The sequence below is a fragment of the Amphibalanus amphitrite genome, unplaced genomic scaffold, assembly GCF_019059575.1.
Source record: "Amphibalanus amphitrite isolate SeventyFive unplaced genomic scaffold, NRLGWU_Aamphi_draft 000838F_arrow, whole genome shotgun sequence".
NCBI lineage: Eukaryota > Metazoa > Arthropoda > Thecostraca > Balanomorpha > Balanidae > Amphibalanus > Amphibalanus amphitrite.
Genome location: NW_024882332.1, coordinates 1,590 through 62,537, shown reverse-complemented (window position 1 = coordinate 62,537; position 60,948 = coordinate 1,590). Strand labels below are relative to the sequence as shown.

Here is a 60,948-nt window from a genome sequence, read left to right as displayed (position 1 = left end):
AACTCGAGCTTAGTTTATCGCCGGAGCCTTTCGTCCGGCAGTGCGAGTGGTTGGCCTTGGTTGGGTTCATCAGAGTGACGCTACTGAACGTTTAACTGACGTCTGCTCCAAGACGTTCACCATGGACTCAGCAATATCAGCTGCGAGCTCTTCTAACTAAGTCGCCACGGACGCCTGATGTGAAGCCAGCGCGGCAACAATATCGATCTTATTGCTGGGATGCTGGACTTTGGATGCGTGACAAAGAAGCATTGAGAACAATACTACTTCGACGGGAGCCCAGCTCTGTCTCAGTTCTGTTGTGGGGAGGTCAGGTAGCCACCCAGACCTGCTCGCGGGTCGTGCGGCGGCCGCAGGGACTCCGACATCCGGAACGGATCCTCCGCCGCCGTCGGCGCCGCCGGCTGGCCGTATAGCTCGTGCGGCGAGCGGATGGTCAGCTCTGACGGAAACATGCGCAGCTCCGGGTGTCGCATGGCGCCGTCCATTGCGTCACCCGCCGGCGCGTGCAGCGAGCGGAGCACATCCAGAGAGCGGGCGCCCTCCGCCTGAGAGTTCAGCGTCGACCTAACCAGCTCGGCCTGGGTCTGCTGAATCATGGCGCGCATACTGTCGCCGGGCCGCTGTTGTTGAGGCTGGTCGGGCTGAGTGAGGTGCTGCTGTTGCTGTTGCTGCTGCTGTTGTTGCTGTTGTTGGTGTTGTTGCTGCTGTTGGTGCTGTTGCTGCTGCTGTTGCTGTTGTTGGTGCTGCTGTTGTTGGTGCTGCTGTTGTTGCTGCTGTTGCTGCTGTTGCTGCTGCTGATGGAGCTGCGTCTGTAGCTGGTGCTGCTGCAGCTGCGCCTGCTGCTGCTGCTGATGTTGCTGATGCTGAAGAGCAGACGGCTGCAGTGTCAATGACCCGGTCATGGCCACCGGATGCTGCGCCGTCAGCCGGTTGAGCATTGCCAGTCGCGAGCTGACGGCCATCGAGTCCGACCTGTCTATCTCGGAGCCCCCACCGGCCAGCCGCGGCTCCAGCTTGGGCTCAGCTGGCGTGGAGATACGGGACGAGTCCGAGTGGGCAGAGGGCGAGGCTGCCGAGACGGCTGCCATCAGAGACGAGCTCATCGGGTTCATGCTGGCCATGGACATGGCCGGGAACATGTGGTGCCCGCTCATGCCCATGGAGGAGGTGGCCGCAGCGGCGGCGGCGGCGGCAAACAGAGTTTCGCGCTCTCGCCGCTCGGCGGCAGCCCGAGAGAGGACGTACTGAGCGGCGAACTGGTGCTTGGGCTCCATCCGCATGTGGTCCATGTGCGTCAGGAACGCTGCAACAGAAACGGGATCGTGACTCGTGAGGGAGGGAGAACCAATGCACTCACTATGAGAATCAGTGTTTGGAGAGGTATGCGACACGACTGTGGTTGTCGGAAAACGAGCCTAAAATAATGCATCTGTGTGTAGGTACTCAGCACTTTCGAAACGATGCTATTCGCACGACATATATGTTACAGGGAGTTTGAGAAATCCGTGAGTTTGCAAACTCCCTAGTGAGTTTGCAAACTCACTGATGGGTCAGGGAGTTTGCAAACGCACTAGGGAGTTTGCAAACTCACGGATTTCTCAAACTCCCTGTAACATATACATACGACCTTGATTTCAATCATGAACGTTTGGTTGGATGTATCATGAGTCATACCTCCACCTCATGCTTTTTAGAGCAAAACTTCCTCATCAACTTCATTCAATACATGTATCTAGAGGCCCCAATGACTACATCCGCAGTACCGAATTTCCACAGGCGAATTCCTCAGTTGTATTAATAATTCATATCCTGGGAACAGGCCGCGGTTTGGGCGGAAATAGCTAAGGTCGTTCTTGTAAAATGCAGAATCATTTATCTTGTTCAAGGTGTTACCGGCGACAACGCTTGAACGTTCTCGCAAATCGTATTTATTATTAAAATAAATGAGATGACTACATTCCATTCCACTACTTCCAGGATTCTAGGGCAGGATCTCCCAGCAAGCTATGCGAAAACTATCCAAAGCATGTTCTAAGCTCTTGCATACAGTATCACCAATTATTAGAACGAAGCTCGTCATGAGCCAACAACGACTCAGAACCGCCACCGGTCACCCCTGTGTTGGCAATTTGCTGGAACTAGCACGTCACCGCCACGTCGCGTCACGTCACGTTACGTTACCGCCCCGTTCTTACCGGACTCGTGCGTGAAGACGGCCTGGCAGACGGAGCAGGGCCACATCCTCAGCGGCGCCGCTAGCCCGGCAGCCTCCGGGTGGGTGGCCATGTGCTTCCGCAGGGAGCCCTCGTTGACGTACTGCTTGCCGCACACCGGACACGGGTGGTTCGGCGTCCGACGCTTGGCTGCGACGATAGAGTCCGGGTCAGTTTGCTTTATTGAGACAAGTCACGAAGATATGTAGACGACTGCAATATTTACAAAAAAATGCTTCGATAATTAAATGCAGATCAGGACGTTCGAAAACAGAGATTCCTTACTTCAGTTCAAGCATTATTTCGATTCACTGCTGCGCATTCTGCAAGCGCTTTGAGTCTTAAATATGAGATACTGTAAAGAAATATGATTTGTTAACGGTAGGAAAGCCACGGAAAAGTGATGTGTGATGTGGGGTGTTTGTTGTCAGTTATCATGGACCAGTGTGAATGATGTACCTCGACTTAAGCACGCAAGTGCTTTTGTACTAATTCATACATGCGTCTGGATGTTCAAATACATGTGATTGATTGATTGATGATGGCTTCAGCGTTATCTGTTTAACGACTAAATTCCTAGTGGCACGACTTCGCCAGCCATTGCAGCTGCTGTGGCCATGATGTTGATGTGGCCAAGGATGCAAGCATAGGCAGAAATTATCGGGTCGCGGGAGAACTGCCTGGATGATTTGAAGATAACATAGCAGTCGTGACTGCCTCTTTCACGAACTGACGAAAGGTAAGCAATGACGGCACTAAAGATAGCACTCATGATCGGTAAAGAACCATCGTTTTTATCCTTATGGTCTGAATGTCCAGGTGTCTGGCATTCCTACCGAATATTTTCATGAGATAAAGGTCAATTAATTCCAAATGCCAATTTCATTCGGTATTAGATAGTTATATTTTGACGAAGGCGGGTCAAAAAGAAGAACCCAAAAGTAATTGATGGAAAAACAACGGCAAATAGGTACAAGTTTGTCAGCTCGTGACTGCTCCTAGAAAATGGTCGATATGTAAGTTCGAACAGAAAAGGGTCGACGGGAGCAGCAGTGATGCAGAAAACGAAGGCATGGAGAACCGCACTGGCTCCAATGAAGTGAGGGCCAGAGATGCGAATTAATATTTGGAAAGCTGTACACACCAGGACTTTGCACGGTGTCACTAGCCGCGAAGAGACAGAGCGAATCGCTGCGGGGACGGATCAATTCTCACCTGCCACGCCCGAGGCGTTGGGGTCCTTGTGCACGTGCTTCATGTGCTCCATCAGCGCCGCACCGCCCAGATACATTTTGTGGCAGATTGGACAGTTGACGGCGTTTGGCCCGCCGATCAGCGCAGCATGCTGCAGGCAGAGGTCCCCGGTCCGAAGTCAGAACGGGTTCACCAGCATTGCCGCTGCAACAATGCTGGTGAAAGTGCGTTTTTAAATAACTGGAACTCTATCTGGGTTCCATCGTACGAAGGCATCCTGCGCTGTATGCATGGCGAGTTGATGGCCTGATACGGTCCGCCTATGAGAACATCCATTCATACAACGAATCAAACCAGAGGGCCCGCGGGTCGGAGAACGACACTGACACCAGATGTATTCATGTGAACAAGCAGCAGGTGCTGTTGGGTGGCACATGACAATGTCGCCAACTTTTTACTCCAACCGTGAACCGTGAGGCGTAGGGCAAAAGGACGGATCAGGTAACGGTTTTTGTATTATGCAATAGTGCAAGAAGTTTAAAATACCTATAATACCTATATACTTCCGTGGTTCCTGCTCAAGTAATAAAAATTAAGTTTCCGAAAAATCGTCTAAGGTCCAGCCGTTTATAATATCCATGTCATGCATGTTGCGCTCTGACTGTCGGCAGCCCTCACGTTTCACTAGAACACCGCACCACCAGAGTCGACGTTCGTGGACAACCCCCGCCCACCCCATTCACATCTCGCTCTCACAGGGAAACACACCGTGACGCCACCGGCTGCTTTGAGAAACTCTCCGGTTACTAATGGCATAAGCGGAGAAAAGGAGCGGTTTCCAATAAAAACCTCACGAGCAAACAACGCAGAGGTAGAAAAACATTAGCTAAAGAACAGGCGTCGTCTTCCAGAATCCAGAGGAGGCGGCTCGGACCGCTCCTCTCGGGTTTTTGTTTCCGGCTCGTGAGAAAACTTGCCTTTTTTACACAGGATCATGGATATCTCCCAGCTTGCGCTAAATACGCTCGACAAATCAACTGGTGGGTGGGCGACAACAAAATAGTCCTCACATAACTACTCGCATCCAAGTCCTAAAAAAGATCAGCCTACTCCTCTCCAAAGCGAGGAGAACAGGTGAGCACATTGGCGCAGGTGCACCGCCCTGTGAGGGGCTGCTCCGCCCGATATCAACAGCTAAGTTCTGCAAACGCTAATGATATCATTATACCTCTTTTGGAATGCATTTTTAGACATGTCTCGTTTTCTAGGCGGATCTAAGACAGTCAGATAACATCGAAGCAGACAAAAAATGCACGCTTGATATTATCACAATTGAATCGTTGGAATATAACGTTGCCTATTACTTGCAAAATGCATGTTAACGACATTATGTAATCATGTTCGTTTTGTGGACAAACAAGTGCTTAGCACAATATACCTACTACACAGATGTGCGGATAAACAAAGCAGCCGAAACAACTTCTGAGCTTAGTTAAACCGCTTCATGTTGCCAGTTCAAGATGAGATTGAGGAAATGCTGAAGAGAAGGATAGGTCACAACTCTGGGGAAAGACGAGATAGGGCTGGGCGCGGAAATCCAGTCCCCAGAGCTGGACGGTAGTGCGTGCTGTGATCTGTGTGCTAAAGGACTAGTGCTGTTTTTGCCGTACTCGGTGTCGGCTAAAGAAGGTCATGGCGCCAGGAGCCATGGGTGGCTCGAGGGACCTCTGTCATATGTGGTTACCGTATACAAATGACCATCGATAGGCCCCCAGAGGAATTAAGAGTTTGTCCCGGAGAGTGTCTGAATCGCGGCTTCAGGAAGAGATAGGGTGTTACTGCCTACTGGGCACCATCCACCCTAGTTTACGTCAATTATTAGTGCAAGGGATCGAGTTTCAACGGTAGGGTCTAGGAGCAGGTAGCCCAGGTATCTCTCAGTCCTATTCAGCAGTGACGACATGTAGAATGTACCGGAGGCCCTCCTGACCAACCAACTCCCCCTCCCCAGTCCGAAGCACGGTGGTGGGGGCCCGTGGCTCGCATTGGACCGTGCCGACCGCCCTCCCTCGGCGCCGTCCCAACCAGCAGAGCTGCCTGGTGGCTGGTCGGGTAACTAAATAGACGGTTCGTCCACACGCTGCAGTGCACGAGTAAAAGACGGCGGAGTGTGCCGCCGCGGAACACGATAGTCGTCGGCTCGGCAGCCGGGGGTGCCGGCTGGTCTGCGATGGCATTCAGTGTTCAAATGCTTGTCCGATATCAGTTTTTTGTTACATCAGACAAAATCATCTCGGGCAAAAACAATCAGTAATCACCCTCGCTGGTAACCGCTAAGGTCTCCCGGTGGCCGGTCCCTCAAAACAACGCACGACTTGGGATGACCGTGTACGTGGCTGATTAGAGGCTCAGCCGCCACGGCCCACGGCGCGTCATCTCTACTCACCATGCCATCACAGGTGGTGCTGATATGAGCTTATCGGACTGGAATAGTCTACCTTAACAAAAATAATAAAATTTGATGAGAGATTTATTCGTTCATCGTAGCAAATAAAAATGAAAAATCAGCTAATGCGTGGTAAAGGCGCCAAAGTTTTGATTTGAAAAACGTTTTTTTTTTACTTGTCACCAAGTGCCATTGTCACAATGACTAAACTTTGTAGAGCATGTCGATGTGACCTGTGACTGACTTCCGTGGTGTAGGGAGCCTGTTTTTGAAGACTTGTGACCTGTCACTGACCTTTGTGGTGTGGTACTGTGACCTGTCACTGACCTTTGTGGTATAGTGTTGTGACCTGTTACTGACCTTTGTGGCGTGTTACTGTGACCTGAGTCCTGACCTTTGTGATGACGTATTGTGACCTGCCACAGCCCTTTGTGTTGTGATGTTGTGACCTTTGACTGACCTTTGTGGTGTGCGTGCGCAGGCTGCTCTCGGTGGCGAAGCCTTTGCCGCAGATCTGGCAGTGGAACGGCCGGTTCTTCATGCGCTCGATCTGCGAGTCGTGGTTCCGCAGGTGCTGTTGCAGGTTCGACAGCTGGATGAAAGCCCGACCGCACTCCGGATAGTGGCACTTATACGGCCGCTCACCTGCGGGCGGAGGTCGGGTCAGGTCAGGTCAGGATGTCTGAACAAATCGGTAGCTAGACCGATAGGTTCAATGATGGCCCGATGATCTTCGCACTTTGCTGTCTATCAATGGGTCATATGGCCACTGGAAGATGGTCAGAAGACGATCTCCCTGTGCTGTATTACAAGTATCGTGTTAGTGTACGTCTATTTTGTGTGTCCAACAGCGTCAGACATGAGTTGAACATGACCTTACCACTTGTAAGGAGGTGTATGCTGTTGCATCATGCTCAAACACCGGTGTGAACCTCCTAGCGAGCAGCAGCTGTCTCAGAACACCCTCAGCGGCTGAGCGATCCTCAGTCGAGCGCGGCACAATCGGGTGTTACTGTCCATGAGGTCAGCAATCACCAGAACGGCACACAGTCTAAGCCGGCAGCAGCGCACGTCTGAGCCGCGCCAAATCCTGGACTTTTTCCCGATTTACGTCAGCTTACCACAGCTGCGGTATTCGCGTGCATGGGACCGACTTACGGATCAGTTTCATCATCACAACAAACGCGAATGATCAAGTGTAGTGTGGTCAGGGGGCAGGCGTCCACAAGCTAAGTATCAGACCGCGAAGGTCAAACGGCTAGACAGTTTCAGCGAACGAGCTTTACCAGTGATGAGGACTGGGTGGGTGAAGCTGGATGAATTTATCGATGCCTAAAATTCCAATATACTCGTAAGGAATCACGGTGGATCGCTTTGCTTTTTATTGATCTCGGTTGATAAATAATGCGCCTTTACAGTCTCGAAATGTATGCCCAGGGCAATACAACCAGACCTCTTAGTCCTACATGTCAATGGCACGAGTTAAATGGAAACTGTAGGTACGTAATAATAAATAAATCAAATGCAAGATTTCATGGCCTAATCAATAACAAAATTACCACGAACGCTATGATACAAATTCGTGCCTAAAATAAACGGTAGACAACGCATATCTGTCCTGTGTTCGGTCTGGGTATAAAAGTGCACTGATCAGTGTCCCTGATTTCACTGTTTTTTTTTCGGACGGATGGATTCAAAACCTGCTTTCTGCTGCCCGACAGCCACTTGAACTGTGGCTTCGACCCTTCTCAGTTTTCCTCCCAACAACCACCTCCATAGTCCCTGAAACGTCCGTCATTCATAAATCCAACACGCTCCCGGGCTGTGTCCCGCATGTCGTGTCCGATTACCAAGCCTGTGAACAACATGGAGGCAGCGGCGCCGCAGTGGGCATGTAATGCTCACAACTTGAGCCTGAATGGTGTGACCGAGACCCGCAGAAAATGGAGGCGCTCTGTGGGGCGGGGGCGGGGCGGCGAGGGCGGCGACCCCGCCGGTGTGGCGCCGCCCGCAGCGTAACGGCGTGACAACCAATGGCAGCGGCCGGACACCACGTCACGGACACCGTCACGGTCGCCGTCACGGCCGGCCCGAGCGGCACTGCTGCCCGGCCAGAGACAAAACACCGAGCTACTGATAAAAATGGATGGCGAGGGAGGTTGTATCAAACTACGTGACTCTGCTCGAACAAGGTATTTGCCAGACTCGGTATACATATGCTGACCACAGTTTGCCTAAATAAATAACCGCGCAATATGCTTGACCTAGGGTAATCTAATATCACTTGCCTTCCAGGTTGGATGGTTAATAACCACTGCTAACCGCCCTTATGTAAGCTGGTTACCTACAGCTGGTCATCCCTTTGTGACGAGCGTTACGGTCCGCATCATATAGGAATGAGCTTCGACTGAAATGTCATTCGTTCAGCATTAGACACCCTGACGAACATTCACCACAGACAATCCACGTCCCCTTTGGAACAGGACCGGTCCCGCCACTGCACTGTCTGCACAGTGCACAGCGTGCACCGTTGCACCGGTCTATCCCGAGACCTCGTCTCAGGTGGAGCGCAGGTGCAGCTGAAGCAGCGACAGCAGACTGACGTCCCGACATCTCCCCCGCCGCTCTCGGAGATTTACCGCCGACACATCGACACCGGGCGCTCTCTTCATCGACGAGTGCCGCGTTTCCCGGGATAAGGATTACGGTGGGGTGGAGATCAGCAGGGATTGTCGGGTGGTGTCGCCTCATCTGTAGTGTTTTATGGCTGCCCGTGATTGACACATGGCAGACCACAGATTCGTAATGACCTTCCTTTAGAAGGCTCAGGTGCTGTAGGACGGGGGAGGCGGCGTGGGATGCTGAGTCAGTTAACCCACGGGCGGTCCAGTCAGTCCTGGCGGGGGACCGGAGGGGTTTGGGGAGCCGATAGATATCTGATGGCAGGATAGCTACCAGGGTGGCGATCTTCGATTTTTTATTGATCAGCATCCATACCAATAGCACAGACAAAAAGACTTGTCTCCCATTTGATACCTATGCCTAGTGGTAATTAGCTTGTGAAGTAAGTTATTCACAGAGAATCGCGGATTATTGAATCATTTGATGCACCAAGATTAGCGCGCCGCGTTCTCATGCTCATCTCTATTCCATAATCACGAATTTCAGTAATCCTCGCGCTGGGTCTTCAGTGGGAAATAGCTAGCAATGAATCATCTTCGGACTGTTGGAAGGAGACGAACCGACTGTCGTGAGCTGTTCTACATGATCCCAGCCCACGGAGCACTAGATCATCACAAGCCAAAGACATGTTATCATCAACAATGAACAAACGCCAACGCATCCTTGGGATCTGGACAGTGGAACTGGAAATGCTGCACCGGCAGTTGATTCAGAGCTGGAACAACTGGAAACGGCAAGAAAGCGGGTTCCCATCCCAAGAACTTGCCCATCAAAAATCCATGACAATGTCACTAGTCAAACATTTTAATCCAATTGCATCGCACTGAGCTTTACAGCAGTTCAGAACAAATATTTATTTCAACCATAACAAAAAAGAATGTTCCGATTCACCGCCAGCAGATATACTGAAGGATGCAATCGTGGCAACAACGGAATTCATTAGCAGCGACTCCGTCCGTCTGTTGGTACGTGAATCAGTCTGTTCATCGGCTCACCGGCTCACCAATCTGTCCGTCTGTCCGTCTGTCCGTCTGTCCGTCTGTCCGTCTGTCCGTCTGTCCGTCTGTCCGTCTGTCCGCCTGTCCGTCTGTCCTTCCGTCCGCTGGTCGATCGGCCGGCCCGCCAGCTCGTTGGTCTGTCTGTCTACCCTTTCGTCGGTCAGTGGTCGGTCGGTCAGTCTGTCGGCAGCGCGTCGGTCAGAATCCGGCCGTTCGGTGGGGCCGCGGTCATCAGCCGGTCATTATCAGTTGTCAGTCCGTCATTATCAGGTGTCAGCTGTCACCGCCAGCTGTCCGTCAACGATCACCGACCACACGCCCGGTGAGCCCACCGCGCTGTGTGTGAAAGTGGTAGTGAGTCCCTTCCCCACCCGTGGTTTGATGGGTTGAAATTCACTAAGAAGGTGGAGACCGGAATATAGGCATCCTGGTGAGTAGACTTCTTGAAGGCCAGTATAACGCTCGTATCATTTGGATGTGCAGTGCAGTGAGTTCAATGGTCCGGTGGTCCGTGGACCATTCGGCGGTCGGCCATACAACCCATTTGGGTTATGCTATATGCCCGGTATATAGCGCATATATTTTGAGGCTCAGTGGTTCACCGCGCCGACGTAGCCTCTCGTTAACCACCCACACAGACACACCACTGATGACTCGGTGGGTGCTGACGACCGATCACGACTCTGCGGTAGCACGCCTCCCAACGAAATTCCACCGACAATTGCACGGGAGCCACGACCGACCAGCTGGGAGCATCAGGACCGTCATCGTCCAACCGCAGTCCGCCCCCTCACCGCCGCCGAACTAATCAGAACGTAATCTGAGACCGATCGTGGTTCCGCAGCAATGCTGAAAAATCGACCTTATCAATGACTGACATCGGCTCCCATCGGCGTGGGAACGTAACGAACGATCGATTTTTGGGAGAATCGGCGCTACCTGCAAGCACAACGAGCGGACAGATGGATAGACGGGCGAATGAACTGGTCCGCGGCGGAAGGATTGACGGATTAGCGGACAGATTGACAGATTTGCTACGTTTCATGTATCTACATTGTCTGGAAGTAAATGGGTGAATACTGGATATGTTTTAAACAATTATTTTCTAAATATGTCCCAGTCCCTGCAGGGTGATTGTTTACAATTTTGAATGATAGGTATCAGATTGCCTCACGGGCTACAATGTCAGGCGTCGACAGTACACCCATTTCTAATATGAAAAGGTATAGCATGCGCGAACTGTAACTGCCCAGTCAGCAGCAAAGTGTTCTTGACGCATGCACAATGCAACGATTTACACACGAAGTCCCAGTAACTCGTCAGCGACAGTTTTGAAGGCCCTCTTCGGCTGACCGCCGCGCCGGCGGCCCCTGACTGTATCCACCCCCGCGCGACTGTCGAAATCGGCCGGTGACCCTGCGCCCTGTGACCGGGCCGCAGTGTCTGTCTTCTGCAGAGTCTCCTCTGCAGCCGATCTGCGGCCGCGATACCGGCCATTTTTCGCAGCACTGCAGACTCGTCAGCTCGACCACAAAAATCACCGTTTCCCATGAGATTACCGGAGCGTCGGCTGGCTACTGAGGAAGAGACCGGTGCCGATCTGAAAGAATGGATCGCCACCGCGCTACCGCTGCCGTCCTGGACAGCTGAGACGACCGACTGTGGGAATGGGACACCAAACAGGAAATCAACCGGTGATTGGACTGATTTTGGGAAGACTGAAGCTGGGTTAGGCCTTGGAGAGGTTGACGGATGGGCTGTGTGTTGACCAGAAGTGTTCGGCAATACATACGTGCTTGCTACAGGGTGTACCAGAAGTCTTGAAGCTTTTTCATTTTTGTCGTGTGACCTTGCTATGCCACCGATTAAGGCGAATCATGCCTCAAACGAAAGAGAATGAACTGAAATTTTGTATTTTCATGCGTAGAGCACCACAATAGTCAGGTGGCCCCCGTTGTGAGTCGCACAAGATTGAGCACGAGAGATCACGTTCTTCGCTGCCGCCAAGATCTCCCGGTTTGCGAAACACCGGTGTCGCCATGCCCGTTTCTTGTCAGCTTCTCAGAGTCTTATTCCCTGAAGCGAACGACATAATATTAGCGACATATATTTGCGACGGGTTGATATTTGTTTTAGCCCCATAATAATGCAACGAATCAAAGGATTACAACGGGCTGTTGCTTAGCGCGCTCAAGCAGCTGAGCCTTATTTTTGTAATGGATGCGTGCAAACATGTCAGGAGACTTTCTGATCAGTAAATCATTATGTTGCTAATGTTTTCTCCGAGATCCAATACTCTGTTTCCTGGCTCGCTTCATGAAATAAGGCTCTGAAGCTGACCAGAAACGGGCATGGCGACACCGGTGTTTCGCAAACCGGGAGATCTTGGCGGCAGCGAAGAACGTGATCTCTCGTGCTCAATCTTGTGCGACTCACAACGGGGGCCACCTAACTAAAGTGGTGCTCTACGCATGAAAATACAAAACTTCAGTTCATTCTCTTTCGTTTGAGGCGTCATTTGCCTTAATCAGTGGCATAGCAAGGTCACACGACAAAAATAAAAAAGCTTCAAGACTTCTGGGACACCCTGTAGATAGCGTGCTTGCTGCATCATTCTTGGGGCTTGGAATGCATTGGGCGACTTGCTGAATGCAATATGAGCCATGCCGTTCATTTATGAACAGAAGTGGCCGAAAACGCGTGACAGTCACCTGCTGCCTGACTAGTCAAACGTGACTGTCGCCACCTGTTCTTCAAGTGCGAGATGTAGCAGACACGTCGCATATGAACCTAAAGGACTTTTTAGCATCTACCGCACGATTGATAGCACGGAAGCTGACTCACTTAGTGACTAAAACCACGTGACTGTAAGATCTGCAACAGCAGACTTCTTTGTCTTGCCGAATATCACGTGTCAACCACTTTGTTGCATGCAGTAGATTGACAGACTCTAATCACCTCACGCACACATGTCAATGTGCAAAGACGGCTGCGGATTTTCACTGAACCACAGACTAACGGGGTGCTCAGCGCTGTGTGCCCTCCAAAAAATGCCAGTCCAGTTTTGGAGACGGTATGTGACAGTGTCCGCCGGACCGGCACACAATGGTCGCCCTGTGATGTCAGCGAACGGTGCAGCCGGGGCGACGAGCGGCGCTCAGTATCGGCCGTCGCATCGCGCCCCGCCGGCCGTAATGGCCACCGTACAAGGAGAGCTCAGGTAATCTCGGCCCTAACGGTCCAACGTCCGACTGTCGCTGGATTCATTAATCATCGCGACCAGTCCCGGTTCGCGTTCGGACCGGCGCCAAACACGTAATCTTCATTTATGTTGGCTGTATCTGTCACCATCAATTGGTGAACTGAATGAGAGTTTTACATGTTGCTTGAGTTTTCGTGTCATCGTTTCTCACCAGGCTCGAGAGTAAGATGTGTGAGTAAGTACGTGTAGCCATGAGAGCGAGGTTGAGGCAGTCACCGGCAGATGTTACAGAAAAGTCAACGGCAAAAAGCGGGGCTTACGTAACAATATCGTAAAACACTTACCCATAACTGCACTTTCGATCATAAATTAAAAAAATGATGAAACAATGTCTCCCTTAAATCATAACGCAGGCTTGCTATTGCCCAAAAATACCAGTTTTTGCCCGCATGCGTTTGATGGTAGCGTGAGGATTCTGGTTAATCGAGGACGATGTCTTGCTCCTGGGACAATGTCCTCACTTTGATCGGGCTGTTCTGTGATTACTTTGTTTCGCGACTGACCTGTGTGCAGCCGGGTGTGCTGCTGCACGTGGCTGAGCTGCTTGAAGCGCCGGTCGCAGTAGGAGCACTTGTAGGGCTTCTCTCCGGTGTGGACGCGGATGTGCTGCACCAGCTGGTGGTTGGAGGAGAACGACTTGAGACACTGCTGGCACTGGTGCGGCTTCACCTCGCTGCGGTGCACCTCGCGCGCGTGCAGCTGCATCGCAGACTTGTGCATGAAAATCTGAAACGTGGACAGAAACAAATCAGACTGTGCACAAAAAGCTGTTATTAATCCTACATGTAAATACGTATGTCCCCGACAGTCCCACGGCCAGTTCGCTCGCCCACCAGACATACATACAGACAGTCAGACAGTCAAAGCACCACCCAGCAACGGCACATTGATGGCAAGGCCGTCTGTTCGCGGAATCGGCAACACGCGGGAAATATCCACACGGAATCCAGACGTGGCATTTCATTGGAATGGAATGCAAAAGAGCTAAACTCGAAACCTTGGCCCGGCAGGCGTCGATGTCGAAGCTCTTGAGCACGATTCTGAGAGGAAGAATGGCGAAATATTGTCTTATTAACCCGTTCCGAGACCGTGATGAGCGTAAGCGCCTCAAGCTCTCTGAATATAACGGGAATGATGCGCTCACGTATGTACGTACAGGTGAAACACAGCCAGATGTGAGTCTAATCAGGTTGGTCCTTGGCAGTTCAGAGCTTCCAGAAAACAGACGTCAAAGTGCATATTTGCGTTCAAATATGTAGGCTCAACGTAGAACTGTTGTACAACTGAACTTAACTGCTGTATGTTTCTGGACTAACGGGTCGTCCCAGTGGAACGAACCAGTTAACAGCCCAATGGACAACCCGGAAAATTAACTCTATTGGGGTAGCCCTCATCGGTTTCCCGGGTGGTTAAAGCATCGGACCCTAACGGGGAATTATGCATGATCAAGGATGAGGATGGGCTGGTTCTCACTCTGATAATGGAAAATCGGATGATGGAATGAGTTCAGCCTCGGCTTTGGCAGCCAAAGCAGGGTGAAGTCATGTCAGGTTCAACGAGGACAAGCTTGTGTCGAGTAGGGATGAGCACGACATTGAGCTGGATTCACCGGACACATTGTGAGGCTGGTAAATGCCCAAATACCTACCGGAAATTCCTGAACAATCTCATTAGGTTCTAATGATGGCATTTGATTCACTTTCGATCAGCTTTCAAAGCAGCCCGTTATATCGAGTTAGACTGCACTCCAGGCGAAACCATTCATATCAAAATGGGGAATGCTTATGGAAATCCCGGTGATTATTTTACTTAAATAGACATTTGACATTTCGACAAATATGGACTAAAACAAACTACTCAGCATGCAATTCAAAAGCAATGCATGTTCGGCATCAGCACATGGCTTACTGATGAAGATCTGGATAAACAGGCTGTGAAAAGTATACCTAATAAATAAATGTAGCAAAACAACACTGGAGCACAGAGAGCTGGAGAGGTGCACTAAAACAGCTTCATATTAGCCGTTTTCACGACGGCCAACTGGTATCATTTGGTGCACATCTGGTAGGTACAGATTAGGTGCAGATTTGGTCAAATCAGGTTCAGTGTGTCTCTTAGTAGCTATCAGCTAGGGTTGCACTAATTGCTTAAATGCCCGCTTTGTCATATTATCAGAGAGCATCATCGATTAGTACACTGAAATAAATTCATAAAATGAAGACATTTGCTGTAAAAGAAATTAGGTGCAGATTTGGTCAAATCAGGTGCATTCGCCGGATAGACCGTCGTGAAAACGGCTATTACATATCGGAAAGAAAGGCGCCTAAAAAGAGCACATCATCAACGGTCAACTGAAGCATCAAGACTGCGAGCAAAAACAGTTGCAGCAACTATCTCCAAGTGCGGGAAGATGAAGTTGTCCTCCCGGCTGAACACAACCAGCCTGCCGGCTTTTATGGGAAGCTGGGGGCGGCTTTGCGGAATTAAACAGTAATTAGTCGTGTCACCGCCACCATATCCGGTTTCAGGCGACATTGCCTGCGGTTTGAGAGTGTCACGATCCCGCGGCCGGCCTCTGGGGAGGCGTTCGTATCAGATGCGCACCAGAACACGACTGCGATGCCAGCGATGTGAGATTTTAAACAGGTGTCGTGGGGGTTATGGACTCATACGCTCAACGATGATAGAGAGAGTGTGTCATAGGATATTGCAGTGAGTTATCTCTCTGAGATGAGAACGGGAAATGCCATCGATGTCTATGGCTGCGAAAATCGCCATAGGTGAAATACTTGGTCACGTGCTAGTCATTATTTCCAAGGAGTTTAAATGAAGCTTGAAACAAACTTGGTATCGTAGTGAGCTAGCACGTTGTAATGCAGGCAACGACACACAGTCTGTGGACTTAAAACCCTCGCCGGACCTATTGGTTTTCTACATACGCGCCGGCCGAGGGGGGGGGGGGGGGCGGGTACGAACCCCCTCGCCGTTTCGCCCCTGGTGGAGCTAGCGCGTCGCGGAAAAAAACGAGCGTGTGCGCCGTTACCAGACGCAGAGATTGGTACCCGATTTTAAGGTCCTAGGTCAACCGGTGACCTCTGAGGTCAGGTCAAGTGCCCCAAGGTACGGTTCAGTTTTTGGTGAATAACTTCGCAAAAAAACGGCCGCAGAGCGCCGATTTTGGCAGCATCGTGTTCGCCTTGCCCAGGCGCGTCGAATGATATACTTTTTGTCCGGGTCAGGTCAACTTGGGGTGTTGACCTCAGGTCAAGGTCAGGTCAACACCCCCAGGTCACGAAGTTGGTCAAAAGAGGTCATGTCGCATATCATTCGATTCGGCAGGCCTTCCTGAGTCCATTGGTGGCTTTCCCGACTCGCTAGCTCAATTTGATCAAGAGTTATTGACGAAAAACTAATATGACCTTGATGACGTCATAAATGACGTCACTCAAGGTCAACATTGCAAAAGTGACGCATCTAACCTTGCAAGGAGTGCATCAAATCACGATTCTGTGTGCTTGAGATAGTTGGAGATCGTTCCCGGCGCCAGAATAGCAGTTTGAATTTTTCCCCATTGACTTATAATGGTGAGGTCACGAAAATGACCTGACCTCATATGACCTTTAGGAAAAATCCGAGATATACAAGTTGTGGAACTCATAATGGATACTAGATCCTGCAAGTTTCATTTCCCTGTGACATCTCCTCCGGCAGTGAGGGCGTTGCGAAGTTGCGACATCTGAAGACCGTGCAGAGGTTCACTTATGACGTCATAGGTCAGTGACCTGAACTGACCCAAAAATGCAGTTGGTGTCAAAAGATCCGACTTGGATCAAAGGTCAGGTATGCCAAGTTTCAGCTCTCTATCACCAGCGTGTTCGGAGCTATCGCGAAAAAAAACCTATGGGGGGCGGCACCCGCCCCCCCCCCCCTCGGCCGGCGAGGGTTAAGCTCTCGTCGTTCCAGTAGGTAGATGATAAATGACCAACCAGCTCTCTGGAATGCTAAGTTCTTGCTCTTCACCGTTTTAGGAAAAAGGTGTCTTGTTTTACTTTTTCGAGAGCAACAGTCACCTCAAACTCATCGGAAATATGTCACGGTAGATTATAATTGATCTTTCCTTTACATTGACACTGCTTTTTTCTGTCTAGGTCCAATTTTTACTCTCATTTCCCAGTCAACAATGTCTTTATATAACCTTGCGTGTCGTCGGTCTACTCTTGCGAATCATTTCCTTCTCTCGGCGACATTGGAAATTGGACATTTTTGCTTTGCTGTCGCTTTTCCCAAGACTCTTATGTTGTCTTGAAGAGACCCGAAATATCCCTTTTAGAGCAAACTGTCACCACCTTATACATCACCGCTTTTTCACAGCGGCACCATTTATTATCCCCTGTGATTGTGCGCTCATTTCTCCTGGGATCAATTTGGGTAGCAGAAAGAACTTCTTTATCAAAGGCTCTGTGTGGGGTGTGTGAGTAATGGCTGCGAAGCTCTTGTTTTGGGACCAGCATTATGCAAACTCGAGGAATTCATTAAATGAGTGGATTATAATGCCTTAGTGAAGTAAATTGACTCAAAATCGACTAAAATTATAATCAAATTTATATTAGCCGACATCTTCAAGCTCAGAACTTCTACGTCATCCTTCCCAGCAAAACACTGTCTACTGCGGACTACCAACAGTAGGTACACGCGATTCACGGGAGCCGAAACAGCATGCAGCGTGTAAAATACCCATTGCATGTCATTGTAAGTAACTTATTCCGAAGCTCGTGCACTTGCCCTATCCGCGAGACCTATAGTGATGCCTAGCGATGTTCAATGAGCGCCATCGCCAAGCCGCTAACCAAACAAGCGCGGTCTTATCCAAATTTGTGATATACAAAAGCGGTATTTGCCACCTCTAACCGAACGTCTCCGATAATAGAAAATGTCAGTGACACGTGGTAGCCAGGCGGCGAAACACGTGTCGTTCTGAGGAGACTGCCTCCAATGTGCAGCCCACACTGACCACTGACATGGCGAGCCGGTACCATTCCGGTCCGTGTCGGCCGCCTGGCATGCTACCGACCCATGCGAAACTACGGGACACATTGGACACCCTTCCTGGAACGTTATAACGGTTAGGCGACAGTCGCACCAGCCGCTGCGTCCTAGCCGAGTGAGGCGATGGTGTGGTCAGTGATGACTTGTCAGCATTTTCACAACACGGCTGTTTTACCGAGTGTCACAACCGGTGTCTGTCCGACATTCACATGTCTGTCTGTCGCTAACGGCAAGCAACCGCCACCACAAAGACAATTAAAACGCTGCAAAATTCCATACTGTGTCGCCGAGAATTCCTAATGCAGGCCGTCAATTATGGCTGCGTTTTAACAAAGACCGTGTGCCGATGGAATTTGCCGGCAGGGACACCGGCGCGGCGGCGGTACCCTGCATCTAGTGCATCAATCACAAATGTGCTACTGATACCATCACCACTGCCGGAAACAGACACCGGAGAGCGGACGGCGGCGGCGGGGCAGCGACCACCCAGCGGACCGGGCCGCAGCGAGGCAGAGAGCCTGCGCCATAGAGCAGAGACAGAGACGAGCAGAGCAGAGACAGAGACCGACAGAGCAGAGACAGAGACCGGCAGAGCAGAGACAGAGACCGACCGAGTTCAGACAGGTTGAATATGTTTCGGACAGGCCAAGGAAGCAGCTGCTATTTGGAACACGAATGTTGCAGTCAACCATTACCCCATAAGCTTCACGGATTCATAACCCATTTCAATGCTTGCTTGTGCGTGACGCTCGGCTAGATGTGTTTAAACATTAGCAGTAGCATACTATGCAGTAACCAATCGCACATAGTTAGCTTGCTGAATATCTCCAAATGTCGTGCGGCTAACGGCATATGGCATTGACAGCCCTCCTGACCAGCCAAGCCGGACCAAGACCAACGGTCTCGATTCGTTCCCTGACAGCGGGGAATCGCTGCAGCAGAGACATTGATCACGCCCCAAATCCCCGGAACTCACGACCTGTGAACAGCCTGATCATCAGCGTCGAGATCCTGCCCCCTTCAGACCGGCCAGCATCCCACGGGGTCGGGACCTGCTCCAACCGGGGTGGACATCTGAGCACGGTGAACAGTCGTCAGAACTGTCGCCAGGCACCAGAGCTCACCATTGTAGCGGCAGCCGGCAGTCACCACAGCCGTCACCACTCACAAGTCACCAGTCCAGTCTCATTTTAATCGTCAGCCGTCTCCCGAACGAACGCATCATCCACGGGGACTGAGTTTGACTGTTGTGAACTGGGCAGTGAGCACGTCATACTCTCTTCTGCCGCGCGATGCATTGCCGGACGATCGTATCCCCTTCATCTTAGAGCTGTGTTTCATACTACATATACCTAGCAGCGTTTCAACCGCTGCCGCCACGCCACCACTGCTAAACCCCACCGAACCGCACTAATCCCCGAGAACGAGTGATTTAGCCGCCCGTGTGACATCAGGAACGTAAAACCCCTCCCCGAGCGGACCTCAATCTTGGAGTCAATGAAGACGATACATCTCCGAGAGCGCCCGGCAGCTAATGTGCACTCGAGCGATGTCGAACCCGTATTGACAATGGCAAACGACACGACACAGGCCTGGGTAGGGGAGAGTGGGGCACATTCGTGCAAAAAATGGATAAACCCATATATCTGTTCTTTGGTTAGTGCAATGGCAAAATTGTTGATTGTAGTATGGAAAGGAACTATTGCAGATAGTTTTCCTCTTTAAAAGTTATCCTATAAAATTATTGCTTCCATTAGAAAAAATGACTTTTATTAACTCTGAACATTTGCACGAAACTGCCCCACCTATGGGGCACATTCGTTCAAGAGATGGGGCACTTCCGTTCACTCGGCAAAATTCGAGAAATTACCGGGCATTACCAGAAATTTACCAAAGGAAATTGGCAGGGGGTCATTTCACTTGATTCCTTTCGACAAGAATGCATTGCACAACAAATGTAGAAAGAATGGGCTGGCCAACAAGAATGTGCCAACTGCCGGCCTCCGTGACCTCGCCAAGTTCGCGTGAATTGCTCGTCACGACGTCGCAAGCAGTCGAGACTGAGTCAGGCGAGCGTCATTAGAGAAACCTACTACAGATAAAGTCATAAATCGCAAAAACTAAAAAAAAATATGCACGAATGTGCCCCCAGGCAGTGCGTACACGAACCTGCCCCACAACGTTATTAGTAATATATTTCAAAATTTCTTTTGGAAAAAATGACACTTTTTTAACAAACAAGTTTGCAGCAGTTCCGTGAATAGAGTGGGCTTCTTCACCCCCAATTTTGAAAAGCTGAACCACATTTCCGAGTCAGGATCACGAAAATGGATGATATGAGAAAAGTTTGGAAAGCTCACGAATATTACAAATTTGCGTTTTTATCAAGCATGACAGCAGGTACAGTGTTGTCTTCTACGGTGAACGAAGGGCGGCAATGATAGACATATTTCCATAATTTACCTTGAGCTCGTGCAGTCACTCGTGTTCCCATAAACTGCTGAAAACGAATGTGCCCCATGCACGAATGTGCCCCACTCTCCCCTACAGACACTGCAAGTGCAGAGACACTGATGCACGAACACAGACACTGACATCAATGACACTGAAACCGACACAAGCACGATCGCGCATTAGGGCACCGACAGCTGTCGTAACAACTTATATAGTTTGCATTCAGAGCAGTTGCAAGGGTCACTTTTAACAAACTTCCCACATATTGCAGGTGGCAGTTTTGAGATGGCTATCTAGCCCGCGCATCTGTTCCATTTCCGGTGTATATGGCAGCGAACGTCACATATTTGACGTACTGTGACGAATTGGAACGGTGCACGGCTTTTAGGGCAGTTTATTATGACTCACTGATATAACGGGTAATTGCGATCGTTTTTTTTTTTCGCACTGCAGTGTCAACAAAGCCACTTGAAATCGAAAAAGTAGCTGCAAGTAACAAAAGGTCGGTAAAAGACATTGGGAATTTATCAAATTGAACAAAAAAGACACCGCGGGGCAGCTTAGAATTCTGCGCAGAAATGCATCGGATCAGGTCACTTGAGTGTTCTGTGCGGGATAGGAGGAACGTGTGTACAGTTAACCATTCGTCGAGATACGCTGAGCCGGCTAAGGCAGGATGGGGCACGAAACTGTGCAATGAAGTTACTTCCGGGTGTTGATAGCTCATGCTTACCACTTGGAAACTGCTTTTACGTCACTGCATACATAAAGTTGGTTTTAACGGTGCTTACTGAGTGCAGATCTTCTAGCAATTAAACAGATAACCGTAATACTACGGAGAGCATTAGGGTAGGCGAAGCTCGCAAACGCTGTTCAACATCTAACTTACCAACAGGATAAGTTTTTGCAGTGCATCGTGCAGTTAGAGTCGTTTTCCCGTTACATAATCTTGGTATGTAACGGGCCTGCCTGCCCAATGCGGCTAAACACCAAACAAATATTTGGAACTTGTGTGCCTACTTCCGTCTTTCTTCGCTTATTACATACAAATACCACGGTAAATACAAAAGAGGGTCAGGTATGCTGATGAAATTATTAGCTGGAAACAATAAGAACCAGGTTATGTAACCAAACGAATTTTAATAAGGAAACGTTCAAAAGTTCGTCAAGAGCAATCTCAGCTTTGAATAACATGGGCATGGAGACGGGTAGGCATTTACATAGCCTTGCCTGACAGCTGCTTAACCCTATTCCTGGCGGGGGGGGGGGCCTCAGGAGCCCCCCCCTGAGGTTTTTTGGTTATTTCTCCCAAACGCGTTGAGCTAGGAAGCTCAAATTTTCTGACTTTTCCTAAAAGGCTTCTACGCAACATGTCTGAAAATTTTGAGTTGATCTGACCTCAGGTCAGGTCACCAGAGGCGGTTTTGTGACCCTACCTCAGAAAAGTTTGCAATCACGCCAGAGCTAGAGTTTTTGACCGATCAATTTCTTCTCTTCAGGGTTTAGTTAGGGTACCAGTATGTGCAATTTGTATATCTCGGAATTTTGATATCGGTGACCTAAGGTCAGGTCAATTTCGCGACCTCCCCATTATAAGTCAATGGGGGAAAAATCAACTCCCTGTTTTTACCACTAAAACGGGTCGGAATGGCCCCATATACCATACATGACTTCATATATGATCAACCTTCACTACCTTGAGGTCTGTTTTGCTGTTGGGCAGCTGTGAGGTCATGTGACGTCATCAAAGGTCACCAAAGGTTTTTGGCCAATAACTCCGTACAGGAACAAGATACAGACGCGTGGATGGTCTTATTGTGTTCAGCTCGTCAAGACGCATCGAATGATATACATGATGACCTCGAGGTCACGTGACCTGAGGTCAACCTTTGACCTTGACCTTTCGAGGTCAACATATATATCATTCGATGCGGATTGACGAGAGGATCACGATGATGCCCTTAGTTTGTTCCTATCTTGACTAATTCGAAAGTTATTCGAGAAAAACTCTCTCCATATCTAGCGCCGCCATTTTGACTTTTTCGACCCCTGTGACGTCATCTTTGACCTGACCTGAAAATGACCTTAGTAAAAATTGTAGATCTTGGCCGTGCGTATCCGATGCCGTTTACCGCTTGTCGCTATCTTGCTTCGTTCTCGAGATCTCAGGGGGGGGGGCCGAATCGGCCCCCCCCCCGCCAGTTTCTTGTCCCGGCGGAGCCCGCCAGGAATAGGGTTAACAATACGGTCATTAGTTTGTATAGGGATTACCTATCTCTGACCGATGCTGTTCAAATCGCTGTTCGTCCTCTTTTCCAAATCCAGACAAGACAAAGTTGCCAAATGCCAGGTATAGCTTTGAGCGCGGTAGCGTCGGATGAAGGTAGGTACTTCATTTTTGACTTTTTGTAACATGCATGAACCAATTGCAGGGGTCTCGGTCGCCATCCGAGTTACTGTCTTTCAGACTCGTGGAGGGGCATTGCTTCAACACTTGAAGGATACATTTAAGACTCTATTCTGCCCCGCGCCTTGCGCCTGATTGCCTATCTTCCGCCGTACCCTCACCGTCAGCGTCCCTGAGTCCCTACCCACCACCGACCGACACAGCCGGCGGGGGCGCCATGCTGAATTTTTATCGCCTGCGCCGCCGCCAATGGCAGCGTCCATACGTCACGTGACCGGCCGGCGGGCGGATGTCGAACGTCACGTGACCGAGCGTGGGATCGATGGTCGGTTGGGTGGCCGGGGGCAGGCAGCGGAACCCAGCCGGTGGCGACGCCGCCGAGAGCCGCTACAGGTGCCGCCGGGCCGAGCGGCTGCTAGCTGGACTGTGTGACAGTGCTCGTTGATAAGCCTTTGGGCTCTCGCTAAGGTCTTGCTGCACTGAAGCTGCCCCTTTGGCTCTATGTTTGTCTGTATGTCTGCGTTTCAGTCTGCTGAACGTCTGCTTGTTCCCTGGCTTCCACGAGTCTTCGTTCGTTTGTTGGTTTGTCTGTCTGGTCTGTCGGTCTATCGGTCTGTCGGTCTAGCGGGTCTGTCGGTCTAGCGGGTCTGTCGGTCTGTCGGTCTGTCGGTCTGGTGGGTCTGTCGGTCTGTCGGTCTGTTTGTCTGTCGGATCTGTCGGGTTTGCTGGTCTGTCGGTCTGTCGGTCTGTCTATTCTTGTCGGCATTATGAATAGAAAAAAGCGGATTATATGAAGGAAAAAAACAGCTTTTATCCTCAAGGTCTCCTGGCCTTGATTCGGTAAACGTTCCAGGGGATGTCAAACAAATACACAAACGAATACACGACAGCCTGGCTATTGGTCACCGAGCATACGAAAGTAACTGCACTTTTTCAGGGATACAAAGGAGATTTGGGAATGGGGAGTTGGGATTCCTCCGCTTCGCGTTGGCACGCATAAAACACGGCCGAAAGTAGTCACATCACGGCCTGCTGACATTGGTCGAATCAACTAAACATAAAATAAATTCAACGCGATGGCGTGATAAATGAAAATGGAGAAGGCGCTTTTCATTCCAAAGCTGCCATATTGAAAAAAAAAAATATAGAAAATCACAACTGCACCGTAAATTACAGAAAGTGTTAACTATTTTCGTGCAATTCAGAACGATTCTAGCACTACGTGTGTGTGCACTAATATAGCTTTTGTCGCTACTTCTGTCAACACGCTATCATTTATTCACTCCATTTCTCCACACTTGGGTACTATATTTTACGTGTCGTTCACTTAGGTGCTGCTACCCCTGATTAACCCGATTTATATGCGCCCATATAGCGGGCGGGGTCGACCTTGGAGCAACACGTCCTTGTCTGCAGAACAACCTCCGAGGCCGGCAGATGAGCAGCTATCTGCACCGCTCTCAGCGCCTCGGGGAACAGTTACGTGGCAGCACAGTCTTCCCGGTGTTACCAAAAATAGTGCAGACATGCTGTGCTCTTGTTCTTTTCACTCTCAGTCTGTTGTTACCGAAAATAGAGGACGGGGCTGGTTTGACTGGGTGTGTCTGTGGAGTGTGGAGATGAGTGGGAATGATGAGCCTCCTTGTTATACTTTTGTCGTATCGGAAGCCTCAACGAAAAGCTGGGAGATGTCGCAACGAGAGATAAGTGAGCCGAGACAAATCTGACCAATAAACTACTGCCGAGAGCAACAGTCACTGAAGCAATGATACGGGCAAATAAGTAAAGAGCTCGTGCTGTATTTGAAGAGAGACGGTCCTGCCGCCCAGCTCAGACACCGACAGAATCGGCCGGTGTCAATGACACACGAACAGGCTGACACGGTCACGTCTTCTGCTAAAAAGCGCCACCACAACACGTAGCCACCGCTAATGCGTAGAGGCGCGCCGCTGACCGGACGCCAGGTGCGTCACTTTTTGTCAGAGCTGCGCCACAAACGCACGTGACCCGCGCGTACCCCGCGGCGCCGGAGCTGGGCTACCGACGCGCACGGCGAGTGCACGACTGCTAGGGATTGTGGGGCCGAGATGCGTCTGAAAATGCAGCCAAGCAAGTGCGTTGGAACCGTCCTCAGTTCTGGCATACGTCTAACTAAATTTCGTCCGGATAAATGAAAGTTTGACCGATCCCAACCGTCACTTGTGCTGAGTCCAATCCGCTCCCGCACCTGTCTGCGTAGCGCAGTATCTGAGAGCTTTCAATGACGTCATCATCGACGTCATCATTACCTGTGACGTCACACAGGTGACCGACTCTCCTGATCTGTTTGTTTACCTTCCAAACAAACCCTCAGCCCCCCCCCCCCCCTGATCAATCCGGAGCTGTCCCGACAAAAACTGACCTTCTCTGCACTGGTGTGCTGTGCTCACCAGCAAATGTCAATCAACCCCCTAATTGCCGAGCCGATAGCACAGTTTCGGCAGCCTCCCATTTACCAGCCACAACAGGTGGTGACAGAAGCGGGGCACAATCGTGATCTGCCGTCTGACAATGTCTGTGTGGCGACAGGCAGTGACACGACGCCGGTACAGGTGTCGTTGATAGTAGACAGGGTAACACGTCTAACACAGCTCGACTGAGCCGATAGGGCTGGTGACTGGTGAGGGTGTCACAAACTTGTCTCCAGCTGAGCAATCAGAGGCGTGTGCTTACAAGAAGACAGCCGTGCGCTACTCACAGTCTCACAATTAAGTTTAGGTTTGTTTCCCACGCTTGATCATCATAACCTGTAGAAGGAAAACTCCATCCATTGGAAAATTGTGATAAAACATCCGTGAACCTAACTAGCTTCTGTCGATTCATACCGGTACGTTCCGGATAACCAATTCCCAATAAGAATCAGTCTCGCCTCATGTGATTAGCAAACTGCCACTACGTGAATGCAGCTAGCATCAGGCTGTCTGGGCCGACCCAGAAGCAAGTCTTTCTAATCCTCACACGGCCTTCCTCGGCTCTCTTTGAGGGAGCCCCGCACGGAGGGCCGCTATCTCCCCTGGGGGCGATTCTACACCGCACGCCGTTTCATACACCGCACACACATCTCGTGCGTGTGGTAGACCGCACGGCGCACACACATCCCCCGTGTGTGGCCTCAGAGGCGCGGCGGCTCAGCGGCGGAAGCGGGAGGTTCCGTTTACATCAGAGAGCTCGTGCGGCGCGCTTGATGCCCGGAACACAGCGCAGCTACCCGGCCGAGGTTTACGAGAAAAAACGGCGCGGTAGAAACAAGTGAGCAGCAAACGTGACGACAGAATACCGGGGTGGTAAATGAGGAGAAGACAGCGACGAGGTGAGGCTAAGAGGACTAGCTCCGTAATGAGGATCACGACCAGGTAAAATGATGGGAAGGAAGGCGAAAGTAAAGTCCTTGCTGAGGTGAAACTTGATGAGCTGGCGAGGAGCAATGGCCTGCAAAGAGTTGAACCATTGTCGCACTGAACATCTAAGCTTTGAAGAGTTCTAATGTCGACCGTCATAGCCAGAAGACGAACGACGTGGATTTTTACGAACCAACGCACCATGACACTGGGTTCCTTCATAGGATTGGTTCAGCAGTTCCTGTAAACGCTTCCAGTGCTGCAATAAGCTGTTGTTTAAAAAAATGTGTTATAATTTCACAGAAAGTCACAAATCAGCCATTAAATTTATTGATCGTAGTTATTTCCGTGCATGTATAATTCGTTCATGTATGCGACTGAAGGACATTCGTCAATCCATGCTAATGGTTCGTAGAATTGGAATACCTTTATGTACAGTCCACAGCAGAAGTAATGTGTGGTTTCAGTCATGGGTATGTTCTGCTTCTGAAGCCTAGGAACGATTAGCCAGACTGCAACGAGACTTTAAATGTAGCTTACATGTATCTTACCCTTGCAGCTACAACTTTATATATTGACGTCTTCTTTTCAATCAGTCCGCATTTAAAAATCGTCGGTCAAAGCCATCCGTTGAAATTGGTAAGACCACACATTACTTTAGCGGTGGGCTGTACCATAAACTAAAAGTAATAAACTAAACACCAAATGTCCTTGGCATCAAACATAAATGACTTTCGAACGTAGGCGACTTGTTAAAAAAAGGTTTTGGAAAAGGTATAAAGATCCGCATAAGTGGATCCGATCGTGATAGTTTGTAAATTATGCAAATAAAGATCGCCTTAGGAGAAATTGCCTCATATTTTCGTTTTCGATGCTCTTCGAATCCAAGTTTTATTTTGGCTCAAGTGACCGGGCAAACAACAAGCATGACCATACGTTCCAACATGCGTTTATCCTTAAAATATTCAAGTGAAACCAGTAAACGATCAGAAAAAAACACACTGCTCTGGCTCGAAGCTTTCGATGGACGCAGTTTAAGAGCTGAGCTAGCTCGTAGATGGGGAAAGAATCAATAGACTGCGACGGCGACGACGGCAGAACCCAACTCGTTTCAGCCGAGTCGGCAAAATTCACGCACCACCAGCCTGAACGACTAAGTTTCCGCACTGCATTCCGTACCAACAAGTTTTAATTAAACGGGAGGCACGAATTAAATCAGAAGCTGATGAAATCGTCCCTAATATCCATCAACGTATAATATAGCGAGATTGCCCAATTTCCATGGAGAAGCGTGCTTCCGTCCTCTAACGGTCGCCCGAGCGTAAATGGATGAGTAATATGTAGTGATCGAAAATAGTCGCAGTTCCGCCTATTTCGTGGGAAAGTGAATGTGCGCTCAAGTATAAACGCTAATGACTTCTAATCAAGATGCGAGGCAGCTGCATAAAACAATGGAAGCCGAGCCAATTTGTTTCTACGGATCCGAGACGCGTTATTAGGGCAGGGTTATGGCCGGATAACTGGGCGTTTTATGCGCCCCGCAGCTATCATCGAGCAGCCCAGGATGAGATCAATGAATATCATTTGCGCTTGATAACTTAACTCCGTCACGTACCAACAAGACAAATGCAAATGAAACAATTATCAATGGATTGCCCCGGTGTCAGCCAAATGGACCTGTTACTCAGATAGATTAGTTCGAGCGAAGAAGCGTTCTCCATCACACCCATAAAACAACGTATTGACTTTAAATGACTTGATCAGGCATCTGTTTGGGACACAAGCTTATTTTACTTGGAAGGATATATGTAGCATCATGGGCTGAATTAGAAGTAATGAAAAGCTTGAATATCATAATTGACATATGGGTGGAAATCCAAGGTTCTATGTTGATTTCAACGAGGAGTAATTAATTTTATTGATGTTTGAGGTGTTGCTAAGCTATCAAAACACATAGTGAATCATTTCAATAAACCCCCAACCATATCCTTATCATAAGCGGAAGATGCGGAACTTCTGAACAGTGCAAAGGAAAAAATCAAGCGGAGATCCAATATGTTGTGCTCGTTAATGGATGCTGCACAACAGAGAGCAAAGGAGATCCTGCGACACATAAAGGGGAGTTTGAACTATTTTCTGCTTGTGGAGTTCTTTTGATTTGGTTTGTTGGATTAATTCTGCGGTCCATATGGGTGTGGAAAGGAAATACAGAGCCCATCAAGACAGATGCAAATGGCATTGATATGCTAATAAAGGAGGAAACTTATTGGTTTGTTATTGATTTTGGTCCACTACATGGTGCATCAGCGGGTCGGATTTCCGAAACCAAAACACAGACGAACAAATTGTCAAGTGCGGAATACATAGGCCATATGAGGCTGCATTAGTATGGCATATCATGAGGAGTGAAACATGGGCTGCGATAAAACAAAATATATGCTGGCGAGTAAAACCATATGGTTGTAAATTGTTCAGCGGACACATATATTGCTCTGAATGTCCCTGAAAATGTCTTTGAATGTTTTGTTGGTCATAGGAAGACCTGGTGATGATAGGATAAACAAAATTAGTAGGGTCACAGCCATACAATGTTCCGTAGTACTTAGGGAGTGCCAGGACTACCTCTCAAATTCGCTGGGCGTTCAGAGTCGTTTTCTATGTACTCCCACAGCATGCCTTTCGAGGAACGGTACCTACAGCTTTCCATCTTACAGGCCCTCTGTAGAAGCGGGCTCTTCCTAGATGAATCAACTGGCCCTCCGTGACACACGGCACGACTTCTGCTCCAGACGTGACAAGACGGCGACGGCACGGACGGCGTGACGCGACGGACGGATGTCTACGGTCGGTGCCCCGCCTCTGTCCCCGCCCCACCCCGCCCGTCCCCTCCCGACCCCACCCGTCCTCGCTCGACCCCCGCACGTCTTCATTCCCACCTGTTGGTCCGATCGAGGCCGGTACGGGAAGTACTGGTACTGGGACATCTCCACACCGGCCGGCGCGGCAAACTCCTGCATCGGGTACATGGCTGGTACTCGGTCACCAGTGGGGTACCGCGGGTCACCGTTGGGGCACCGCAGGTGGCCGCTAGACGCGGATGATCACCGGTAGAGGCGGTATGTCACCTCAGGTCACTGCAGACCTCCACAGGTCATCGGAGGCCACTAAAGGCTATCACAGGTGACCCCAGGTCACACCCGCTCCCTGCCAGCTGCTGGTCACCACCCGGAATCACTGGGCCGTCGTGTTGTCGTTTGCCTACCACCACAGGTCACTACCAATCGCGCGTCACCGGCGTCTCCCGGTCACCGGTCACTCTCGGCGGCGCTCACGGGTCACGGTCACGGTCACGGGCGGCCAGCCGGCGGCGGCGCGGCGGTGTCGGCGGCGGGGGCGGACGGACGGACGCGCGCGCCGGCGGCCACCGTCTGCCGGCGGCTCTCGGCTCGCGGCCATGGGTGGCCCTGCCGGCCGCGCCGCACCGCAGAGGCGGAGTTTGGCGTCTTATCTCTGTGGCGATCAGCGCAAATCAGGTTCTGCCTGTGACGGCTCGGCGCGGTGACCAGCCGCTGGCCGGCCGAGCCTGGCGCAGTCCGCGCGCCGCCGCCGCCGCCGCCGGTGAGGGCGATTTTTGACGCCGTGTTTTGACGCGTCGGTCGGGCTGCCCACCGTCGCACTCAGTAACACCGGCAAACTGCCGCGGCCCGGCGGTCGGGCGCTGCTGTCCGATGGCGACCTCACGATTCTTTCCGCACTTTTGCGTCTGGTTCGCCGCATTTGTCGTCCGCGGCCCAGCCGGCCCTATAATCAGCCGGCTTTTTACCAGGCCGACGCGGCTCGGATCGGTCGCGGAAAGTTTTGACCGTTTTTGCGCTGTCGTTCGCCGGCCACCGGCTGACGGCGGCCAGAGAGCTGGGGTGTGAGGACGCCACGCAGCGCTCCATAGAGCGTTTCGGAGTCCTAGGAAGCTCTTAGAACTAAGATTATGTGAGGGAGGGAGGATTTGGAAGCGTTTTGGGTCGTTTAGAGGTGCTCGGCAGCCTTCCAAAGTGCTACACAGGCGCTCTGCGTATGTGATTGTTTGCCAATGTTTGAGTTTGTTTGAGAGCGTTTGCGATCCTTTGGGAACGAGTGTTTAAGATTGCTCGGAAGCGTTTGGAGGCAGTCAGGTAGCGTTTGGTTATGTTGTGTGCGTGGGATAAGGTCACAGTTCCTGGTAGCTATTGGCGTGGGAGCCGACAAGTCTCGCCTAGCGCAAGGTCTGAGCACGCAGTCACCGGTTGAATGCTCAAATTCCTTTGACACTCACTGAGCTCTCAGTTCTCACCATGCAGAGCGGGTGTCCATTCTCACCCATTGGTTAGGTGTGGACCTCATCAACGGTGACGTCCGGAATGAACAGTCATGACTCATGCGTCGCACTTCGCATCATGTTCGCAAAGTGCTTCTATATGCATATAGCGCTTCACTGTTAAGTATTGGACGCCTCTGGGATTATAACCAAAAAGTATATTGGAATGATGAAAACAACTCCACTGATGTTGCTTCTTTGGTGTCTCGGTGAGATTCAATATCAGCTTTAAAACCACGATCTCATTAGCTCCCCTTCAATGCCAGGGATGCTACTCATTTCACTAAATTCGAATATTGCAAGATCGCATAGCCATAGGTACCCCAAATGTTCCCTCTAGATTCGACGGTGGTTGGTTCAATGTGAAAAGAAAAAAACAACCGCAAACGGTATCCACTCGAAGTGGAACAATTTCATTTGTTAAAACCCAACGACACAAACCCCTAAACGCGGTAAGACAATACTCTAACAAGTAACAGGACATGCATTTTCATCAAAACAGACGCGCAGTTCTTTGAATTAAGCTGGGCCTTAACTTCAAAATGGCTCAAATTAATTTCATCTAATCTTTCGTGATTCTGACGTCACCGTCGCCGCATGGCCGCCAAACTTCTTAACGTCTCACACAATTTTACTTACAAATTAAGTGGATCATGCAGTACGGTGCTGTTAAAATGGCGCCTCGAATGCAAAAGCTTGCTAGGATATACTCATCAATTTGCAAAAACATGGCCGACACTGGAATGGCGAGCAGCTTACCCATTAAGCAGACCTTTTTTTGTTAGCCTAAGATCCTTACCTATGTTATCCCGCGCAGAGTGGTGGTTTGATTCGTCTGAGGACTGCAAACTTCACCCACGCAAAGAAGCTGATGGTGCTGTAAGACTCAGATAAAAATGCGGAGCTAGCGGTGCCTCGGCTTTGGATATGACTCCCACAAGCCTTATACAAAACTAACTGCGAGCATTTCCAGCACACTGTCACTTAAACTTACCATACAGCAGAATCCAATCAATATTCTAGATGACAGCATGAGCGACTGGCTGTAACACAAATGAACCAAACATAATTGAAACATGGACGCCAAACAACAATTAAACATAAAAAATGCAAACAGCATCGCGTATGCCTGCAAATGTCATTAGCGAAACAAATGTCGACTTGTCACGACACTTTGTTCCACTAGCGTCGTTCCCATGATACAACATAACTGTACGAATTACTTGGCCTTTCGTACTTGGCCTTTGCTGTCCATCCGTTGAGACCAATGCAAAAATGATATACCTGTAAAGTACTACGTATATGAACGGCAGCATTGTGCATTGAATTATGTCTCTGCAGATAAACTCTACCTCCACTGAGCACCGGATAACCCATCCTAACGCTACCGATGTTGCTGTTTGATACATTTGCTCTGTATATAACGACCAATTTGAACCTTTCAGACAACCAGTTACGACATTTGAGCTGTCGGCATTCCACAAAGGCGACCATCAAGTGTTCATAAATGCCGCGCTACGAAGAATCATCGCATCGCACCACAAATCAGGCGTGAAGAGCACGAATGTCCAGCCTCAGGATGGGGAAGTTGCTGGCGTTCGTGACGCCCGATCCAGGTATCTCATATACCGTGCCAAGGACAAACACGTTACGATAGTGTAAGCAGGAAAGACGGTTCGGGCATGTCGCACATCGCGCGGCATGTGATCCCTGTATTGTGGGCGATTTAACAAGATATCAGCGCTCTTACCACTAAAATACTTGTAAAACAAACCTTAGCAAACCGATAGTAATCAACACGAATAATGAAGCCATTTATTAAACAACAATGAAATGGCTATCAATGCCAACTAACTCCGATTAGCGTATAAAGGAAAAGATTGTTAATTGCAGTCAGATAATTTTTAGTGTTAAACAGATCAGTTTGCACTTGCGCATCGAAATGCCTATTCATGGACATAATTACAAACGTCATGATATGTTCACAGTGCTAACGTTTGCCATTTTCTTCGAATATGCTCAGCGGCAGTCGTGACAGTGTTCATTTATCATATTTGTTGTAAATGAATTTCTTGGAGCGTCTATTTTGAAGGGTTCACTCCTTGCGGTCTCCTGGCGACCCCCACGAGCTGGTGAGCCTTTCGGAAGCTGCTGACAACATGTCAAAAAGGAAGATGTCGCATCGCAAAATATCAAACGTAAAAAATCAAAATAACAGATTAAAGAAAGCAAAATAATGAACGCACATAGTTAGCATCGAAGTCTCTTACCCTCGCCCTGGCCCGGTGAGGGTTGGATTACGATGAGGACCGTAAGAAGACTAGCCTTTTTGGAAATACATCTTTAAATCATGATCGTTCAGATACTTACTTTAACAGACGACTCCAGATAAGGGTTTACTCAGTCTATGCTAATCAGCTCATTATGGGCCTGATCCTCTGCCTTCAATGCAGTAATGACCAATCCATATCTCCTTCTGGGTCATATGACGTCACACTGAAGCTGTACCCATTGACTTGACATGTGCGTGAGCCGTGCGTGCAACGGGCACGCAGGAAATCACTTCTAGTGCTTGCATACCTACCATACAGTCCACACAGTTCGTTAAAGACAGGTGCACTTTGCAATTTATTGCGAATTTCCCCTGTCATTCCGAATGACTTGTATGTTTTGTTGTTTTGATGTGGCAATATGTTGTTGAGTTAGTGATTACTTATCGTAATGATGGAGATACAAATACCAACCGCTATAGATAGTACGGCGTGTTGAACTCTAAAAATATATTTAAAAAAAAAATATCCCAGGAACAGCCCGTTTAAATAAATTATGTGCATCAACAAACATTGCGCCATGCTGCGAGGGCCAACACGCACAGAAAATGCGACTTATGGATTTCATTCCAACTCATATCTCCTTCATCACCGGCTGTTGCATAATTTGTACCTACATCCAGCATTCTAAAATACAGCTTATCAATAAACAACTTTCTTGCCTTCAATTCACGGTCTATCATTCGAAAGCTAGTTTGCCCCTCCCCTCCCCCCGTGCACTTCTAGCATCCCAGTCGCCTTGTCACGATATCTGATCCTAATGCCTCGAAAACCCTACCCTGACGACGGTACGGAACATGTCGGAAATTCCAGACTGCGTCTGGCGCAGAGCACGGGTAACTGCGATTGTGTGGCACCGCTCATGGCAGCTCACAATCCAAGCGCTCCAGCTTTGCATGCGCAAAATGGCGGCACCAGAGGATTGTATTTTGTAAATCGGATTCAATCGACTTTTGAATTTAATGTTTACAATTCAAAGGTCAGTTTTCCGCTACTCTCGCCCACTCAAAGCACTTCGTCTCGTAAGGGCCACTTAACCCGCGCCCTGCTGGGGGTCCTGGATTTCCACGCCCTGCTGGGGGGGGGGGTGTTTGAACACCCCCCCCCCTTGTAACTCGGCTCCTGGGCCACGTAGCGATACGCGGAAGGCGGCGTTCGAAAGAGCGTAAAAAATAATGACGAAATCACTTCGGTCAATTTTTTGGTCAGGTCAAAGGTCAGGTCACCAGAGCAGTGGCGGATCCAGGATTTTCACTGGGGAGGGGCTGCAGGTCATAATTGGGCGCCACGCCCCGGATGGGCGCCATAGTCGCATCGTATTGGCGCTGAAATATTGGCGCCCAGTGGCCCTGACAAGAGGCGCCCAGGATCAGTATGTACAGTGACACCACACGATTGGAAATATCGGTGCGGAGCGTACTGAAACGACGTTATTCGACTGATTTTTGCATCCTAGTCCTAGTATGCGGCACTCCGATGAGTTGCGAATTGAAAATTGGCGCCACTGCGCCTTCGGCGCAGTGGCGCCAGTTTTCCTTGGGTGGGGGCTGCCAGCCCCCGCAGCCCCCCCCCCCTGGATCCGCCACTGCACCAGAGGTCATTGAAGGCAAAATTTCGCCGATTTCCAGGTCGAATGTCGAAAATTTCCAAGAAGCCAACGCATAACTCGGGAACCAATAGAGCTACAGCGCCGCGGAAAAGCGCATTCGATAGCCCTATTAACGCCCTTTCTGAGTAATTCTCTCAGATTTGACCTAAGGTCAACGGTTTTGCCTGCAGGGGGCAAAAACTGCAAAAAATAGCCGATATTTTCGAAAACAGTTTTTCTGCAATAACTTTTGACCCAAGCCTTGTACGAGCTTACTTTTACCGGCATCGTGTTCCTCTCGTCAAGACGCATCGAATGAACTATAACTTGACCTTGAAAGGTCAACTTGAAAATTTGACCTCAGGTCAAGGTCATGACCTGACCGGAAAGGGTCATGTTGCATATCAGTCGATCCGTATCGTCGAGCTGAACACATCTAAGGTGTTTTCATCGCTCTAGCATGCCTCTATCAAAAGTTATTTGCGAAAACTGTTAGATACCATTCGTGACCTAAGATGACCTCAGGGCATAAACAAGGGTCACGGACACCATTTTCAAGTTCAGTGTGTCTAAACCACTTGTAATTCGGTGTTTGGGAGTGTGTATAATGTCTTTCATCCAAAAGAGGCGCATTTCAATTTTCTCCCATTGACTTATAATGGGGAGGTCGCAAAATTGACCTGACCTTAGGTCATCGATATCAAAATTCTGAGATATACATTTTGTACATGCTATTGCTCTTAGCAATCGCTGAAAGTTTCAAAGCGATCGGTCACTCGGTGTAGCTATGACAGACATTGAAAGTTTTTATGAGGTGAGGTCACTTCAAGTGACCTGGTGACCTGACCTTGAATGACCTTGGTCTGAAATTTTCACAACATGTGTAGAATTGATGTATGATAAGGTGTACCAAAAACGGCGGCGCTCCGCGCCGCCGTTTTTGAGATATTTGCGAAAAACCACAAGGGGGGTGTTCAAACACCCCCCCCCAGCAGGGCGCGGATTAAATACGATTCTGAGCCTTCTAGAACGCACAGTTATAGTGATTATGCCGACATAAGTTGGGTCTCAGTTCAGACCAGGACCTGGGTGATTAGCATTACGCCAAAACGCAGACGTGGCCGGGCAGAATCTCAGCAGTGTGCTGTGACAGGCATTAGGTCACTGAGCGGGCCCGGCTAGGAATGGACACTAATCCATTACCGTAACGGATCGATAACGGTCCATGGAGGCGACATTTACACATATACGGCAATAGCAGCGATCGTTATCACTCAGCAAGTCACACCAGGCCTTCCACGTTATCGACTCAGGCGTGGTGTTTCATGCGGGCGTTGCTGACAGCATAACGACAAATTGCAACCTTTCGTGGTGAAGAATATAAGAGAAATGAAATATCGATGGAGTCGATGCTTTCAAATGCTTTCAGATGCTTTCATATTGGCATATACCACATGTCATAAATCAATCTGGGATACAGCACTATGGGTTTGCTGAAGCAGGGAGCTGCATTATGAAAAAATTGTTTTGTCCTACTTGTATCAGCTGTAGCCGGGGACACTGGCGGATCCAGGCTTGCGTTTTGGGGGGGGGCCAACTCGTGCAAGGAGCCAAACCTAGGGTACCCCCAAATCCTGTTTTCTCATCGGATTTAGGCCACTTATTTTTCGTCACAGCCCTGAAACGATAATTTTTTTTAACTAAAAAAAAAATAGAGAGAGAAATGGTAGCCCACTCAACCCGTGCCTTAATATTACTTTGAAAACACTTCAAATTGCTTTTGTCGACCACCGCTCCGGGTCGGTGCTTGGCGCAGCCTTCGCGGGCTGGGAGGTGTCGGTTGAACCTCTCTGCCGTTCGGCCCCTGATCAAGCTAGAGCTCGCGGAAAAAACGAGTGTGTTGCCTGTGAGTGACGAGAGGAAGCCGATGATACCCGATTTTAAGGTCCTTGGTCATTGGTTGACCTTCCAGGGCGGTGTTTCACGGTCGCGCTGCCAGCCGCTGCCAGCGCATTCCGCGAGCTAAGGTCAACCTTCGGTAGTGTTGTAGGTATAGGCTAGTTGATGTCTCCATGGAAACCAAAAGTGCCAACAGCGCTGGCAGCGTGCCGTGAAACACCGCCCAGGTCAGGTCACAGACCCAAAAGACGGGAAAATCAGGGCCTGTCAGAACCTCCTAAAGTAAGGCTGTAATAGATTTTTTTTGTGCTGATCACGAATTTCATGTTAGTTTGGATCATAGATGATGTCTTCATGCCTTTAGGCCATGTCGGGGCAGGCCAGGTCAGGTCAACCAGGTCAACCAGTACTTATGGGCGTCCGTGTAGCAGGTGTCCGACTACCACTGGCAGCTACGTAACATGATACGAAGGCATCAAAACTACTTCGTAAATGTTCAAATGGTTGCTAAATGCTAAATTCAAAATCAGCTAAACGAAACTATCCTAGAAACATGTTAAACTCGGAAAAGTGCACCGAGGTCATCAAAGGTCAATGACCTGACTTGACCCTAAGGTGACATTGACACCTACCACAATGGTTGGGACCAACATCATTTCACATGTTTGAGCGTTTTAAACCACGAAAAGACTGTAAACGAGCGGATAATGTGAGCCGACATACGCGGAATCGCGATTCCGGCCAAACATGGCCTCAAACATGGCCAAACATATGGTGCGTTCGGAGAGGCACATTCCACGTGGAATCCGTGGAATACTCCATGCGCGCGGAACATTCCCGGAGATTGGCCGTTCAGAGAGATACGCCTCCGAACGCGGCACGGGGAATATTCCAGGGGACGGTGAATATTCCATGCTCTCCGAACGCACGGATAGTCTCGAGAAATAGGCCACAGGTCAAAGGTCACTTGGGTCAGGGTCATGAAATTTTCAGACTTTGTCAACATGAGGGTGCTAAAGTTTCGTCGCGATCGGATTCATGATAACTTACACGATAACTTCACGCGTCGATCGAGAGGTAAAGTATGCAATAAGAACTTCTTGGGTGAAGACGAGACCAACACTCAAGCTCACATATTTTTAATGATACGGTAGTTTCTACCTACTACGCTACTTTCTCACATTCATATTTCTTAAGTGTTTTTGGGGGCCAAAATACATGTTGCCCCCTTTCAGGTTTGGGGGCATGACCCCGTGGCCCCCCTGGATCCGCTAGGCCGAAACTAACTAGGCCGTTTTCAAACGGTCTGATATTTCAGGTCATGGTTTGCAAACGGCCGGTGTTTTCAGGCTGTTTCATATACCCTGACTGGGCCAGGCCGTTTGCAAACGGACAATTTTCATACGGCCTGTAACATATATTCATATTTCACCATCTGTCGCAGCATCAAATGCTGATGTGGTGCACTCAAAAGCCGGAATTGGTCCTTGGATGCCGTAAGGAGTGGACCCTTTTAAGAAATAAGTGACCCGACTGACCCCTTAGAGATTGGCCTGAGCTCTGACCGAAATAAGTCTTTTACCGTTTCACGGGAAGGGACAAAAAGGTCCCTGATATGCTTCTTGTACAATTACCAAACAAAACAAGCTTTTCAACGCCAACTCAGTGAGTGTTCCTAAAAAATTATTGCGCATATTCCGTGAATGAAAAATTGCGGGGTCATGTCAGGTCAGGCTGCCAGAGCAAGTTTGTTAACTTGACAGTTCAATCGATATGTATGCAATAAGACCTTCTCGGGTGACGACAAGACATGAAGACACTTTATGAAGGAAGCTAGTAAACCAGGTAGTTTCTCCATAGGCGCGGGAACCGGGGCAGTGGGGACAGCTTGCCCACCCCCCAACTATGGGGCCGTGGGGGCGGTGCCCCCACAACTTTCAGACGGAATACCCCATTTTTTTTGCAAATGTTTTCTTTTTTTGTTGAAAAAAGCCAAGGGATGAAAAATAAGTGGCCCAAAACCGGTGAGAAAACTAGATTCGGGGGGACCCTAGGTTGATCTCTGTTATGGTGTGCCCCCCCCCCCCAGTCTGAAAGTAGTTCCCGCACCCCTGAGTTTCTCTACGCTATTGAATCACGCCGGTGATTCTAACTTTTAGATATCTACTACGCAACCTTCTCACATTAATTTTTCTTCAAGCGTTTTGGGAGGGGGGCCAAAAGATATGTTGGCCCCCCTTTCAGGCTTTTGGGGGGCCATGGCCCCGGTGGCCCCCTCCCTGAATCCACCAGTGGGGGGCGGTGCCACCACAACTTTCAGACGGAATACCGCCCTTTTTGCAAATGTTTTCTTTTTTTGTTGAAAAAGCCAAGAGATGAAAAATAAGTGGCCTAAAACCGGTGAGAAACTAGATTTGGGGGGACCCTAGGTTGATCTCTATTATGGTGTGCCCCCCCCCCCCCAGTCTGAAAGTAGTTCCCGCACCCCTGACTTTCTCTACGCTATTGAATCACGCTGCTGATTCTAGTAGGTATCTACTACGCAACCATCTCACATTAATTTTTCTTCAAGCGTTTTGGGGGGGGGGCCAAAAGATATGTTGGCCCCCCTTTCAGGCTTTTGGGGGGGGGCCATGGCCCCGGTGGCCCCCCCCCCCCTGGATCCGCCAGTGGCCGGGGATAGGCACCGGGACAGCTGTAGATTGCGGAACAGCTCTGGAATAGCTCTGGCACACCTTTGGGACACCTCTGGGACAGCTTTGGTACAGCTCGGGACAGCTCGGGCTCATTACTGTGGACCATGTGTGTGGTGCCAGCCAGCCGACAGCAATTACCATCCGTTCGGCGCTAAAAATCACTACCGCCCCTCACCTGCCGGGGGGGGGGGGAAGGGGACAGACAACGGGGAGGGCACGGACAGGTGACGGTACAGGGGCCCGGTCAGAGGCAGGCACGCCGCGCCCTGCCCATTGTCACGGCTAGGGACGCCACAGGGAGGCGGGAGGGGTGCCAAGCGACGGTTCACAGCCAAGCTACCCCGGCTAAACGGACCATTCTCCTGACCTAACTCGATTTGTCGGAGATGGGTTATCCCGCTAGTTAGGCACTAGGCAGGTGGCAGTTTCGCAAGAGGGTTGAACGAGCAGACCCGAGCTGGGAGAGGAGCTCTGCCGTCAGCAGGCGGACGGGAGCTTCGTGACCGGACCCGCCCCATCTCTACCCTCCCGGCTGGCGAGCGGAGAGCTGCGACAGCTGCCGAGCTGGAGAGCTGCAGCAGCTGCGACAGCTGCGCCGGCGGCGCCGCGGCCCTGGGAAGCAGGCGGGCTGCCCCGGGCGGCCGGGCAGAGTGACCGAGGGGGCCCGGTCACGCACGGAAGTGACGGTACGAAACGGTGCCAGACTGTCAGCTCGGGAGAGCCGGCTCATCAGAGGGCTGGAGTGTCCGCCGGCAGCCGTTGTCTCTTCATTGGAAGTCCTCAGAAGTCTGAGCAGAATAAAACTCACAAAGAGACGGACGAGATTCAGTGATCAATCGGAAGTAGTTATTTATGAACAGAGTCCAGTTAGAGTTCAATTGCAAGGAAATCAATCATTACACTGCATATGATGGACGATCATATTGTAGGTATTTCGGACAGGAGCTGGCACTCAGGGAATTATACGTCTCAAAACGTGGCAACATAATTGAGCAATGAGCAGCCGATTGCTCAGACAAGCGTCTTCGAAGCGCAGGTGCCGAGTTCTTGGTAAGATGGAACATAAGTAGTGTTTGAAAGCGAATGCACCTTGCATATATGTTCCTTGAAGAGTCGAATATTATCCATAAAAGTCACAAATGCCTGCGGTTCTGGCGTCGGCATCACGCGGTGGGTGGCTACTAGTACCTTATCCTCATGGACACTGGACAGCGACCATTTTTCAATCACAGCTAAGCCTTCTTTTCCTGGTAATCTCTCGTTTATTGATGCTAATTTGACATATTGCCGAGACAAGGTAACGCCTCTGATGTCTCCCTCTTGGGATACAGCTAAATTAGGACCGCGTGTCCTAGCCCACTGGGCTGAGCCCAGCCTGCACTGCCATATGCATTGGGATAGATTTCATGAACTGAAATCACATATTTGAGTTTGATAAACCGCGCCGGGACTTATAAAAATGATTCTATTGCACTTAGCAAGCACGTTAAAAGACGTTCACTATGGAGATAAAAATGCATCAAAATGCGGAACAGAAAGTATTTCACTGATAATTTGGTACGATAACTTAATTTCCACGCCAAGCTTTGTGTTGAAAGATCACGGATACACCTAGTTAACCGTGTATACCTGTCATTCACTGGAAACCCGTCAACCCCTATCAGCCGACCACTAACTGACCACAATACTACCCTCGCGCATCCGCTCAATGGCAATCACGCCACACACTGCCTTCTTTACACACAGCCATCAACTCCTGCAGGAGCTGGTATCAGCCACTTGATTGGCCATTAGCCATACACATACGGTCGTGTGCTCAGCCGTAAAATCGGCCCTCCGGCAGTCGGCCCGTATCAGCTGACCGGGCTGCGGTCAGTGGCAGTGAGCACTCCCGGTGCATCTCGTATAATGTGCCGTTAGTGTTACCAGCTACTGGGAGCAGGCAGCAACAGCCTCCCCCGCCAGCGGGGACTAGTTGCGGTGTCGGGAGCACCCATTACCGCTGTACCGCGGTGCCGGCTCGTTCTAACGGCCGTTAGGGAGTAGTTAGTGCCGATCATCGGCCTTGCGCCAGGGAGGTGGATTGATTCAGCCAGTAAACGCAAATTGTATCTAAAATGGACAAGAAATGCAGGGAACATTTACTCTTTCATACATCTCTTCATGATAGCGCATCAGTTTCAACCAGGATGCAGGATTTATTCTGAACTGGGGGCCAGCGTCAACTTCGCGTCAACTTCCTTCTATCTCTCAATCTATTTTTTGTTCTTTCTCCTTTCCATTCACCTCTTCTCTCTCTCTCTCTCTCTCTCTCTCTCTCTCTCTCTCTCTCTCTCTCTCTCTCTCTCTCTCTCTCTCTCTCTCTCTCTCTCTCTCTCTCTCTCTCTCTCTCTCTCTCTCGCTCTCTCTCTCTTTCTCTCTCCCCTCTCTCTCTCTCTCTCTCTCTCTCTCTCTCTCTCTCTCCGTCCGTCGTACTTCGCTCTAAGTCTCTTCTCTTTCCCTCTCTTTCCATCCCCGGTCTGCCACCGTGTCGCGCCGTCCGCCGGACCCGAGCCGCGTCAGCCGGTCGGCGGCCGCCCCTCCCCTTCCCTCCCTCTCGTCAATAGGGGGCGCGCTGCCGTAAAAATGCGCCGCCCCGATTGGTCGCCGGCCGTCCCACTACACGGCCGAGGAGGGACGAACAAAAACCGGCGGCCAACGAAAAAATCCCAATGGAGCGAGGGGAGGAGAGGTAAAAATGCCCGCCGACGGCCGAGGGGACGCTCCGGCCTCGGCGGCGCGCCGGCGCGCCGGCCAGGAGCGGCATTTGGTGAGCCGGTAACAGCGGTTGGTGACAGAGGCGGATCCAGGGGGCATTTAGGGAAAGGAAAGAATAAATGGTTGGGTCAGGCTACGGAGGAATAGGCATTAGAGGTGAATCTAGTAGAGAAGAATCGAACATCAAAGTGTAATAAATAAGTCAACTGAAAGTCGTCAGCAATTGTAACGTTAACCGAAATATATAACGCATCGCTAACAAGAAAACGTCTATTTATCAACTTTTTGAACAATAAAATAAAATGAAATAAACAGGAACCATTCCAGCATCCAGAAACGACTGCAGCTTCTCATCAACCCACGATCATCTAGCATCACTGCTCTTCATCCGCCTTAGCAGTGCAGCGGCCCCATCACGGCCGCACGGCTGCACAGTGATGAGAGATGCGGCCAACGCACGGTCCACAGCCTAATGACCTCCTGTCAACACAGATGAGAGCTCGACTGATGGATCACCCCATGGAATAGAGGACGTGGTCGGCGCAGGACAAGTGCTGGTTGAAGTGCTCACTATCACTGTTGTTAGGGAGGAAAATGACAGCTGTGTTGAGTTCCAGGCGTGAAATGCATCATTGCTGTTGAAGTAATCATTTGATTGATGCAGAACTGAAGTGCAGTGAGTGGTGAGGGACTATCCAGTGATGTGCTCCGGCACATCATGCCGAGTTCAAGCAGACAGCTACAGATGCGAAAGTAAGTGCACTCATTGAAATTAACTTCCCGACTACCTAGTAATCCGTTGTCGTGTTCGATGATTTCCCAACCAACGCCAACTATGCCTGGTTCACACTGCAAAATGCTTCGGAAGATCGGGTCCGGGATAATTTTGCCTTGGTATATAGTTCATCCCGAAAGGGTTAATAAGCCGAGCTCTTTATCCAAGAATTATTATGATAGAGAAAATAAACTTTCTGACACTGCCGGGTCGGCGGCCCTCGAAATACGGCCAAATTTTGCAGATCACCCGAAAAGAAGAGCCCATTTCACATTCTTATCTGAGCCAGAAGACACTATCTGCTCTAAAATGGAAATGAGAGTCGTTCGACTTTTGATAAATGGCCCACCCGGTTCCCTCTGGCAGAGATAAGCCGTAGCACTAAGTTAGCGGCTGGGAAGGCTATATGAAGTGAAGGGGGCGTTCATCCCCCTGTTCCACCCCCAGAACGTTCACCCCGGGCAGGAGTACATTGACATCAACAGGGCGCCTAAAGCACTGCGTCCCTTGCGCTGAAGAAACGATGTTTCCTCAGTCAGCTGTGAAGCTGCGGCATACGCCTCCCCCATTTAAAGCAGTGTCACCTCCCCGTGCTTGACAGCGGTGCCACCGTCTCCGTCTCGTCACTGGCGACAAGTGGTCGTCGCCAGAGACGAACACAAGTGCGTAAAAACTGCGGAAATCATCTCATGACCTGTCATCTGCCGACGCTCGGGGCGGCCCCGGTGCCGGGTCGGCGGCCGCCACCACCGGAGGCGCTCACCTTTTTCCGAGGGCGCGCCTGGATTTCCCAGGCTGGATGACACAGCCGCGGGCGTTTTTCCCCAGTGAGTGATGGCCACTGTTGCATTGCAATTGGATATGATGCCGGAGAGGGAAGGGGCGCAGGGGACGGAGGGAGGGATCCCGTGCGTCGAGCACGCTCCCATGGCACGGAGAGAGGGGTGGGGAGAGGGGAGGTCGTCACCTCTCAGAGGGGCCACTGGCCCCGGAACTATGACTTCCTGATCTGTCAGATGTTACAACAAGAATAGAGAGGAGTCGTGTAAAAATCTAAAATGTGTCATATAATCAATATCGATATAAAAGGAAAGCATGATTTATTACAAGAGACTAAAGATCGACAACTCTTGTAACTTGATCATGCATACCTATATGCTTTTCAGGATTTTGGGCAATTAAATAGAACAAGCAGTTCGCACCACTGATGGAAGTCTGACACGTAAATAGTCTGAACTGACTTTGCCGCAGTTAACGGCTAACGAGGCTAGAAAAGTTCCGGACAGTCTTTAAATTGCTTTACCTGTTCTCTTGGCACTTTTTACATCATTAACTTTAAATGGAGCAAATCGCTTGAAGAATTCTGGTATAATGAAGCAAAAAGCTGAGAAAATGATTTTCCGGCGAACTCTTAACTTCAAAGACTGCTTAAAAGTGTGATTGGTGTGCCTTTTAATTATGAATAATGCTTGACCACGCCTAGAAATGCAAATGAGCCTTTAGAGACCAATTATTACAATATCAGAAATGGCTTACACAAGCAGTCTTTTCCTGATGAAATATTTAACTTCCATAGGCATCGTAATTAAACTGGTCGACATTCCATTATCCATTTGCAAATAACGAAAAAGCAGAGCAATTAACACAAGGTCAGCTGTTATGCTTTCCATATGTTATTACGAATATGCAGTGTGTAGTGCATCTGCCCAAACCACTCAAAAGGTGAACAACGCCATGGCGGAGCCTAATTCCAGTCCGTCTTACGCACCATCCCATCAGAACTCACATTCAATTACAACCGCTCACGCCTCAGCCGTCTCGAGACTTCACAGGAAATTACACACATTACATCAAACTCGGATTAATGTTGCGGGACCGCGGGGACGTCGGTGGAGTCGCAGGCGGTCGCAGCGATTACGACTGCCGTCCAGCCGGCGAGCGAGACGGTTCGGCCGTAACAGGCCGAGTGAAGGCGCCCTTTACGAGCGGGCGCGAGTGGCCACGAACCACGGGTGTGAACGGACGACCGGCAGCTAACCAGACGCTATTCCCGGCCGGCAAACACATGAAATATGCACCGACTAATGACCGTGCTGCTGTACTCTGCCGGGGTAACGGGGAGGGGTAATGGACAGACCGGCGCCTGGGCACCTCGACGGGACTCCGACACGTCCAGAGGTCACCGGCAGATACAGCGGGGTCACGTCAACAGGTCACGCTAATGTGTCGCCATGGAGTCGCCTCGGTGACCACCTGTGGGACGGACAAACAGGAGACAGACGTCTCTTCCTGGTGGTCACGGCTCGCGTGTGGAGCTGTGATTGACATCAGTGACATCCCCAGCTGTCCCGGACCACCGGGAGTCACCAGTGCTGCATAATTCGGCGACATGGCTGCTGCGACTGCCGGCCAGATGCCACTGGACTCGTCTCCCATCCGCCGGCCACATGCCACTCCAACGGACGACTGGTCGTCACGTTCACTGGCGCAATCGACTGACGTCTGTCTCTCTCTCCGCGTCTTCAATGAACCCGGGGGTTACCTGCGTTACCTTCAGTCTAGCGGACCGGGTCTAATCGCACAATTCGCAGAGATCTGTTCAGTGATACCCGGGTTCATTGAGTACACGCACGTCGCACATCCGTCAGAGCGCGTACGCAGACGGATATATCTGCACTGGCAGCACGCCTGACTGACTCTTACGTAGGGTAGACCGGGGCAAGTCGCCCCGCCGAGGTAAAACGCCTCACCGATGTTTCTCGGAACTGGCAAGGTTCTGGAGAAACATCATCTATTCTATAAAACGTGCACTATATGATCATTATATGAGCAGGCTGGAAAGAAATTGTGATGACTCTTTAGGAAGATATAGCCAAAAATGTGTTTTTGGAGTGATTTTTATGTTTTGTTGTCAGCTTATGCATCATGGCGTTCTTTTATGGTCCACATCAGGTTAACGACTTTTATGTATTTTGAACAACTCTATCTAACGCTTATAATGCCGGCTTGGTTCGTGTTAAATTATGCCTTGCTGGAGTGCAAGGCGTTGTTCTCTGACCGAACTACGTGATGGGGTAAAACGCCCCAGTAGGTCGCGGGGCAAAACGCCCCATGGGGCGTTTTACCTCATGTGTTGTTCGGACTACCCACTTCCTAATGTTCGGTAGCTGGCTAACAGTAAGTTTCTATGCATTTATATGTACTTTTCTCAGCAACTGGATGGCAAAGGAAGTATTTTGTTAACATTTCCATTGCAATAATTTATTATTTGGCCTTATGAGGCAGGTGAAAAACCTGCTCATACAATAGTGTTTTAGCTGAACACCTGATAGGGTGGAAGGAGCTAACTTCAGTGCCGTGCTTCCCAAGGTCTAACAGACCTCTCATATAAGATTTAAGTCAACTAGCATGTTTAACCCTCGCCCGCACATGCCATTTTCCCATCCTAGAACGCACATGGGGGGGGGGTGGTTGCCACCCCCCCCCCGCGCCATTTCGTTCCTGTTGGAGATAGAGCTTAGCAGTAAAGACCAAAAAGATTCTTTGGGAAGAGACGAATCCAATGATACCCAGTTTTACCTTCTCAGGTCAGTCATTGACCTTCCAGGTCAGGTCAAACTAAAAAATGCTGCTGTTTTGGGTCACCGTTGGATATCAAGTGCGCTGCTTATCAAATACCGAAGACGATGCTGTTTTCTGGTGCCAAGCCAGCTAGAACCTCTTTGTCACACTATCCGACCAGAATTTAGCTGCTGAGGTCATTTCAGGTCAAGTTAGGTCAAGGTCAATTATATGTGTTTGTATGTCTGTGTGTGTCTGTGTGTATACTGATGTGTGCACCGATTGTTTTTGGGTCCATATCACATGAAATCATGATCTGAGAAGCTTTTACCAAAAATGCAGTCAAAAAAACTTCACAAAAAGTAAATTCAGCTTGCCTAAAACGCAATTATCTTAGATGACCTAGGATGACCTTGACCCTGACCTTGACCCCTGTACATCGTCGAACAACATGTTCCATGATAGGTGGGAGGTAAGACTGGCAAAAAAGGCCGAAATCAGGGTGTCAAAAGCTCACAAGGCCCATGGCAAACGCAAGATGTTGAGAATTGGCCATTTGGGTCATGACATGACCTGAAAAACAAGGTCATATCTCCAAAACAAAAAATCACAGAAACTTGAAATTTTCAGTGGACATCAAGAAAGGATAGACGAGCAGCTATACGAAAAATCAGCCTTCTAGCTCTAAAAATGTTGAGTGCAGAGCAGAAAGACTGCCTGGGGGGGTGGCAACCACCCCCCCCCCATGTGCGGGCGAGGGTTAATCTTTAATCTAGAGTATGGGGCTTCTTGCCCCAGGCCGTGGGGCGTTTTGCCCTGGGGTTGGGGCAAAATGCCCCATTTGCAGCTGCTTCACAAATCACTTCCTAGCTAGGAGTCCGATCATAAGTGAATGAATTTTAGGGGTGGAATTTAAAGTAAAATGTCCAAAGAACGCATTGGGCACAAATTTAGCCTTCCAGGTGATGTGGGACAAAAGTTGTGTAGCAAAATAAATTATCTGGGGCGTCTTGCCCCAGGCTACCCTACTGTCTAGACGACGGAGGCACTGTACGTCGTGAAAAGATATTATAATCTGACAGAAATCAGAGACTCGACAATCTTGCAGTGCGGACCCCGGCCTTCGTCGCCGCCGATAATCACCTACGCCACAAAGCAGTGCGTTTGGTCCGCGATGACGCACTATTTTATAAAACGCTCGCCTCCCCAACCACCGTCCGCGGCGACCAACGTCGTCCCCAGCAGACATGGCGGGCGATAAAAGTGCGTGGGAGCGACAGCAGTGGCAGGGAACGTGTCTGATCGATCATCGCGAGTGGAGGCGGAGGGGACGGAGGCAGGGAGCCAGCCGCACAGCCTGGAACAGGTCTGCGACCGGGTGAGATATTGCAGATACGCAGGCGCAAGGAATGAAGCGAATTAGACACAGCTCGACGCACAGAGAGTGAATGTCACATTATTTTTGGTTGTGGGTTACGTAGCAGTGTAGACCAGCGCGGCAGCTGCCTGTCAGGTGTTCGCAGTCGTTTACAAAGAAAAGCAGAGATGATTTTTTTTTTGGAAAGTTGCAACAGTTAAGCAACGCCTTTCGTAGCAACAGTGAGCCCGCGGTCGGTGACATCATTATTATTATTTTTTAACTCGAGAAAAAGATTGCAAGAATGATAAAACATTATTTTTTTAGGAAATAAGGACAATCAACGGTATTATCCAGCAAAGCGATATGACATTAAAATACACTGTACCGCATCCAAAATGCATATCAATGGTTTATGGATCAGCAAATAGCGGGTGGCGTCCATGACCCTAACTAGGCATGCGAATTGCGAAACCACGTCTTGAAGAAATGTGACATAAAATAGTTCAGTTTTTGTCCTCCTGTCCTCACAGCCTTACGAACAGTTAAGGCAAAAATATTTAGCAATAGAGCACAATTCTTCATTGAAATACAAATGCAAATCTTTTTTTACTCTGCATTCTGATGAAGAGTTGTCCTTGAAATTGGCATTTGACATGTTTTTTTTCAAAATAATTATTAAACGTTTTTTTTTTGCTTAAACCTTTTTTCCAAAAGCTATGATTATAAGGTCATAAAATCTTAATTATTCAAAATATGATCCTTGCACAAGCCCTGACAAACCTGAAAAAGTGGGATAACATAAAACCGACCATTGAACTGAGCTACCAAGGATACTGTAAGACTACGTCTTCACATTTACATAAAATGAAGTTGAGGAGCCACCTCTGTTTAAAATTGTTTCAGCGATGTCGCGTCGTCCGCGATGTCGCACACCGCAGCGGGTGCCGCCGGCGCGCGGCCGCGCGCGCGGGCAGCGCGGCGGCGTGCGGCTCCACCACCGAGGCCGTGCTCCTGGCAGGGCCGGGCCGGGGCGGGGGCGGGGGCGGCGCCTGGGCGCACGACACGCCCCCGGCCGCCGCCGCCGCCGCCGCCGCCGCCGCGAACCGTGAAACAGGAGCGTGACGACCGCCGGTGGGTCCGCCAGGGACAATGGCCCGGCGACGGCGGCCGCGGCGGGCACGACGGGGTGGGAAGGGGGCTGGGACTGGGGATGGACTGGAGCTGGGCGGGCTGGATCAATTTACTTTGCAAGACCTTCAATAATCAGCTCACACCATGGGGAACATTTTTCCATTCCATCCTTCTAAAGTTTTCCGTCGTATGTATGCAAGTAGCTGATTTGAGTTTGTTCTCAAATCACAACGAAATATGTTTCCACAATTCACGCTTGGCTCTGGAAGCAGGTTGAAAAATATGCACTCAATATCTTTTGACAAAAAATAAATAAATAACAACACAAATTATTGAGCATTTCCATTCAAACAAATGTACAGAACAACTTCAAAGTGTCATTTGGGCACATTGGCGTGAGGGAGCAGCGGCAGTGGCTGAGCCAGTGTCGCGGATCCGGCTCGCTTTGTTTCGGCCCGCCCACAGCACTTGACTGGGCTCCCCGGCCCCTTAGCACCGTTCAGAAGCGGGCGGAGAATGGCTTCACAAGGCTCACCGGACCGCAGAGGCTGGGCTGCTTCCAATAGTCAGCTTTGGATAAGGCAGAATTCAGTTATAGCTCTAAAGGATGTACACTTTACAAAGGGGGCTTCAGAAATTTGTTTTTTTTTTTTGCTAGCATTCATCGAACAGGAATATCGCCCCATTCCGTGTCTACTGTTACATACTATATACATTGAAAAACCACACCGGTGTGTTCAGTAGGTATAGAATGGGATCAATCACACCACTCATGATCAGCTCCGTGTCCTCTGGGGCAGGAGTTGGAGCGTTTTTGAATGTGCTCGTACACAAAGTAAGAAGTGAACACATTCCAAAACGCTCCATTCTCGGCCGAAATATCTACAAAAACAAACACAACAAATTGGTTTGAGAGGAAACCAGTGACGCTGCATGTCGGTGACATAAAAAGATTTCTATTAAATGTGAGCAAAGCTCAGTACTTAAACGTGATAAAATATGCTTCCCTATAATATATATTCTCGCTTTTCCCTTCCTTCCCTCACATCTCCCTCATTTTAGTTCTGACTTTCTTCAGAGTCAATCTGGCTGAAATAAATTATGCGGCCCACCATGTAAGTGTGCTCCCAACTGGAAACCTGCATACAAACAGGCCTCGGTGGGTAGGGCAAGGACAAATAAGGATCGTTCCCACCATTATACGAGTAATTTGGATCTCAACGAGATGCGCTGGGTCCCTAAGAAAGTACCGACAAATTTTGAAATGCATCAGGCAGGTGATATTCAAATGAATGCGTATCAGTATGATAGTGTCAGCGTTGTAAGCCTGTCATTCTTTTCGCTTATTCGTTTTATTTCACCCCTCATTGAAGCAACAGACATTTTCATAGATGTCCACAACATATGTCTCTGAGAGTTCATTCGGATAGTTCATGCCAGTCAGCAGAAAAATGTGTTTCACTTTTGAATGGGTAACTAGAGTTTGCAGTCTTTGCATTTTTGGATCGCCTGCCGTTGTCATTGTATATCTTTGGCAAAAGATGTTGTTCTGCCTCAAATTGTGCCAACAAATGCCAAAACGGCCTGCTCAAGTAGCTTACCATATCCCTCGCCCTGGCAGGGCATTTTTCATAACACGGCCTGGCAGGGGGGGGGGTCGATGCGACCCCCCCCTCGCGATTGGCTCCTATGGCACCTAGAAACACCAAATTTGGTAGGTAGGTGGGCCCCCTGGAGTTCTCGCCCCTGTGCAAATTTGGTTGCTCTAGGTCAATATTTAGGGGGGTTTTGGGGGGTATAAATGTAAAAATTTCGCTAAAACAGGTCAAAAGTTTTTCGCTTATAACTTTTGATCTTATTACGATACAGCGAACAGAAGAGCACCAGTGAACTCAGCACGTCAAGGCGCGTCGAATGATATACTTTTTAGCTTGCTTAAGTGTACTTAAAGTTTTTCTTAAATTTTAAGTAAACTTAAATTAATAAATTAAGTTCAAGTTAACGAAATTGCATCATATCGCATATCATTCGATTCGGCTGATCACCAGGAACACAATGATACCATTTTTTTAAGCTCTAGCGTCATTACGGAGCGATCGAAGCGAGCGGAGTCTTTCCTTAGATTAACGGAAATTTCTGAGTATGAGCGGCCGGCCGGCCGGCCGGCCGTGGGGACGCTCTTCAAAAGCTAATATCTTAGGAACGGGACATCCGATTGACAAGCGGTCTTCTTTACTGAATATCACTTGGACGTAAAAGTTCTGTGGTGTGATGGCCACCATGCGTTCTTGCCAACCACCGCACGTGGCGCGTGGTAAAGTTGGACATTTTTTAAGAACCCCCAAAATTGCAACCTCAATAACGGCACAACGGTTGGGCCGATTGAATTGAAACTCGGTACACAGTTAGGTCTCCATCAGATAATTCATCTGCATGTGTTAAGGTTGGGGTGCTGCTGCACGTGCGCACGTGCAGGGGTCGTTTCCAGATCTCGAGAACGGCTGGACCGATGGCGCTCAAAGTTGGTACACGGTTAGGGACCAGTTAGTAGGGTGCCGTGCAAAAGTCAGTTGGGACCCATTTTGCACGTGCGCAGGTGCAGGGTGCCGCTTCCAGATCTCGAGAACGGCTGGGCCGATTGTGCTCAAATTTGGCACATCGCTAGAGACCGGTTAGTAGGGTGCCGTGCACAAGTCAGTTGGAGGTACCCCCTCGAAATTTCGCACGTGCAAGGCCCACCCTCTCGCTCGCTCCGTTAGTCGCCCCATAAGGCGTTATACTGGTTATGTATACCAAGTTATTGGCAAAAACGTCATTTGACCTCAGTTGACCTCATTTGACCTGACCCATGGATAAGTACACCAAACAAAGAAGTACCAAGTGACCTGCTGTTAAGTACTGTGGTTTCAAAGCACAAAAGTGATAGAACGAAGCGGATATCTCCAGTATTTTCCGAATTTAGTATTTTCCCATAGGCTTAACATTACGACGTAATGACCTCTAACTGACCTCAGGTTAGTGACCTAAAAAAAACGAACTATTTGTTATACAACTCGGTGAACTTAGCACATCCAGAAAGTTTGAAGGAAATCAGTCCAAAACTGTGAGTTGGACAGGTGCAAAAAGAAAATTGAAATTTGACCATGACCTTGTACCGGTTTTTCTGACCTGGTGACCTGACCCAAGGTCACTCGGACCTGAAATTTTCAGGTCATATGTAAAAAGGTTGCCTCATAGGCTGTGCCAAATTTGGCGGCGCTGCGCGCCGCCGTTTTTACGCTATCTTTGAAAAACCTTAGGGGGGCCGCATCGACCCCCCCCCTGCCAGGGCGAGGGATATAATCCCAAATAACGGAGACGGACAAACAAATCACTTCTTTTGCCAAACGCAGCATGAATTGCATGTTCCAAAGGCGTTTCTTAGGATAGCAAATTGGAAACATTGAAGCAATGAAGGACTTTACTTAGAAGCCGTTAAAACTTATGAGCAGTTCCCCTTACTTATCCCACTTTTCAACGTCATCGAGAATTAAAAAGCAGCTGTTCTTTTCACCAAATCCTTGTCACCAATACCTATAAAGTATGATCCTGACAAGCAAAAGTTGTTTCCTAATGAAAACGTTTAGCTCTCCTCGTTAGGCGGTTACAAGGTAAGGTATGTTTATCATGGAAACAGAGATAGCAGCAAGGAACATATAATAAATCACAGTTCAAAACACACATCCTGTGTTTTCAAATTTTATGTAGATTCTCCTCTTTGTGTGACATTAATTATCACATAGCGAGGTCGGCCTCCATGGCTGGTAGCCCGCCGATTGTTCCGTTGCACAGTTGTTGCACATACCTGTCATTGTTGGATGTGACGAGCCCTTCCAGCCGGCCATCAGCCCTATCAGGGGGCAGATCGACACCCCAGCTGCTGCCCCGCCGACCACCAGTCCACTCCGCGACCCACCCCACCACAGCGACCTGTCCCGCGGTCATGACCTGACCCCACCCCAGCCCGGCCGCCCGGCCGGCTCCGTCCCGCGGCCGTCCGCGCCGGCCCTCACTGGCCTCACTGCCGCTCTCCCGCTGCTCTCTATCGGTTCCCCTCCCTCCTCTACCCACTCTGCTGTGCAGACGGGCAGATGGCATTGGTATGGAGATGAGGGAGTCCGCTGTGCTGCCGGACAGCTGCCGCCGGGCGCATCATAACGCTGATGACCAGGCGTCACACCGCCTCCCCACCTGGACCCACCGGGGGACGGAGGGACGGAGGGACGCCGTGAGTCCCTCCGAAACTCACCTGCGGAAAGGTCGAGCCGAACTGGTGCTGCATCATCTCCAGCTGAGACGGGTACGCGTACGTGCACATGTCGCCAGCCGGACCGGTCCAAGGTTACAACAAGATCGAGTGAGGAGCGCGCCAATTTTTCCGCCGCCCGTCGCCGACTGTCGGGCGATTTTTCGCGCGGTGCCGTGGCGGCCGATTTTGGCGCGGCCGCGCGGCGCCGACTGCCGCTCGGTCGTCGGTTGGTTGGTCGGCGGCGGCGGCCGTCGTCTTGTCGCTCGTCGTCGGAGGGACGGGGCGGGAGCGGGGGCGGGGACGGCCCCGCCCGCCAGCACTCCTCCACATCGACCGGACCTCGGCGGCAAAGGCAGGTGGGACATGGACTCCGGGCATAGCGAGCACGGGCTGGAGCGGGCCGCTGTATGTTCAGTGCTGGTTCGAGATGGTTTCACATTGACTAATTGGCCAAAAAAGGTGCCACTTCTCGTGAAAAAAGGCTGCCACTGAAAATAATAGCGCAGTTCCGAATCTGATCCCAGGGATCGAGACGATACACAGTAGCAATTATTCCCCAAGCTTTTCGGACAATTGCTGCAATTCAAGGCGGTTGATATCACTACCAGACGGTCCCTGATAATTCAATGCGTTCAATATCAGCACCAGAAGGCCCAAAAGAGAGGAGAGGAAGTATGGGTTGGCCATTTTCACCAGAGACACTGCTGCACCAGTTATTGCCACGTACCAAGAACTGCGAGAGTCGCTTCTGTAATGAATTCTTTTTATATGACAAATAATGGAATTCGAAACTTTTTCCTGGACTGCTTCACTGACCATTCCAAGCGCCGCTCTGGCTCTTCCAGAGCATCAATTCTCTGGCTGTATGCCCCCTTCCCCCCCCCCACCTTATAAGAATCTCCCGTTCCGCTTGTGAGGCTGCAGGCTGATAAAAAATCGCTGGGAAAATGGAAAGTGTTATCAAATGCACTATCTCAACTTTGTCATTCACCGCTTTTGTTGTAACGCAGTTTTACGTAGCTCAACCGACAAACAATCCACTGATGGTCCTAGCTGAGCTGAATAAGGCAAGAAAAATTATTTTAAAAACAGATATTTAGTGCCTTTTCGTGTACTTGCTGCCATGGGATCAATGTTTAAATCGTATCTTAAACGTTCCCGGGTCCGGTGAGCGTCCGGCCCATGAAGTAGGGTGCACCACGTGTACCTCCGTTCAAGACCACCCTTAGGTCCATTACCCCACCAGGATGCTTGCTTCGCATAGCACCTATCCGTGCTTCTATCCTCAGGATACTGAAATCCTTCTCCTCCACGCCACAACCTCCCTCCGGGCTGGACAGGCAACTTTATCTCATGCGGGCTTGCTCCCTGGGAGCGGCACCGCTGCTCCCGAGGGAGCGCACCCCGTAGCCGGGTGCAGTGAGTGCCTTGGGGCTGGGTGGCCTGTCCTCTGGACGGGCTCAGCCCCGGCGACTCACTAGGGTGCCTGCCCAGACCAATGTCTCCCCCTAATTCCTATCATCCTTCCGGCTCTGCAATGGTCTTGTCAGACCGAAAGGGCCTAACCCAACAAAACAAACAAAACAAACAAAAGCTTCGCATAACCGCTGAAACATCCTCGTTACAATCCCCTATTATATCATGCCATTCTTCTTTATCCTATTCCAGTCGGTGGTGAGATTTTTGGTCGCTTAACCCGCGACCGCCTGGGGGGGGTCGGATCCGACCCCCCCTCCGTTTTTCTTTAATAACTCATGAACCGCTTGAGCTATCAATTTTTAACTTTGCATACCTTCTCCCCCATCAATTTGACGTCTCTTGTGCAATTTTTAAGAAAAAAAAATCAAAAATTTCTGAGATATATCGATTTTAGTGATGTAACTACATGGCGTTTTCAGTCAAAAAATGGTAAATATTTAAAAAATCGCCAAAAATCGAGGTTTAAAGCAAATTGCAAATTAAGGACATGAAAAGACGCAGCTCAACGAGTTCTTTAAAATGGCTATCTCGGATTTTCCATAAAATGCGTTTTTCACCCCTAAAAATTCAAAAAACTATATTTTTTGGAAAACAGCTAATAAAATCCAAAATTTTGAGAATTTCCAAAAAACCGGAATATATGTTATAGAGCTCTATTAGAACATTAGATGTTCCAAATTTCAACTTTCTATCTTGATTTTTGACCCCCAAATTGTAAAAAATAGCTCCAACATGCATAGGGCATGGTGACGTCATAAGCATTTTCGCGAATTAGAGGCACTTCTGAACATCGCATGTGAAAACAAATGGCACCACTAGATTCCTGGGACAAAGCTCGTCTAGAAAAGTGCATTTTTATGTCAAAAATAAAAAGTTGAAAAATTGACCTTTTTTCTTAGCCCTCGTTTAGTTATGTATGGTATAAACGATTTTTTATGCTTTCAATGCACATTTATCACCAGCACAGTGACTTGGGGTCACATATAACCATTACCATCGGATTTGGCGTGAAAAATAAGCCATAAAACATGTGTCGCACGCCCATTTAGCAGAAAGTGAAAACCGTGACCTTTCGTGACCTGACCTGACCTTGACCCGTACTTAGTATGACCCCTATACGCACATGGTACCTTCACTAGGTCTTTGAGGTCATTTGTGGTGAGTTTCGAGCAGCAGCTATCGATTCCGCTGTCCGTAAGCCTAATCATGCAAAACCCCTGAATTTGACCTTTGACCTGACCTTGACCCGTAAGTTGACCTCAATCTTAAAATCTTAAGAGTGCTTTGGGAAGGTCTCGTAGAGACCTTTCGAACGCCGCCTCGCGGGGCTCGATACGACCATTGGTTCTCGAGATAACAGGGGGGGGGGGTCGGATCCGACCCCCCCAGGCTGATGTGGGTACGGAAATAGCCCAGGCGGTGCCGGGTTAAGTTTCGAACAATGTTTCTCTTTATTGTGCTCAGGAGCTTTCTCCCAACACTGAAGCGAGTCATCTGTATGTATGTCCTCTCCTAAAAGTTGCCTACTTTACGAGGATTACGTAAAGCTTCTGAGTAAAGCATTCCCACGCAATCCTTATCGCTCTTGATAGTGCACGTTGACCTGTCCAGTGGTACTCTCGCGGGGACTCAAACAAACTCATCTTGTTTAACTCGCTTATCATTATGTCTATGGGCGCGCGCAAAGCGCTTGGAGCACGGCCGAGCTATTTCGCTGCTCTTTTCCAGGAGGTTGCATGCCCATTGATGTAGTTATGTCTGATGATGCACAAATTTGGGCGTTTCATTATCATGATATGATTTATCAAAATACTGCCATGCATACTCATGATCAGAGTCCATAAAGCATTCCCGATTAGGCTGCCCCACCCTATAAGTGCAGGTGGTTTAACCCTCGCCGGACCTATAAGTTTTCTACATATCGCACCGGCCGAGGGGGTGGGGGGCGAGTAAGACCCACCCTCGCCGTTTCGACCCTGGTGGAGCTAGCGCGTTTCGAAAAAAACGAACGTGTGCGCCGTTACGAGACGCAGAGAGTGATAGGTACCCGATTTTAAGGTCCTAGGTCAACCGGTGACCTTTGAGGTCAGGTCAAGTGCCACAAGGTACGGTTCCGTTTTCGGTGAATAACTTCGCAAAAAACGGCCGCAGTTATCAATTCTGAACTTTTTTGTTATAATGCTTGAGCGATATTGCGTGACATTTCATGCGATGATTCGATTCCCGCAGTGTGGCTCAGCGCACCCGTTTGCACTAGCCCATTTTCTAGCATCGCCAAGGGCATCGCATTCTCGCATTAATGCAAAATCGCACGGAAAATTGCGTAGTGGAGCCTGGGCTTTAAGCCACCTTTTCGGTCTCACCAGACCATTCCAGAGCCGGAAGGATGATAGAAATTAGGGGGAGACATTGGTCTGTGCACTGCAGGCACCCTAGAGTCTAGACTAGGGTTGAGCCTGTCCAAAAGACAGGCCGACCTGCCCCTCAAGTACTCACTGCAACCGGCTTTGGTGTGTTCCCTGAATCCCTAGGGAGCAGCGGAGCCACTCCAAGGGAGCAGCCCGCATGAGATAAAGTTGCCTGTCCAGCCGGGACTGAGGGTTGCGGCGTGGTGGAGAAGGATTTGATTGTCCTGAGGATGGAAACGGCGGACGGGTGATGTCTGGTAGGTAGGTATGCCTCATGAGGCACTCTTCTGTCTGCTTTCCCTTCTCCGTCTCCGTTTGTTTGTTTGTTTGTTTTTGTTTTGTTGGGTTAGGCCCTTTCGGTCGACAAGACCATTGCAGAGCCGGAAGGATGACAGGAATTAGGGGGAGACATTAGTCTGGGCAGGCTCCCTAGTGAGTCGCCGGGGCTGAGCCCGTCCAGAGGACAGGCCACCCAGCCCCAAGGCACTCACTGCACCCGGCTACGTCCGTCTCCGTTTCCGTCTCTGTCTCCGTCTCCGTCTCCGTCTCCATCTCCATCTCCATCTCCATCTCCATCTCCGTCTCCGTCTCCGCCCCTGGCCGCCCTTTCCGTCTTCTCCGTCTCAGACTCTGCGCAAATCCGTCCGCTATTCCCAGCTCCACCGTCTAAAGCCTCGCCATCGATCTCAGTCTTTTCTGGGAGTGGGCACCGCACGTCGCCGATTTTTGGCCATCGACGATTACACTGCCATCTAGGTGGTGGTTCGACAACTTGTGGAGTGGGCAGCTCTCGCTTGGCGCGCTGGCGCCGGTCTGGCGCCGGCTGGCCGGTTCGGCGAGCCCAGCCTTCTATCGCACGGAGCTGTGCGGGAGATCGCCGGTATCAGTTGCAACCGTAGGTATTGGCTTATTCCATGTCCCAGCAGCAGCGAACGCATCCTCCGTGGCCAGCTTGGCTGAGGAGCGCCTGAGAGCTATGCGTGGCTGCATAGGTGTAGCAACGTATCTCTTTGGTGAAGGATACCTTTCACCAAAGTTTCAGATTGGTGAAGGATCCTTCACCAATCTTGGACAATGCAAGGGAGGGTCTTCACCTACCTATGCTTAGAACTATACTGGATTCGACGGTTGATCAAATGTCTGTTTTTTAACCCGCGCCCGGCTGGGGGTCCTGGATTTCCACGCCCTGCTGGGGAGGGGGGGGGGGTGTTTGAACACCTCCCCTTCTAACTCGGCTCCTGGGCCACATAGCGATACGCAGAAGGGGCGTTCGAAAGAGCGCCAAAAATAATGACGAAATCACTTCGGTCACTTTTTTGGTCAGGTCAAAGGTCAGGTCACCAGAGGTCATTGAAGGCAAAATTTCGCCGATTTCCAGGTCGAATGTCGACAATTTCCAAGAAGCCAACGCATAGCTCGGGAACCAATAGAGCTACAGCGCCACGGAAAAGCGCATTCGATAGCCCTATTAACGCCCTTTCTGAGTAATTCTCTCAGATTTGACCTAACGTCAACGGTTTTGCCTGCAGGGGGCAAAAACTGCAAAAATAGCCGTTTTTTTGGAAACAGTTTTTCTGCAATAACTTTTGACCCAAGCCTTGTACGAGCTTACTTTTACCGGCATCGAGTTCCTCTCGTCAAGACGCATCGAATGAACTATAACTTGACCCTGAAAGGTCAACTTGAAAATTTGACCTCAGGTCAAGGTCATGACCTGACCGGACATTGTCATGTTGCAGTGGATCTGTATCGTCGAGCTGAACATACAGGGTGTCTCAAAAGTTCGTTCACAGGTACCAGCCATGCTTTTTTGTCAATAATTCTGAATCAACAAGAAATTAACAGTCGAAATTTTGCATGGGCATTGGTGACAACCTTCCTCAAGCAGTCTCATTGTTTTCAAGTGCATTCGACCCTTCATGAGCTCACAAAAAGGGTTCACCTCTGACCATGGGTCAGGCACGAAAATGTAGGTTGCAAAGTCGGGTATGTTGTGAAACTCTCTGTTTCAGGAGTAATGGGAATGGTTAAGTCGGAAATGACACATGGCTAAGTGTCGGCGAGGATGAGTGCAACATGATGATCATCTCATAAAAACGGTGGCTAAAATTTTTGAAGGACGAAACCATGCGAGACTAACGGCGTTTTGAACGACCCTCGCACGACAGCAGACTCGTGTTCCGGAAAGCAGCTGAAAATGCGGGCATAACTATTGAAAACTGGCAAGACGGTCACAGACAGAGGTTACCCATTTTCAAAAAGTGCAGGTAATCGTAAAATAAAGACAAATTATAATTTAAAATTGTTTATTATATCTATAACGCTAATTTTTGGGGACAATAACACAAAAATCGTCAATGCCAAGGACACCTGACCCTCCAAAAGTGTCAGTTATTGTAAAATTTTATCTAACAAAGTTTCAAGAGGCAGATCTGCAGCGAATAATTTTCTTTTAAACACAAAATCCCGATAAAACCACACGATGGACTGGTTTGGGCCGTTTACAAAGCAGAACATCTCCCGAGGAAAACACTCCGCAACCGAGCGAAGGTCTTGGCATGGGGAATGACGAGCGCTTGGAATTTGCAAAATTTGCACAATGTGTCTGAGAAACAGACGTCCGACACATTCTGCTACCATATGATGCGAAAAATTTACTCCTGGCACTTCCCGTTTGTTCAGGACTGGGGTCGTTTTGAAAAGGAAAATGGCGCTTGGGATGTCGGCGCCAGTCATTCATGAAGGAGTTAGCGCCAGAGAATGCCTACAAAATACTCAAGAATGGTGTCGATGCAAGCTGTCGGCTTTCAGGGAAAATCAGATGTTGCCGGGGAGCTAGTCAAAACTAAATCCGACGCAGAAACTGCAGGGGATTCCCCTGCAAGAGCTTGAAAGCTGGTAACCTTTTATCAGCCTCCGGCAGCTGACGGAGCAACAAAAATCGGTATGAGCAAATATTTTGGAGATACAGCAAAGGGGTTGGTTTCCAACCTTCTTAATCAGTTGTCAAAGCATGCATATTTGTCTGGTGTACACACAGACACCAAAACCTTATACTTTTGGCCGGTTCTTATATGCTTTATTGGCATGGGAAATGTGTGAACGAACTTTTGAGACACCCTGTATATAAGGCGTTTTCATCGCTCTAGCATGCCTCTTTCAAAAGTTAGTCGCAAAAAACTGTTAGATACCATTCGTGACCTGAGATGACCTTAGGGGCATAAACAGGGGTCACGGGTGCCGTTTTCATGTTCAGTGTGTCAAAGTTACTTGTAATTTAGTGTTTGAGAGTGTTTAGAATGACTTTCGTCCGAAAAAGACTGTTTTGAATTTTTTCCCATTGACTTATAATACCTAGAGAGGTCGCAAAATTGACCCGACCTTAGGTCACCGATATGAAAATTCCGAATTTTGTACATACTGTTGCACTTATCAATTGCTGAAAGCTTCAAAGCGATCCGTCACTTGGTGTAGCTATGGCATACATTGAAACATTTTATGATGTGTTTATGAGGTGAGGTCACTTGTAGCGACCTGGTGACCTGACCTTGAAGGACCCTGGTCTGAAATTTTCACAAAATGTATTAAATTGATAGATGATAAGGTGCCGCCGTTTTTCAGATATCCGCGAAAAACCGCAGGGGGGTGGGTGGGTGTTCAAAAACCTCCCCCCCCCCTCCCAGCAGGGCGCGGGTTAACACACTTTGACCATTTGCCCCAGTAGTCAAAATTCCTTAGCCGAGGCCCTGATTTACATCTTGCTGTCATGGCAAGATGCACAATTCAGTTTTAGGCAGGCATTGAAAATTTGACGTTAATGGGATGATAAGGGCGTAAGATATCTGCGAAAAACAAGGGGTTGGCGACATTCGCCCCCCCCCCCCCCCCGCTTGCACTGTGCGTGTTGGTTGGCACGGTCCTGTCCCTTTTCATAAGGTTCAGGCGGCATCCTTCACCAATATTTTTGGCGCTCCTACACCCATGCGTGGCTGTCCATGCCGTTTCCTAATTTCTCACAACTTGTCATGAGCCCCGGCGGGCGGAGGGGACATTTTTGTTCCGGGTCTCACGCAGGGTATATCAGGTGTCACCAGCGTTTTGTGCAACTAGTCGGGGGACAAAAAGCCGACACGGCAGCACCAGCGTGCGATGATTTACTCGGCGTGTCATCTCCCGTCTGCAGATGCATGTGTAGTTATGAGGAACGGACCAAAAACGACCGCAAAAACGCATCTAAACGCGG

General features: G+C 49.6%; 1 protein-coding gene across 1 annotated transcript; it reads right to left on the bottom strand.

The window, feature by feature from the left end:
• Positions 1–290: 290 nt before the first annotated feature.
• LOC122366898 (zinc finger protein 384-like) lies at positions 291–52,483 on the bottom strand. Its single transcript, XM_043339549.1, has 7 exons — positions 52,375–52,483; positions 13,302–13,524; positions 6,317–6,501; positions 3,432–3,561; positions 2,199–2,366; positions 748–1,306; positions 291–609 (listed from the first exon to the last, which is right to left on the bottom strand). The coding sequence occupies exons 2-7, from the start codon at positions 13,516–13,518 to the stop codon at positions 291–293; spliced, it is 1,578 nt and encodes a 525-aa protein (XP_043195484.1). The 5' UTR covers positions 13,519–13,524; positions 52,375–52,483.
• Between the last annotated feature and the right edge of the window lie 8,465 nt (positions 52,484–60,948).

What these genes read in the sequence shown, in the direction of transcription:
- LOC122366898 (XM_043339549.1), bottom strand. Translation starts at nt 13,518, where the DNA reads ATGCACAAGTCTGCGATGCAGCTGCACGCGCGCGAGGTGCACCGCAGC. An exon ending in GCACACCCGGCTGCACACAG is followed by an intron (nt 6,502 to 13,301) that starts GTCAGTCGCGAA and finishes CTCCGCCCGCAG; the next exon opens with GTGAGCGGCCGTATAAGTGC. An exon ending in CAACGCCTCGGGCGTGGCAG is followed by an intron (nt 2,367 to 3,431) that starts GTGAGAATTGAT and finishes CTATCGTCGCAG; the next exon opens with CCAAGCGTCGGACGCCGAAC.